This window comes from Echeneis naucrates, chromosome 15 (genome assembly GCF_900963305.1).
Source record: "Echeneis naucrates chromosome 15, fEcheNa1.1, whole genome shotgun sequence".
NCBI classification, from domain to species: Eukaryota; Metazoa; Chordata; class Actinopteri; order Carangiformes; family Echeneidae; genus Echeneis; species Echeneis naucrates.
Window position 1 is genome coordinate 14781222 of NC_042525.1, and position 54703 is coordinate 14835924.

The 54703-nt window shown below is 39.7% G+C and overlaps 4 protein-coding genes across 9 annotated transcripts; 1 reads left to right on the forward strand and 3 right to left on the reverse strand.

Moving 5' to 3' along the window:
* Positions 1-4753: 4753 nt before the first annotated feature.
* Positions 4754-14185, reverse strand: LOC115055806 (monocarboxylate transporter 12-B-like). The gene is made up of 10 exons (XM_029521831.1): positions 14131-14185; positions 13015-13086; positions 11003-11330; positions 8956-9059; positions 8181-8324; positions 7103-7198; positions 6739-6889; positions 5544-6287; positions 5204-5463; positions 4754-4905 (listed from the first exon to the last, which is right to left on the reverse strand). The coding sequence occupies exons 3-10, from the start codon at positions 11137-11139 to the stop codon at positions 4754-4756; spliced, it is 1788 nt and encodes a 595-aa protein (XP_029377691.1). The 5' UTR covers positions 11140-11330; positions 13015-13086; positions 14131-14185.
* A 7177-nt stretch (positions 14186-21362) lies between these two features.
* On the reverse strand, positions 21363-37939 carry pank1a (pantothenate kinase 1a). 4 transcript variants are annotated; one of them, XM_029521317.1, is made up of 8 exons: positions 37914-37939; positions 27944-28090; positions 27538-27743; positions 26873-27126; positions 25043-25219; positions 23993-24116; positions 22305-22430; positions 21363-22175 (listed from the first exon to the last, which is right to left on the reverse strand). In XM_029521317.1, the coding sequence occupies exons 2-8, from the start codon at positions 28071-28073 to the stop codon at positions 22116-22118; spliced, it is 1077 nt and encodes a 358-aa protein (XP_029377177.1). In that variant the 5' UTR covers positions 28074-28090; positions 37914-37939; the 3' UTR covers positions 21363-22115. The 4 variants fall into 4 exon arrangements, with proteins under 4 accessions (XP_029377177.1, XP_029377175.1, XP_029377176.1 ...); XM_029521315.1 differs by having other exon boundaries at positions 37316-37929; XM_029521316.1 differs by lacking the exon at positions 37914-37939 and adding an exon at positions 36619-36646.
* Positions 37940-38799: 860 nt separating this feature from the next.
* On the reverse strand, positions 38800-41642 carry LOC115055560 (C-factor). 2 transcript variants are annotated; one of them, XM_029521464.1, is made up of 4 exons: positions 41307-41642; positions 40696-40873; positions 40445-40539; positions 38800-40291 (listed from the first exon to the last, which is right to left on the reverse strand). In XM_029521464.1, the coding sequence occupies exons 1-4, from the start codon at positions 41631-41633 to the stop codon at positions 40100-40102; spliced, it is 792 nt and encodes a 263-aa protein (XP_029377324.1). In that variant the 5' UTR covers positions 41634-41642; the 3' UTR covers positions 38800-40099. The 2 variants fall into 2 exon arrangements, with proteins under 2 accessions (XP_029377324.1, XP_029377325.1); XM_029521465.1 differs by having other exon boundaries at positions 38800-40287; positions 40441-40539.
* An 814-nt stretch (positions 41643-42456) lies between these two features.
* nphp1 (nephronophthisis 1) lies at positions 42457-49080 on the forward strand. 2 transcript variants are annotated; one of them, XM_029521261.1, is made up of 20 exons: positions 42457-42592; positions 43101-43162; positions 43350-43410; positions 43538-43671; positions 43766-43976; positions 44393-44494; positions 44640-44815; positions 44997-45045; positions 45138-45225; positions 45667-45761; positions 45879-46007; positions 46120-46194; positions 46418-46528; positions 46686-46768; positions 47131-47207; positions 47322-47421; positions 47516-47628; positions 47717-47790; positions 47943-47987; positions 48188-49080. In XM_029521261.1, exons 1-20 carry the CDS (start codon positions 42527-42529, stop codon positions 48464-48466), a joined length of 2130 nt encoding a protein of 709 aa, XP_029377121.1. In that variant the 5' UTR covers positions 42457-42526; the 3' UTR covers positions 48467-49080. The 2 variants fall into 2 exon arrangements, with proteins under 2 accessions (XP_029377121.1, XP_029377122.1); XM_029521262.1 differs by having other exon boundaries at positions 48212-49080.
* Positions 49081-54703: the final 5623 nt, after the last annotated feature.

The following is a 54703-nucleotide window of genomic DNA, read 5'->3' on the forward strand; positions in this document are numbered from 1 at the left end:
GCAAAAGCACATTTCATTCAGCTTTTTTTTCTTTCCAACTCTGGGACAAGGACAAAAGTCTGATTCGAGCTATCACCATAGAACTGAACTGTGCATGTAAACATAGTGACTGTATGTATCTACAAACAGACCAGAACTTTTTCAACTTCTTCATGAAGCTCCCGTATTATTGTCTGGCTGCTACCAATCCTTTCTCAGAGCACATCACAAGGATTTTTTTAATGCACCAACGCAACCTCTGATGAGCCTGATAACAAAAAAAAAAAAAAAAAAAACTAACAAACAAAAAGAACAAACCAAAAAAACCACTTTCATAAGCTGTATCCTCCTTTTTAATCAAGTGCAGTGTGCTGACAGATATCTACTTTCATTTTGATCTAAAGCTGTAGATCTGTTCACACGACAAAGCAAATAAGTACACTGTGTCCATAAAGTCTCAAATTTATTACTATAGAAAATGAACAATATGTGGAAACTATTACAAAATGAGGAGTAGATATTGAAGTTGTTTTGCCTCATTTAATACACCTCTACATGGGCACCATTAGTTGCCCGTAGCACATCAAGTACCCGATTTCTTGCCATGTTCGCTGTAGGATAGCCTCATCAGTGATGTCCCGTATCTTTGTTTGATACACAATATCTTTAACATTACCCCACAGAATGAAGTCCAGGGGAGTGATATCTGGTGAACGAGGTAGCCAGAGAATCGGGCCATCACTGACGTTAAAGCTGTTTTAGTGTAATGATTCACTTTTCAATAAATAAAAACTTCATGCAAATGCAATCATCATGACATAAGCTATTTTAAAAAGCCACACATAAGTAGGAAAGTTAGAACACCAATTAAATAAATCCAAAACAGACTAATAAATACTGTGGAAACAATACACACACGTGTCACATTTGAGGATGCAGAAAAAAAAAAAAAAAATACCCAACCAGTGGTTACAGCAGCGGAACAAAGCAGGGCTCCCTGCGTGGGGGCTGTAACACTCAGAACGGGATGTTCTCTTTGGTGAATGCATAAAAACGGTACACAAATGCTTTTGCAAACACACTCCACTGACTGCACGGGCACAAAGATGCTTAAGAGGCAAAAAACAACACATATAACAATTTGTAGTTCTGCATGCATACATACTGCACATATAAGAGGGTGTGGGTGTGACACTAAGTCAAATGGCAATTTACTTTCGACAGTCTGGGCCTGGTCCAATGGGAATTAGCATTTCAGAATCCAAAAACGGGTATAGCCTTCTCTCTGGCTTTCTCTTTACACTATCTAATCATCAAACCAGTATTTCTGCACTTATAGTACAATGACATTGGATTCTCCTGATGAAAATTAAAGTTTCTGTATCATTAACCTTTGTTCCACAGTGGGAAGTAAAATCGTGATATGCAGCCTGACTAAACAATCTATTATACATATAAAGACAGCACAGACAGAAATCAGACTGAGGAAGGGTTCTTAACAAGTTTAAGTAGCTCTGGCAATTTGATCTTCCTCCAATTTTTTCAAATGCAGTTTTTGACGCACTGTCTTTCAGCGTGCAACATTTTTACTTCCTCTCAGCCCAGTATCTTTCTGCTCCCATTTGTTTTGAATGCAAGTGTTTTTTTTTTTTTTCAGACGCATGAAACGTCACCCAGCTGACAAAGTAATTGATTCACAAACAAATGCAGATGTGAGCCTACTGCCACCCAGTGGGGAATAAAACCACAAACGCACAAGACAATGAACAGTAGACAAGAGTTTGTATTCTAGTCAACAGAACATAATAAAATTCAACCGGTTAAACCAGAATAACTCCAACAGAATATAATACAACAAAATGCAGAGAATAAAGTACAGTAATTGATTTGATAATTTTCAAACATTTTCCAGTGAGACTTCTCTACGGCTATCATTTACCATTTAAGGTCTAGGTAGGCAACATTAGCTCCTTAAAGTTGTTACACTCACCTGAAGAGTTATAAATGATGGTTGTCAGCTGGAGGTGTTTTTCCATCTGGAGCATCTTCAGCACTTTAGCACAGGAAACGTTGATATCTAACTCCTGTGAGAAAGGTTGAAAAGCTCAGAGGTTGGCTGTTGTTTCTTACTAACAATACAAACAGCTTTTCAGTTTATCAGTTATCCATCATAAAATCAAATTAAATAAAGTCCAGGGCATCAAAACTTCGCTCAGAACCAATACATAATTTGCGCTGCTGATAGAGATATTTTTTGGCAGAGCAACATGCCTGTTTTACAAGACAATATTTAAGACCGGAAATATAAATTTCCATCCCATAAAATATCAATATTTTCTGGTAGTCATTTATGACTTTAAAATGTGGACAAAAGAAACGTGAGGATATAACTGATAATGGAAACAATCACTTTGCAGCCCTAAAACTACCATTTATAGGCTATGTACTGGTTTGGCCTTTGTTGTCACCTTATCAGTCAAATCTCACCAACCACGTTACACGTTAGTTTCATTTTGATGAAACAAAGCTTTAAAACTAGAAGATATGCAGTCTTTAGAATTATAATGACTTGGCAGAAAGTATTTTGGCGCAACAACTCTGCAAAGCTACATTATACAGTAGTATTTGGGATGAAGCAAAAGTAATAGTAGCATGTGGGTGGAATAGTCCATGCTAACGTTAACAAAGCACCTTTAAAATTAAATTGTAAAGTGTTTTTTTGTCCGGCAATAATGGTGACGAAAACTGAAGATGACACTGCGGCCGAAATCCAGGATGCAACACCTGCAGCCTGCGGTGGATTAGCATACATTTATCTCTTTAATCACCTTCGGGAATAGGTTATTTATTTGTAAGTTAAGCTACTGCAAAATAATATAAGGGCTTACATTTAACTGATATGCCATTCGTCCGTTTTCTCATTAACGCGCAGCAATATTTGTCGACACTATCAAGAAGAACTGGGTCATGTGCAGCAATTTCATCAGCTGAAGACAAGCCGAGCGGACCCGTAGCGGCCATCTTGTAATGACGACACAAGCTAATCACCCAGAAGCCACGCCCCCAAACAGCGATAGCACGACTTTAACGATAACATTTTGGGTTTATGGGAGCAAGTCTTCCATTGGTAAAATCTGTGAAGCAAATCAGCAATTTCCCCCCCGCCCCTGTGAATTCAATATTTTCATCCGTTTAATTTTCAGCGTGTACAAATTCTGAATGAAAATATACATTCAAAGTTTCTTTTGATATAACCAAAGTTTCCAAAAAATTATTGGCTCTTCAGCATGAACAAATTAATCTGTCTAAAACATCCAGCCATTTACTCCCATTGTAAACTGTGAAGTGAAGGTAGCCAGCAACCACATTTAAATCAAATCTAATCAAATCATATTTATTTATATAGCCCTAAATCATAACGCAGTTACATCAAGGCACTTTACACATAGAGCAGGTCTAGACCAAACTCTTTCCAAAAAGTGATTTAAAGAGAACCAAACGGATGCATTTGGCAACAGTGGCAAGGAAAAACTTCCTTTAGGAGGCAGAAACCTCAGGCAGAACCAGGCTCGTTGGGCGACATCTGTCTCGACCAGTTGGGTTGAAAGAGAGAGACAGACAGGGAAGTTGGGGGGGTGGCAAATTTGGGTAGATTAGGGAGAGAATGGGAGCAGGAAGAGGGGATATTCAATACAGGTGCAGGCAGGAACATATAATGCTGCATGGAGTTCATTTGAATATAGGAGCAGCAGGCGTTGCAGAAACGTGTGTGGTGATGATTCACCACCTGCAGGATGAGAACAGGGAGAGAGAGGAGAGGAGCTGGGAGGAACTGGGAGAGACAAAGACTTTGGGTTTGCGCATGCAAGCGGGAGAGAGAGAGAGAGAGAGAGAGCGTGAGAGAGGTGCTTAGTGCTTTCCCCCAGGCCTATGGCAGCATAGCAAAGTAGTAAGTGAGCTCACTCACCTTCAGCCGCTTTATCTGTATAGCAAACCACATACACCCTGAACAGGTCGCCAGTCCATCGCAACACACAAGAACAAACAACCACAAAGTCAAACACACCTGATGAGAAATATTCTCTCAACTTTGTTAATAATTGATGCTAAATTCTTAATAAATTGGGAGTGATTAAATGTCTCACCAACACACATTTAATTCGGTCAGCAGCCTGTAACTATATAACTACGACACTAACTACTTATTAGAAGCTCCAGTGTCTCTCCAGTGTTTTGGTCCCTTTTCTCTGCCAGTAACAAATTAAATATAGAACTTTATAAACATGTGACATGCTTTCCCTTTTCTGTTATTTTACAAAAGTAGAAGCAAAAAACTGAGAGCCAGCAAGTCAAACACATAAATCCCGTGAGTAACGATAGAAAACATCAACTACGACACTACAAGACAAGGCATGAACTGTTCAATATGGTCATTTAGAAAGATGAAAAAAGCACTTAAATAGACAGTTCAAATCATAATGGCAACTCCTAATAATGGAAGAAAAAGCCCTTTGTTTTGACCAAACAGAATATAATCTACATTCAACAACAAAGACACCAACAAAACCATACTGTCAACATACATTATCCGTATCTCTACATAGTCACATCACAGAAGAGTTTCTTCCACTTGGCATTCCTCCTGTTAAAACTGAGCATTGGCTCTATTGCCTAAAGCACATCAGACAGATAATTGATACACATCCTCTCTGCGGTCCAGGAATGGTGAGCCACACAACAGCACAGACGGAGAAGCAGCATCATGACAGCCGCATCAGATGGTGTCCTGTTTAGCTGAATTAGACTTGGACCTCTGGCAGCGTCTGGACAAAATGGTAGCTGTTAGGATCAGAGAGCTGAGGATGAAGGTGGTCCCACTGAGGAAGAAGGTTGCTGCGTAGTTGCCTGTCCTGTCTACTAACCAACCTGGAGACAGAGAGACGAGAAGGTTGAAAACCAAACTCATGGTCTGGCTCCAATATTCCAGTATTCAAAATATTCCTTCCTTGCACTCTCAGTTTATACAATGAACAATATACACATTTTTGTGTAATAATGGATGTAATACAACTGATGAGTAATGAGTGTTGCTGATTCATGGCACAAAAAAAGCAAAGATTGATATTGCCCATGCTGATGTGACAAAACATCGGCATGGACAATATCAATGTTTGCATTATCTTATCCTACAGGAGAACAACCTGATGAATGAATCAACAGTTACCTCCTATTGGTGGGCTGACCAGGTAGGGGATGGCATGCAGGAAATAGACCACACCCAGAGCAGAGGTGAGATACGTGGGGCCCACGACATCAGAGGTCACCACTGGAATGAGCGCTACATAGGCTCCATCAAAGTACCCGTAGAGCACAGAAAAGGCAACCAGGAGGGAGAAGGAGTGAAGGAGGGGGATGAGCATACAGCAGAGCCCCTCCATGCCGAGTGCCACCATGTAGCTCATCATGCGATACTTCTTCAGACACCTAGAGAGGAGACAAGCTCTTAGTATTGTGCTTCATTATTGACTCACACACTAAAAAACAAAAGACAAATCCAGCCTTGCTTTCTGTCTGTGATCCATCCAAAGGTGATGTTCCCCACGATGCCACAGACTCCAAATATAGACATGAGGAAGGCAGCATGATGATGTTCCACCCCGACACTGAGAGCGTAAGGAACCAGGTAAACTACTGGAGTACTGCAGCCATACGCCAAAAACAGGAAGGACACAGACAGAATCAAGAAGTTGGGTTTCAGAAGAAACCCAAACACTTCTGCGGACATGAGGCTAAAATAGCGATCCGAGGAAAAGGCCTTTGTGGACACTGAAGCCTCGGGAGGAGGGCAAACGGGTTTATCTGAGAGACAGGCATCTGTTGACTTGGTTTCAGGGAATCCCTGGTCATCACTCTCGGCAATCATAACAGCTGCCTTATTGTTCGAGTTCATGCATTCCACCAATTTCATACTCTCAATCATGCTGTCATTTCCTGTGGTAGGTAGATCTGAGTGTTTGATCTGGCCTAGCATTGACCCTGTTAGCTTGTTGCTGAATAAAATACATTCTGCTATCTTCATATCTGCTGGTCTAGAAAGCAGAGCTATGTTCCCCTGACTTAGGCCAATGTCTCTGAGAGCTCCATTGGCTATGAGTAGTCCTTGAATATCCTTTAAGTTGTTCGTGTCCAACTGCTTTGGCTCCACTTGGCTGCAATCAGCAGCTTCTTTTACAGTGTCTTCAGAGTCCAGCACTGTTGCCTGGCAGTGCTGCTCCAGGTGGGTCATGTTGTTCTCCCATAGCCTTTGGATGGAAGAACAAAGCAGAAGAAAATGCATTGAAAAAATTCCACAAATGCAAGCTGAAAGAATATTATCTCATGGGCAATGACTTTCTGTTGTTCTTCCTGTCCTCAATCTGGGAGCAACTCACCCATCCACAACTGTGGACATGTTAGACAAAGAAAATTTCACTGTGATGATATTCCTGTTTTATTCTGGGAAGGAAAGGAAATAAATGTGTTTCCCAAAATCTTAATTTTTTCTGCATGCAACAACCATCTGTTGTTTGAAGGATGTGCTGCTGTCAGTTTTATCTGTGGATGTGTTGACTACACAACAAGACATTTGCACAACATGGGACTTGCTTTTGGAACAGATGCCTCCACTTTATATTCCCTAATGGGCTTCCCTAATTAGTCCTCTTTCCTGTATTTAACATTTTCTTGGACTTTAAAACGAAGGGGCTCTGTACTTACATTTTGACTTGTGGCCCCAGTGGCCTCATCAGCGCACCACACGCACACAAGTTGGAAACAAATCCTCCCAGGATGAGCAGAGCTCCCCTCCAAGAGTAATGCTCAATGAGAAACTGCACTGCAGGAGCCAAGATGAAGGTCCCAATGCCACTACCTGAAGTTGGGATGAGATTGGATTTGATGGGATGAAATGAGATGAGAAGAGTAGAAAAGAAGAGAAAGGAGAGGAACTTACAGGTAGATTCAAGCAAAGCCCAGAAGGAGAAAAAAAAAAGGGGGTAACAAATGAATAGCAGAGAGGTGATGGGAAAGTGAGGTATAAATGACAAAAAAAAGAAAGCAACAATTAGGTAAAAGGTGTCACTACCAGACAGGGCGATGCCATAGGCCAGAGCTTTCCTCTCACTGAAGTACCTCCCAACCATCGCTATGGCTGGTGTGTAGCTGAGAGAAAAGCCAAGACCTGCAGAGGACGAATAAAGGGATTTGGAGTTTGGCAAAACATGCCAATTGTTGCCAGAACTGAGCAGAAGTTCATTTGGTTGTCTAATTTGAAGGACACCATGTTGCATTCTGCAATACATTAATACAGTATATGCTTTCAATAGGAACATGAAACATCATCAAAGCTTTTAATGCATTCCTCTTAAACAAACGCCTATTGCTCGTTATACCTCAGTAACAGTGGAGATTCTTTTTTATAAAGAAAAGCAGCAACATTTTTGAAGTGGTTGCATGGGCTGTTGGAAATGATAAACAGTAACAAACTATTTATTTCATTTGACAATTTCATCTGGAACACCCATTCACAGTCCAAGATGGCTGCCCTGTCAATAAAAGTAGAAGGTAATATTCTAGTATTCTCGTATAATATTGTAGTTCTAGCTAGCATTTCTATCTTATTGAATCAGTTGTACATGTAGTCCTGTCAAACCTGTTTTACACAGTTCTGTATGCAAATGTGATACTTACTGTATCCTGTGACGAGGCTTTTAAGTAATTCAACATAAAACCTCGTTCTCTTATTACGGTGAGATCTGCTGATGGTATTTAAGAATCAATAGAAACTTTAACTGCAGCTTTCAAAGGTTAAGCTTAAGTGGTCTTTGTTGCTTTTTAATTTGTGTGAGAGGTTGGTGGAGAAAGCTCAACTGTGGAGGTTAGTCCTGTTGTACGTCCGTGGCCATAAAAGTGAACAGGGACAACAAAAATGTTAAATCAGTTGTTACAGTTATCGACTTTTCTCATAGGTTATACAACACTGATCAGATGTGATGCATGAACTTCATTGCTCAGGGGACAATTTGATTTTTCTCTGTCCTCTGTCCTTGTGGTGGTTTGGAATTGCATTGCGGAGAATGCAGCATCGAGGAGCACAAATCAAGTGTGCAAACGTAGATAATGATTAGGTGGCCAGGTGCCATCGAGGTGATGTTTTTGTGTACCTGTGAGGATGCCCAGGAAAATGTAGAGATATTCCAAACTCGAGGCGAAGGAGCTGAGAACCAGGCCAGTAGCAGAAAGCAGACCCCCCGCAATCACTGTTGCTCTGCAGGTGAAACGGCTCGCAAGGAAACTGGCCAGAGGAGCTGTAAACACAGTTCATGCTGATTACGCTCACTTCACGGACTTAGTTTAGGAATTACCTTCATATTTAACCATTGTAACTAATGTACACAAAGGGTATAACAGAACTGGTCCAGACTTTATACCAGAGAATGTTAGAGGGGTTTGTCTTCCTGATCATCCTTTTTTCAGTCCAGCTTTGAATCTCTAATACTGTTTTCTTTTTCAAATGTCTTTACATTTGGTTTGATATAAAAGAGAAAACAAAAAACATTTCATCCACATGAAGATCTAGCTCAGCGGTCTGTGTCAGAGGATGTGTGTTGACCCAACTGTGTCGGCCCGTGCTGTGATCCTCATCGTGAGGAGCATCACAGATGCAAAGGGTTAAGGATGAACTACAGCAGCTCTTGGTCATCGGTCTGATGTAACTCATGGACAAGAATGTTTGCTCTGACTGCATTTAAACTCAGGTCAAGCTGGACTTCAGATACCTTTGACTGTCTTTAAGACTTGGCCCAAACACTTTCAATTAATTCCCTGCAATGGCGTGTCTCTCACTTACACATACTCTTTAATTAATAACAAATGACTGAAACCTGGACCAAACAGTCAAATAGGATACCCTGTCAATACTGATACTACAGGTATTACCACATAGCATGGTGGTGCAGTCAATCAGGCTGTGGATCCAGGCAGTGGTGGAATAATCCTTCTCAAAGTGCAGCTGGAACGCCACAAAGAAAATGGAAACACACCTGGAGACAGAGAGCGAGGGTAGATTTAGTCTATTACACAGCCTTATGGAAAAAAATGCCTTTTTTGTTTTTCTCCATGGCCCATCGGTGCTGCAAGTTCCTTCGGTTCTACGCCGAAACAAGAACATTAAGGAAAAGCCTGCTCTAGTTTCCATAGGGTGATAACCTGGTGGCACTGGGTTTTACAAGGCTTTATGGGATAGATTCCCTTATAACTGCAAATCAGATTTATTGTACTCAACGAGTCATTAAAGCAGGGAGGGTTTGTGTTCTACATCTGAATGGAGGATATTCAAATGATCTTAAGCTGCTGTGTCATGACTGACCCTTCGTGTGATGCAACAACTAGATGATTTATATCACAGAGAGCAGGCTGGAGTGAGGTGTTAATCAGTTTATTGCTGTTGTTTCATACAGTCAATCTGAGAGGTCTGTACTCTCTAACCCTCTTTATGGCCCTCACTGGCCATTATAATATAACAGCACAGGGCACTCCTTGCTCTTATGGCATTTTGCCAGGCCAGAGCTGGGAACACATAAAAAAAGATGCCAGCTACTCATTCCATTCATAAGCCCACTTATGTAGCATACAGTAATAACAATTTTACCTCATGATCTGTGACAATGGAGAACAAAATGAATTCGACCATGTTCTTTATTTTAAAGGCCAGGAATGTCAACTCTCTTTTAAGTGAGTTAAATATTAATGACAGCAAAAGCCAACAACAAAAGTAAAACTTAAAGCTGAATGGTTCAAAAGCAGCGGTTTGATCAGTCTGCAGTTTCACAAGTTCTATTTCTATCAGGGATAATGTTAACTATTAGGAAATATAGATTTATATGGGGGTTCATTAGAATACATTAGACATAAATAGGAGAGTCCAACAATACACAGCTACCCCAGAAAGTGGAAGATATTGTCGACACATTATCTAATAAAAGTGGAAAATAGCCACCAGTATTATAAATGTCAGTTTTTTGCAGCGTTAATGGCCTGATTCATAATATTGCAGAAGGAATATTTATTCTGCAGAAGTGAAAAGCAGTGTTAAACAATGTGCTTCATAATATGTTGGGATTTTATGGTTTAACTCGGCATTAAACAAATTTGTTTGACAACACAGGAAATTCACACTACTGCCAAAAACGCCATGGCTCTCGGCACAGTCACCCTGACCAGCTAAAAGACAAAGTTGTTGGTGAAATATAGAAAACATGATACCTTTCTTTTTTTTTCTGTATGTATGTGAACATTTAAGCTGAATCAATGTCAGCTACTGGCTCATTTACAGAAACCATGTACTGGCTGTGCATAGTTAGAAATGGAAACATCTCAGCAGGAAGTCAAAGTCTGTGGAAAAAAGAAAAAGCGGCTGCTTAAAATTTTCAGCTGGGTGGGACTGAAGTCCTGCCAAGTAATAACATGGAGGTGTTAATAACCAAAGCTGAGAACACAAAGCCGTATTATGAACAGCTATTTGTCACAGCTGTATGCTGTAACAGTGCTGCTCATTCAGGCGCTTAAAACCTCCAAAGTTGTGTTCAGCAGATTTTGATGAGAGGAAATCAGAGCAGAAAATGTCATTAATATGCGTCATGTGGGTTCAGGTGAAATGTCACTGTTAACAACTTTCTGTTACGTGGATGTAGTGATATGATTCATCAGAAAGATCTGACCAGTTGGTCTTCATTTGTATTGTTCGGCAGTCCTGGCAGACAAGGTGTGAAAAACTGACACGCTGGTTTTTGAACAAAGCTCATCTCTTTTTATATCTCTCTTATTCACTTAAAACAAATAATGCTGGAAGCTAGAGAGGGGCCATTGGCTTCCGATTCTGGCTGTACTTTCAGTAGAGTTTAACAGGTTCTCATTAAAGGCAATGCGGGTAACCACCAGACACACACACAAACACACACACACACACACACACAGACGCACTCACCTGGTCACTGCCCGGATACAGATGGTGGCGAGGAAACAGCCAGCAACAATCATCCAACCCCAGCCACCTTCTGGTGGGACTCTGATCACAGACATTCTTCTGCCACTTTGGAGCTTCTCCTCTTTGGTGACTGCCATCGCTGTACCCAATCACAGGGCAGATGTGCATCAGTGTTCCTTCTCACTGACAACGAGGACGCCAGTGGTCACAACTTTGTGCATAGAGTGTAGAGCACGTATTTGTTGGGCAGGTTTCCTCTTCCAGAACCACAGCTGCTAGCTTTAATGTCATTAGAAACCTCTTTCGTCTTCCTCCTCTTCCTCTGTCACTAAGAAGACACAAAAAACGCAAAATCTCAATGCTAGTTGTAAAAACAAACGATTGGGATCTTAGTTGTAAATCAAGACAAAGAACTCCAGTCACACTGCAAAGGTCATGCTAATGCCCTGCTATATGCTTCTAATGCCAAAGCTATCATGTCACTGTTCAGCAGATATTATGTTTACTGTGGACACAATCTTATTTCAACATGTTAGCATGATAACATTTGGCACTTCTAAGTGTTCTTTTAGCATAACAAGTCAGTTGAGGCAGAGGTGAGGAGCACCAAATATAGAAACCCAGAAGATATTCTGGGTTCATCTTCTTAAATTTAAACTTTACCAGCACAAAAGCCAAGATCAGCGTAATTCAACCATGCTCTAGTTGTCAGCGGTCAGATCAGCATGAGCTGGAAACACTGATGTAGTCGTCTGTTGGGATACATTCAAATATACCCTGCTTAGTTTGGCTGCACTTCAGCTGCAAGATAAAAGTTGGTAATACACCAATGTGAGTGCTCATATCTCTGTTTCTGCATTTCTTCATTTGTGTCCCAGACAGTGGGGCACTGCGCTCATCACACGTGAGCCTGCCGAATAACATCAGACTGAAAACGCAGACTTAAGACTGGATAGCAGCAAATTAGTGTGGGCGTATTTAAATCCTTGTACTGTGCAAGAGAGACAACCTTCTGGCCTCAAACAAAAGCCACCTGAGCTGCTAAACAATAGACTAAAAGCAGACAGCTTGTTTAACACCCTTCAGCCACACCTACTTATTTCCATCTAAAAACATCCAAAATGTATTTCTGATTTCCACAGTAAACAACTTGTGGAACAGCTGGAGAGCAAAGGCCTGTATAGGGCTTGAATGTGTAAAGTCTCAACCATGTGTGTATCCCAATCACGTATAAGAGAACAATTTTTAAGTTATATACGTGTTGGTTAGCTGTTGCATCAGACTGGGGTTGGGTTTCACTGAATGGGTTAAGGCCAGACATGTCTGCTACAATTCTTTTGATTTGATAACACAGCAGCGCTATAATGCCGTAATATGGTTTCTGGGGCTATTTTTTGGCACCAGAAAGCACAAACACCTTTGTAATATGGTGAAAAACCAGAGTAGATGTCAGAGTTGGGTGTCGGACACGTTTCACCCACAGCATGTGAGAGATTAGTGTTTCTGTGTTTGAATTTTCAGTGGTCGGGATGTTGAAAGTTAGACCCAGGCTGTTTGCATTTGATAATGGCATCCTCCAACTGTTTCCTTCATCACTTTAAGGAGTTGTAAACACTGGGCAAACTGTTGCAGTCAGGCAGTGCGTTTCCATTTGAAGAGCTCCGGCCTCCATTCCAGCTGAGCTGTTTGGCCTATCCAGTAAAGCCTGTCTAGGGCCATTACAACAGCAAACGTTTAAATAATCTGCAAACAAGCCACGTGGACAAACAATCTAACATGGATAAACAACCTACATGTGTGTGTATGTCAATAAGAACATTGTAAAAGATAAAAACGGCTCACTTTCCATGAGAATATGAAGCAATAAAAGAAATAGACAAACTTATTTGAGGGATAAAGAGAGAATAAAGTCATGCTTGTCCTTCTGAAACGTGTGGACGATCCAAAGGTTCTTGTGCAGCCACTTTTTATTTGTCATCTGTTGCATTGAAAGGTTATCTCAACAAACTTACCAGCTGTAAAGCTTGCGTGTGTGTCTTTTTGTGTGTTGATTGACAGACTGTGTACATCCCCGACAGAAAATCCTTGTGCAAAACAGACCGACAGCAAACCATGAAAAAGCTGAACTCTGAAACTCTGTCACTGTCACTGAATTTTGTTACAGTCAGTGGCTTTATGGAGGACAGGAGTAGAAAGTAGCATTACAGGGGTTATTAAACAAGAGTTCACTTCACAGTGACCACAATGTCAGTCCTGGAAAACTTTGCTGATAGAGCTGTAGATTCACTTATTAACAAATATATGATGTTACTGCTTTGTTCATAACGTGTGATTGCAGAGGAAAAAAAAAAAAAACCTTCACTTTTATTATATATACAGTTTTACTACATGTGCTTATTGCGTGTGCACAACAATAAAATCTGCATATATAGATCTAAAATAAACAGATGTTACACGTTACTGATTCACAGAGCAACATTATAGCGAGAATGAATTGATCCGAATGAGATAGATACATGTAGTTTGTTCGTTTTGTTGTGTGTGTGTTTTATTTTAAGAAATTCAGTATCAGCTCTTAGAAATTGTTACTGTATTTATATGCTCCATTTCCCATCGGAAATCTTTGATTTATTGTGTCTCCGAAGTGAAGCATTTACTTCTGACATCGCCTACAAGAATGATCTTTCCATGCGTTTTGCAGGAAGGTTTATTTTTTTAAGAATAAAAAAAAAAAACAAAAACGAACAACCAGAAGTCATCTCTTGAAATGTCAACTTTTTCGGATAAACTACAGCAAAACTTAAACAGACACGAAGAGACAGAGAGAGGCGGGCTGCAAGTGGAGGTAAACACAGGCAGCGCCACAACAAGAAGATAAAAACAACAAAACAAAACAAACAAACAAAACAAAATAAGAATAAAAAGAGAGAGAGAGAGAGCGACAGAAAGACAAACACACAAAATAAAAAGAAAGAGCGGCGGAAAGACAAACACACAAAATGAAAAAGAGAGTTATAGAAAGACAAACAAACACACACACAAAATAATAATAAAAAAAAAATCTAAAAAAGTAGTAAAGAAAAAGGAAATAACGAAGCGGTAGGTAGGCTGAGTGTGTGCTGACTTACATCAGGCTCCATCCGGAGTCGATCTGTCAGCGACCCGCAGAGCTGGACAGAAGCAGCAACACGTGAGAGGAACAAAGAAAGCTGGAGCTCCTTCTTCCCTGACACCACCCTCCCTGACACTACCTTCCCTGACACCACCCTCCCTGACACCACCCTCCCTGACATCCCCACACAGCTCCCCGATGGAGTGCCGGTCCCAAAACATGCCCCTCACTGCCTTATGTCACTACCTTCCATGACACCACCCTCCCTGACACCACCCTCCATGCACCACCTTCCATGACACCACCCTCCAGGCACCACCGTCCCTGACACCACCCTCACTGACACCACCTTCCATGACACCACCCTCCATGCACCACCCTCCCTGACACCACCCTCCAGGCACCACCTTCCCTGACACCACCCTCACTGACACCACCCTCCAGGCACCACCCTCCCTGACACCACCTTCCATGACAACACCCTCCAGGCACCACCCTCCAGGCAGCACCCTCCCTGACACCACCCTCCAGGCACCACCTTCCCTGACACCACCCTCACTGACACCACCCTCCAGGCACCACCCTCCCTGACACCACCTTCCATGACACCACCCTCCAGGCACCACCCTCCAGGCAGCACCCTCCCTGACACCACCCTCCAGGCAGCACCCTCCCTGACACCACCCTCCAGGCACCACCCTCCCTGACACCACCTTTTATGACACCACCCTCCAGGCACCACCCTCCAGGCAGCACCCTCCATGACACCACCTTCCATGACACCACCCTCGAGGCACCACCTTCCCTGACATCCCCACACAGCTCCCCGACGGAGTGCCGGTCCCAAAACATGCCCCTCACTGCCTTATGTCTGTCTCTGGACCGGCGCGTCCCACTGACTTTACTGCAGGGTGTTTCTTTTTATTGCTATAATAATCCCATAATAATCAGACGTAGACTCTGCGACATCCGGTGCATGTTTTAAATTTCAACAGTTTTATCTCCTCGGACAAAGTCTTTGTGTTTCCCTCCATGTATTTCATCATGGTCCGCCAGCATCAGTGAGGAAGCTGCTATTTAAACAGATCTTAGACCCATAAAATGGAACGGTGGAACAGATGTAGTCAGGCACACTTCATACTTTTAGATTTCTTTACAATCAGCTGGATAAAGCTTTTTTATTTTATTAGTTTACTGGTAACTCTGGCTACTTGTTGCTCAAGCTAAACAGGTATCTGCCCAGCTAAAGCTAACAAAAACCCAGCTGAAGCTAACTTAAACCCAGCTAAAGCTAACTTAAACCCAACTGAGCTAACTTAAACCCAACTGAAGCTAACTTAAACCCAACTGAAGCTAACATTATTACATTTGAAGCTAACTTAAACCCAACTGTAGCTAACAAAAACCCATCTGAAGCTAACATAAACCTAGCTGAAGCTAACAAAAACCCATCTGAAGCTAACATAAACCCAGCTGAAGCTAACATAAACCCATCTGAAGCTAACATAAACCTAGCTGAAGCTAACAAAACCCAGCTGAAGCCAACATAAACCCATCTGAAGCTAACAAAAAACCCAGCTGAAGCTAACAAAAACCCAGCTGAAGCTAACATAAATCCAGTTTAAGCTAACAAAAACCCAGCTGAAGCCAACATAACCCCATCTGAAGCTAACATAAACCTAGCTGAAGCTAACAAAAACCCAGCTGAAGCTAACAAAAACCCAGCTGAAGCTACCATAAACCCAGTTTAAGATAACAAAAACCCAGCTGAAGCTAACATAAATCCAGTTTAAGATAACAAAAACCCAGCTGAAGCGAACATAAACGTAGCTGAAGCTAACATAAACCCAGCTGAAGCAGCTAAACCTAAGACTAAATGTGCTGTAACATATAGCCGGTCAGCTTAGTCATTCAGTTTCTTTGTTGAAGCTGAAAAATGCCAGTGGTCTTCCTGTATTCCTTGTAAACAGACAAATTGGCTCATACTCTGATTCATTGACACAGGTTCACTTTAAAGGCAACAGCCGAATACATATGTTAAATCTGATGACGGCCATTATCTCTGCCATGTGTACCTCTTAGTCTTTTTACCTTGCTGACTCTTTTCATTCTTTTTCCGGGTGAGTAAAGAAACATCCACAGCACTTATCTCATCCAGTTTTAGTTTAATTCCTTTTTAGAAAAAAAAAAGAAAATCTCTTCACATCAGTTACATACGCATTGTTGGATACACATTTTCCTTTAACCGAAGTTAAGCAGCATAACTGATGCCAACAAACCAGCACTGGGCTTCCCAAAACTTTCACATCCAGATCCAAAACAGAGAGGAGCTGTGAAATCTGAGCTGTGACCACCGAAAGCATCAAAATGAGTTCAACACTTCCAAGTGGCAAGGAAATAACTAATTCCCCATACCATATTCCTCTTTACAGTGGCTGTTGACTTCAATCACAAAGAACTTAGAAATGTTTCTAGTCCTAATGAGGAAAATCATCAATCAATCATATTCCACAAGCAGGTGAACAGACTCTTCAGATCATCTAAGAATATTTAACACAGCTCTGGTAAAGTTGTTGGTAAAGGTTATAAAGTTGCAGAACAAAGTGGTTTATCTTGGTGCGCCTTCTGTTTGCTTTTGGATCATAAGTCCTGTTTGGGAAACCCGGCCCTGAACAGTTGAAACAATTTTATCAACAGACAGATTGCTGGTGTAGAATATATGATATTAATATTATTTACAAAATCTCTGTACAATCAAATACACAAGGGTGAAAAGGTCTGTCCTGCTAGAGAAGCATTCCAGGAGAGAGGTTAAAGGCTGGACGTGTTCACACAACAGGATGTTTCAACAGATTGTGAACCTCCGACAAAAGGTTTAGCTAAGTGAGGTGAAAATTATTAAACAAGCAAAAGATTAAAAGGTCACAGAGAGGGCTGACAGCAGCAAGGTGTTTAACTATGGTAACCCACTGTTAGAGGATAAGCTTCATCTCATCCGTAGTAGTTCTCATCAAACAAGATGCAGTTGGAATAAGATGATGATCTGCTGTAACTGTACCACTCAAAAATAACACAACAACTTCACACACATTGTAGTGCATAATCTTGTCTACAACATCCTGTTGTGAACATCGGCCTTAATTATGGTGTTAATAACTAAATCAGCAGGACAGAAACATCTGGAGGAGAAACTCTCTCCGTCAAGATTCAAACAGGATTTCTTAGAGGGGAATATACTAACAATATATATATATATATATATATATATATATATATATATATATATATATATTATTATTATTATTTTTAAACATTTCCAAACAAGTCAAGTGATATTTTCAGGAACAGGTGAGTTTGTTGAAAAGATATTGATGGATGCTTTGCTGCATAGTCTTTTGGTTAGAGTTCACTATGGATGGCATTTGCAGTTCAGTGGATGCTTTAGACCAAAGCTCCATACAGTACAGAGAAATACACACTTATCCGAGTACATATGGTCCCATTGGGAAGTGAACCCAAGACAAAGGGTCACTAAGGTTCAAAGCCCAAACCTTAAAACCACACCATTATCAAAGCAGACAAACATCCCAATTGTTGACTCATGATAACAGGGGGACAAAAAAATTACAGCTTAAAAGCTGAATTACTTAAGCAACTGAGTTCTTGCTTCATACCACATCTGGGATGCTATTACAGAAAATTCTTCAAACTGTTTGATTAATTCTCAAATGTGGTCTTCAAAGCTGGATGTGATACTGCTTAAAATAAACATGCAGTTTGCATTAAGAATTCAAGCTCCAAAGTTGTCAGTTTACTTTTTTGGAGTCAAAAAACACATCATCAACCATCTGCAGAAATCTTGAATCATCTGAAAATGTTTTCATTTTTTGTTTCATTGATCTATTTTCAAGGACAACACTGACATCAGGACTGGGTCGAGTGATGACCTTGGTGGTGATGTCCTTAAATATATGCTTTCTCTTCTTTGGAATTTACCTCTTGTGAGAACAGGTTGAGCAGGAGAGTGACAACGTGTTAAGAATACCACCATATAGTGAAAATAATTACTTTTGCAAGTGCTGCAAATCACAACATGTCTGAAAATGTTCTCTTGGACTCATAGTGTTCAGTGAAAAGGGATATTTTTGTACCAATCAAAAACAACCAAAAAGAAACGTAACACAACAGTATTTTCAAATCACACGGGGAAAAACATTAACTTACATTAGTACTTATTACTGCCAGAATCAATACACTAATAAGATTTTTTTAATGTTCCCAAACCACACTATTGCACCCCCCCCCCCCCCCAAAAAAAAAAGGAAAAAGAGAGCTTGTAAAATTTGAGTTCTTACCAGTATTGATCTAGGATAATCTTAAGCCTTAACACAACTAAAGCCTTTGCTGTACTTGGGATATTTTTTTTTAAACCAAGACACATTTTGGACAAGCAGGCATATTCAGACTCTGTGAATATAAGTTAACTGCACTCATCATCTGGTGCAGTACAATTTCAAAACATAAAGCAAAACAAAGAGAAGAAAACTGAAAACCTACAATAAAAACGTATCGTGCATGCAAAACATTACAAAAATGTTGAGGTAAAGTTCTGCAGGTAAGAAGCCACAACAAAAAGCTGAAGGACACAAACACATAACCAAGATAAATTACAGTGAAGGCAACAGATGTGGAGGGGTTTCAGATTAAAATGAAAGGGTGGCACAAATTAACAAACACTCACCTAATGTTAAAGCTGAGTGGCACCTGACAAGTCAAGGCCACAAAAGTAATCCAAACATGAGTTGGAGCAAGGCAAATTAGGGGAGAGAAAAAAAAAATCCAAACAAACCAGAAAGCACCTGATGAAAAGACCATCTGCAGCATCATCACAGCTGAGAACAGACAGGGTGAAAGCATGATGATTACATTGTATGTTCAGAGGAAAGGGTTGCACAACCTCCCTCCAAAGTACTACGACACCAACAGTATTTTGCCATTGTATTATTTAACCATTACGCCTAATATATCCATAGGATATTGATTTTTTTTTTTTACATTTATTGTGTATGACCTACAGAAGGTCCACTTTGTTAAATGTGATTAACCTATTAAAGAAAGACCCAAATCTGGTTTGATACTGTTTGGTGGTTTAGTGGTTAAAAATCATCATCTTGAAATAATAAGTACCTAAGATCAAAGGTAATTATTATTATTATTTTTTTTTTTACAAATTAACTTAAAACAAAGCAGAACTGCAATGGCAAACATTTTATCTGTTGGGGCCAAAAGGTAGATCTTGTGTGCAAGAACGTGGAACAGGGCTAACTAGAATGAACCGATTTTCGCCAGGAACACTTTAGGAATACCTGTGTGACGTTTGGCTGGATGACCAGGATTTTACCTTCATTATTATATTGTGTGTTAAGTTTATAACACTTGCATGAGAAAGAATTGCACAAAAACACAGAAAACTAGCCCACCTAAAAGCGCTGCTGGGTTTCGATTGGAGTTATCCAACAATTAATTGTCTAGAGCTGAAAAACTGAAGGATTCTGGTGAATTTCACAAAAAAAAAAAAAAAAAAAAAAAAAAAAAACATTCAGAAGAGGGAAAGAGCAGAGTTTCTCTGCACAGAGCATAAAGGCCTGTAGACAGTGGTAATAAATAAAGTGGTGGACAGTGGAAATTACACTGTCCAGCTATATAGTTCAGTTGCTTTGAGCAATAAACAGAGATGAAAGGCTTTAAAGGTCCAGGATAGTGAGGACATGCTTGGCATGGGTGGGGGTGCGGGGCTTGTGGTCCATGTTTCTTCAAAAGCAGCTAAGATCTAATCCTTTTTATAAGTACTGTTGTTGACTTGAAAACCCACTGATGATACAGCTGTCTTTGTAATGCATAGAGCAAAACTTGCCTATAGTATATGGTGGTCATCTTCATATTAGTCCACATCAGGCAGTTATGCTTAAAAAAAAAATACTTAGTTTGCTCAGACAGTCGTCACAGACATTTCAAGCAAATAGGAAGGTTTTCCATTCTTGAACATCAGGTCCTGGCTTCACTAAAAACTGATAATGCAACATTGGTAGATGCACACTAACACTGCCAGGTATGTGGTTAATTTGTAATTGAAACACTTGGTGCATTTCTATCTGTGGGTGAGGACAAACAAGTTTCCCCACATTGGCTGTCCTGACTTGTTGTCCTTGGGCAGAGGCATGCAAACAGAACACCTGGGAGATAACTATCTTGTCTTTTTAAAAGTACTGCTTCCAGTTGTGTTTTGCATTGGTGTAGTTGAATGCAGATGGAAACCAGGCAATCTGGTCTCGGGCAAGTGATATACCTCAGTTTCATGGCTGGTTTCAAGGTTGACGCAAATGAATTACGATGCATCACAATCTGCAAGTGAAGGACTACAAAAACCTGTTCAACATGATAAATCTTCATCTCTAGTGGACAATATCTGTAAATACAAAGTCCAACACACAGTAGTTGTAATGTAGCTCTTGCTGCTTGCAAATTTGCATCAGTACAATTTACACAAGGGCCAACGCATATTTGTTCCCACTGTCTCAGAGACTGTGAAACTCTTTAGGCATCTGCATAAATAGCAGGGGTTGCTTAAGATTTCGTATGCCAGGATTTATGTGTACCATTAGCATTGTATTAACCCAGCTTGAATGCCTCATTACATCACAATGCAACACCCAACGAGGCAGCAGAGTGTCAGGGATCTTTAAGGACGAAGGATCAGGGGCCACATCCTGCTGAAGGGCCTGTGGGCTGGACACTTACAGATGGTGGTAGATAAGAGAACAGAAGCAACAAAACCAAAAAAAAAAAAAAAAAAAATTAAATATGAATTGCTGAGTGGGGCTGGGTTGGTGATGCAGAACAAAAAAAAAACACTACTACTTGGAAGACAGTGTCTTGGTCCCATTATCTAACATTAAACTCAGCAAGTTAGAAGCAATATGTGTGTGGGGCAAGACGGCATCGTTAATGTTGTTTGCATGTCAGTAGATGGGGGAGAAAAACAAAAAGCCAAGGCCATGTGCAGTTGAGCAACAGAAACAACTAAGGACTGTTTTTCTGCTTCCCATCTTCTCTGAAGGAGGCAGGTGTCAACAGGTTTTTGCTTCAGTGCACTCCTCAGGGGACTGTAGTGTGCTGGACAAGCTTTTGTTCACACACACACAAACAAAAAAAAAAAAAACAAAAACAAAAACAAAAAACAAACGCCAAAACAAAACAAGCAAACCCAAATGTTTCCCAAACCTTAGCTCCCATCCAGAGCATCAGTTTGGAGGTGGGTGAATACTGGCAGCTCTCCTAATGGTTTAACAGCATCAGTTACAGCCTAGGGTTAACGTTACTGAAGCTCTCAGGAGCAGATTTCTGTCTGCACTCTGAGGAAAGGAGGCAAGAGGCATTGGTGGTCAAAGGATGATGTGGTCATGGAAAAGGAACTTTAGTGAGTCCCCAGTGGTCAAAACATGCCCAAAAACTCTTTGAAGACTAACTTTGTTTCTGTGCAGACATCTATTTAAAAGGAAATGTTGCACAAATAGATGCCCAGGGCACAACAGCCTTCAGGATGTAATGCTACAGTAGCTAGTCACACAAACAAACACTAACACAAAAAAACAAAAATAAAATACTAAAATGCACTCTGTGCTTCCTGACACAAGACTGATGAGAGGAACACAGCTGATATCAGGAAACATAAATTAAAGATTACAATATTAAAACCTCTATGATAAGGGGACTCTGGTTAGGAAATTTGGAGGATATTAGAGGTTATCACTATTTACAAGTTTAAATTATTAAAATGGCTTTTTTCAGGTCCTTAGTGTTCCTTTTGTGGCCTCTGTGAATGGGAGCTTTCAGCAGCGTTAAAACTTGATGACACCACAGCATCAAATGTTGATGCCATCACAGCGTCCACAGAAAGATGACATCAAATTGTCAAGGGTTGATAATGTCACATAATTTCCTTCACGGGTCCTCTGTTGTCTTGAGTAGCTCCATCAAGGCCCCAACAGCTCCAAAATAACCCTGGAACAGAGAAAAACACACAAACAACACATTTGGGATGTCTTTACAGTCTAAGGCCAAAGGTTGTATATACGAAGCAAGAAGTGTATATATTACATTTGATCTGTATATCTGTCAAGTGCTGCTGACCTCATGTTCCAGGAAGAGAGCTCTTAATTGTCCTTTAGACCAGAAGTCCATGGCGTAGGCCAGCAACTTTGTGGACACGGTGTTGATACGGAGAAAGTTCCCCACGAACACGACACGCTCAATTTTCTGATGTGATGCAAAAAAAAAAAAAAAAGAAAAGGGGGGGGGGGTACACATGGAAACACCATGTCAAAAACAAAGAAGTTCCATATATCCATCCACATTTATAAATATACAAGACCTTGCCTTGGTGGGCTCAAGGTTACAATGCTGAACATGTATCATAGCACATCACTGACCCTCTCCATTATCACATATAATAGTAACATAGAAGACTCAAAATGCAAAAAGCCCAAAAAGGCTGCAAATAACACATTTTCGTCATTGACTAATCTGTTTATTGTTTATTTATTTGTAAAGGCTCTAAAACATCATTTTCATTTTTAAAGCCTCAAAGTTATTTTTATTTATTTTTTTCATCCAACCAACAAAAATCACCCAAAACCAGAAGATCCTGCATTGATTCACATATATGACAAACACGGTGATTCATTTTGTGAGAGTCATATCAATCATACCATATATTAACTTATGCCTCTGACCCTTATTTTCACTACTAGAGACATGCTTAAAAAGATTAAAAAAGTAAAAGCAGATTCAGCAGATAAGAATACTATAGGTCCTAATAAATGTAATGAATAAAGTTTTTATGTAAAATGGATCAGGTGTTGTGGCAGGATGCAACACCTCTTTCACACCTCATGGTGGTGACAGAGAGTTGACAAATTGGTTGTAAGTAAGTGTTTCTCCACTGTGGTGGAGACTAAATGGCAAACCCCAAAAATAAAATAAAATAAAACAAAAATCAATCAAATTTCACCCTAGAGTTTGGCAAAAATCACAAGAATCATTTGTGAATGTAATAACATAAAAATCGAGTAAATTTTTATTGCCTAGGAAAGTATTTGCAACGAATAATTTTTGCACAATATTTCACTTATCTAGTATCACTTTCTCTTCACCATAGAGTTTTCTTCACTTTCATGAGGTCATGAGGAATATAATAAAACTAGTCAAACAGGACCTAGCTGATAATGTCCTTGCTGCACCTCTGTGTGCAATGATAGCCCTGTACAATGCTGCTTGATCGCCATGCCACAAGGCAACACTGTAAAGAAGCTCACAGCACACAGAAAAGACTCCAGACGGATCCCTTACTTGGAATTATTATTATTATTATTTTTTTTAAACTTTGCTGCCACTGAAAACACCTATGTCATGCTCAAGCAGTTGCTCAATTTTTTAATGTAGCTACATACCGATTTATATTAAATTCTTGTATTAAACAGCTTTTAGCTGGTTGCTTTGCATTGATGACCCACTTATTGATTTCACTGTGGTCACTGTGGACTATGATAAAATGTGTGTTTATGTTCATGCTGAGCAGCTAGAAAGCCGAGTGTGAAGTGAGCCATTGTGTGTGTATGTTGCTTACAGAAACTATGTGTACCCATAATATTAGTCATGCTGAATAGCTAAGAGTATGAGCCTGTGTATGTTTAACATTTCCCATTACCCCATATGGATTAATAAACTTCCACAATAATTTTGTGTAACTCCTCCATCAACCGCATAGGCCTGTTATAGAATTACAGTAACCACAATCCTGTTTGTGTGTGTGTCTGTACCTCATTAACAGCACACATCCGTGCAATGGATCCTATATTATTAGTGATGGTGACCAGCGTGGCTCTGGCCAGGTCTTCCTTACTGATGCTGTCTCGCTTGTCTTTGCTCATCATGTGACCAAAACTGTAAAACAGAAAACACATGTTAACACATGAACAAAGGCACACTTTCCTCCTGGACACCTTTCACGTTTAATGAACTATTTACCAATTCCAAATTGAAAACTACAAACAGGCAGTAGATGACAGGGGACGACACAACAGGAAACAGTGATTATAATCTGATGACTGTCATAAAATCTGCTACTCACTCTGCTTTATGGACTGACCTTTGGATGCAGAGCTGTAGGTCTACTGCATAAAAACTAAACCAAGATTAGCAAGTAAAGGTCTGGGTAAGCATGGATATCGTCTGCTTTCTGCTTCTGCTTGATAAGCTCTTGTAGCCTTTTCATTTCACTTTAAACATTGCGCAAACTGTGTAACTTAATAAACAAATGAAACACCATAAACTAAATTCATGGCATTACCAGGGCATGTTGTCACATGGATTTATTTATTTATTTATTTATTTTTGCTAGCAAACACACCAGACAGCTGTGCTGTAATTTAACATTAATTTATGATTCCCCTTATTCATAATTCCTCATTGAAATATTATCCCTGTGCATTTTTGTAAGTTTGTATCCATCTATCTATCAGCTGATGGGCATGATTTTACTTGACTTGACTTTCAGGGGGCAGTCCTATTGGGTTAGGTTTGCCTGTTAAATCATCTTCAAGGCTTCACATTGTCACCATTATGTTGTGACAGTAATTTCCTAAGCAATAAAGAACTTAATCCTGATTCAACAAGACTCAGTCTGATTTCATCCAATGCAAGTCATTAGTTTACTAATCTGTATCAAACATATTTAATTAGCTAAATATTTTTTTCGCAAACAAATATCAAATGCATTCACCTATCTTTAACTGAGGCACAATGAACAAAGATCTGTACATCTACATGAATTACAAGCTCACAGTGCAGTTAATCCTCCCCACACCCACCTGGATGCAACAGCAGAGCCTTGCAGGCCAAAGCGCTCATAGTCTCCTCCATAAATATCTTTCACCAGTTTGTCCACGTTGGTAGAGTCCCCCTTACTGGCCATTTCCAGTGCCTCCTCAAACGTCTCGCAGCCTGTCAGCAAACAGCAAAGGCCCAGGAACGTACCACCTCCCAGACTGGAAGCAAGAGAGACAGAGGATGAAGAAAGCAGATGAGACAATAATAAAATGAATGGAGTACGATGTGAGGACATTTTGGGGAGTCAGTTTAGGTGATCTCAGATCTTCATCTTCAGATTGCATGTTTTGTCTAAAATGCAAAAAAAATTATTGGGATCTTAAAGCTAATATTTTGTGATACACAATCACTGGACTCAAGTGCTCTTTCTCCCTCTCAATGTGTCGTACGCTTGTCAGCAATTTGGCCGATTCTTGAGGAACCACAAATTCTCCCAGGTTTGCTGTGGTCTGTCAACCAACAGTGAGTTGTCAGATGCAGCCAAACGCAACATAACTGAGGCTCCCCATCACAGTGGGGATGCTGTTCTTTGGTTTGAAAGCTTCACTTCCTTTTTTTGTGAACATGGAGCCAAAGGAATTGACCAAAAAAATCTTGTTTTGTTTCACCTATCCACCAGTGCTCTTCCTGCAGTAATTAAGAAAGTGACATGTAACTATTGAAACTATTATCTCTATCCAGGTCAAGTTGTGCTTGTTTTGAAGTTTTTCACCTTTTGCACTTTCTCTCTGTACAAGATTTCCTCTTGCACAAACATCAAAGAAGTAATGTTTTCTTTTTATTACTTACGGCACCTCTTTTTTTCGTATTATGACAGCAAAATGTATATCAAATAATTATCATTTAATAGGCTAAATAACTGACTCTAAGACTGGAGATATCTGAAGATAATAGTCTGCTTGAAATGAAACTACTGCCATTCTTACTATTCTTACTATTGATCACCTCTAAGGGCACTAATCATTTTGTCCAAACATTTTATAGGATATTTGCAGGGTAACTGTGGTTGGCCACAATTGACCAGAAGGCCGGTTCTCCTCATCAGGTCAGGGAGGAACCTTTTATTTCCCAGCTGTTTCAAAGACTTTGCTATCCAATCATATAATCTATCTTCAGCATTGCATAAGTATTAAGGTACACAGGGTGATGCAAGATAAAAGATGACTGGAATGCAAATTGCTGAATCTGTTGAACGAGTATGCAGATCTACTTAAGCTATAAAAAGCCTTCAACCTTCACCTTTTGCACATATTCACTTGTGCAAAACAACATACTGCTCAAAGCCCATTGATTTAGGACTCAAGGTGGACTTAACTAATGTAATCTTGCTATTGTTTCTAAGTTTTCTAATTTCTGCTAAATATGTTTGTGAAAAAGCAGCTTCCATTTATCCTCTTTACTTTTGTTTATTTGCAGTCATTTAACTGTCATTTGAGACAAATAAATGGACCTCTGCCCAACGCTGAACCCTAACCCCCCCCCCCCCCAAAAAAAAAAAAAAACTAAAAATAAAAAAATAAAGAAATCACTGAATTCTTATTTTTCCTATGATCTTAAAATTAAATTTTTTTTCCACACAAAAAAAGTTAAGGATTATTTTTTTCCTGTAAATTTCCCTTTTGTCTTAATGATTCCTGTTTTTTTTTATGTTAGCAAAGGTACCATCCAACATCAATTTTAATTTCAGTTTTCTTACATATAATTTCATATTCATGCAGGCAGGCAAAGGAACAAAACTTCCTGTGTCTGTTGCTAGCATGTTGAGGTAGTGTGTGTTTGTGTGTGTGTCCACATAGGTCTGTCCAACTCACCTCGTCCCTGTCACCCGTTTATAGTTGTTCTCAGAGTACACAGCCAGTATGGAGACCCCAGAGCCAATGTTGACCAGCAGCATGGGGAAGGGGTTGTCCAGGGTGCAAGGTTTCTTCACACAGCTCTGTGTGTCTGATGGGTTTTGAAAGTAGTAGCACTCCGGGTGTCCATTGAAGCCCACCCGGTCGACGAACAATAGGCCACGAATAAGACAATCCAGTTCATCCAGTTTCAGGAGCTCCAGGTCAGCCATCTGCAGCACAAATAATGGTGGTTTAAAGTACTGTGATGGCACTCTTTAAGCTTCTAATCACAACAGACTAAATGTTAAGACATTCCTTGGAAATGGCGATGTATTTTGAAGTTTAAATGAGCGAATAAACTGAACTTGGTTTATTTCAGTTCATGTTGCATGCCCAGAGAGGTTTAGAGGTTACCAATTGTTTTCCATCATTTACTAACCTCAATTTACTTTCTATCCTATGTACCCCATTAAACCATATTTATGTGACTTCATTAAATGTCTACTTTTGATAGACCAACAACCTAAAACTCAAGATTTTCAAGGTATCAAATTCTATCATCATTGAGGCTGAGACTGCCAAATTTTGAGACGCCTAGTTTTGTTCCAATGATCAGTTGTTTTCTCCAGCCATACACTCACCGTTCGGAAGTCGTTCTCAAACTTGTATGCCCCACCCCCGGTGGCGCAGAGCGTTGTGTGCAGACTAGAGAAGTTTTTGTCGTGTCCCATCTGGATAAAACGAGGCATAGCCTGCGTTGGGAAGCGAATGAAGTGCAGGTTTCCTGTCCTGCCACACATGGTCAGGTTCCTCAGCTCCAAGTGGACATCACGGACGCCTGTTTTACCTAAGAGTGAGTTAAACCCTTTTTATTATATCGATTTAGGAATTAAACTCCTGTTAAACTAAATGGGTTAATGCTCTGCTTTCTATAAAAACAACTTCACATCAAAAACAAAACTTTTGAGGACACCAGATTTTTCTGTGTAAGATCCACATACAAATTAGCACAGCCAACTCCACATGCGAGTTTTTAAGTTGCAATACCATAGGCCACATTTGATGTGAGGTAGCGGCGGATGGACTTGAGGTTCTCCACTTCTTCCTGTTCTTCCTCTGCAGTTATATCAACTGGCTCAAAGTAGACCAGCTTCACCAAGGTGCCACCAATGTCCATACCAAACCAGGGGAAGGCTGAGGAAGAGGAAGAAAGACAGACAATGGACTTTTTAGTTGAAAAGGAAGCAAATACAAGGGGCAGAAATAGTTCGATTCCCGGTAGTAGCAACTGAACACGTCTAAGTTAACTGGTTAATTGGTGACAAGTAATGGACTGGGCTACAGCAAGGAATGGCAACCAGGCAGCCCCTAGACCGGACCAGTCCAGTGACCTGACCCCTACAGAGAGTAGAGACTAGACCAGCTCAGACTGGACTAGACGAGACACCAGACCCCCCTCCAGAGACTAGAGACTAGATGAGATGAGAGACTGGACCCCTCCACAGAAAAACTGGGGAAAAAAAAAAAAACAACACAACAACAAAACTTATTTGGGAAAAATTTAAGGGGAATTTGGGGAAAAAAATAAAACAGATTTTAAAAGACTTTATGTAAAAACCAAAATGAGTTCAAATCTTTGCCTTCAATGAAGACGGGGCCGGTTAATTCTCTCTTTCCTCCATTACTGTAGTTTCCTCCTTGTTTCGGTGCTTACTGCACATGCATATGTTCCAGAACCGGCTCTGCTGTGACATCAGAATGTCCCGCATACAAAATGGAGGCAGACAGCCTGCGGATATGTTTTATTTATTTATTTATTTTTTTATCAATTTCGGGTCATTTTAAATCGATTCTGAATCGTAGTAAATGAGAATCGCGATTCTTATATGAATCGCTTTTTTGGCACAACCCTAGTCTAGATAGTTGGATAGAACATTGAGTTCAGCTAATTTTTTTTTTGCAGCACAAGAGGCTGGAAAAAAGAAAAACATCACCACAGCTCCACAAGAGCCACAGTTACCATGGGAACAGATCCCCCCACGAAATTGTCTACTTTTCTCTCTGTCTCTTGCACACGCTTCAGTCTCCTATTTTCTCTTTCACTTAGCTTCTCCTCTCCATCTCTCAGCCTCCTTCATGTTCTCATACACACCACCTCTGTCTACAGCAGCTGCATTATTCTGTCTCGTCTGGCTTCTCCCTCTTCTCACCAGATATTTTCCTTCAATTTCCTATTTTCTTTTCACCTCTCCAGTCTCGTTCTGTCTCGCTCCTCTAATTCCATCTTTAACTTGCCTCTTGTCTTTCAATCAATTTCATCCAATTCAGTAAAGATTTACTGCCATGGATAGAAGCCGACTGACGCTGCAAGATGTTTTTTATGCACCACAGAGCAACTGCTATGTTTAACGTAGAGGTACATCAGCATTTCTAAAGCAGTTCAGTACAACTAAGCAGGCTTTATCTGCATTTTAATTAGAGCTGGAACTATTAGCAGCTGAACAAATAAGTCTTTTAAAACTGTTTTGTTAAATAGTCAAGCAAAATTAAACATTGCCCAGCTTCCTACTCTTTCATTGTCTTTCTTTTCCAAAACCAAAATACATTTCTTTGCATTTTGGACAAAACATACAATCTTAAGATAAAGATCTGAGGTCCCGAGTAATCAGAGACTTTATCAAGAACAAAATCTGCAGAGAGAAAATAATCATACCGTTTCTGCCAAATAAATATAACCAATGAATTGTGATTGGTAATTTTGGGTCCCCATAAAAGAACTAAATAACATAACTAAATTAATGCAGTCATGGTGACTGCAATGTGGGCTTTTTATGACAAGTTGAAATTTTGTTTTGCCTGAAAACAAAACACACAGAAACAAAGTGCATTTCAGAATGAGTTAAATCAAAAAGGGAAGTCTTTTCAAAATGATTGCAAATTTTAAATCCGAAATGTTTTGAACAGCTTACAGGGAAAACATTTTTATTTAGGTTTCAGATGTTTTAGAGACAAAATGCTTTGCCTAAAAAATAAAAATGAACACGATTTAAAAAGTTTGGATAAAGAAAAACTAACCATCATCCTGAATATTGTTCCTATTGATCTAACTGTACATGTGCGCCTAATTTTAGAAGTCACCCTCTTCTCTTTGCTTTATCAGCTCAACAGTGGAGACCACAGAAATGCAAACATTTGTGGACAGCGTGCTCGCCACCTCTGGCAGTGGTAGAGATACAGTGAGTTTATTGGATGTGGGGTCAGAGATGGCCTCTTTGAAACATTTATGCATTATGTTTGTTGCACAGAAAACTTTATCAGTGTCATTCGAACCAGTCAGTGAGTCCAAAATTCAGAGCAATAAAAAGCTGTGCAGCTCTTTATGACAACAAACACGTGGTCATGAAAACATTATGGTGGAAAAAAGCAGCATTTGACAAAAGAATGTGTACAATGCAAATATTTGGTGTGTGATGAGGGGCCAGCACACTTGGCCACCAAGACACAGCAAACCAAGGCAATTCACAAATACTGTCAGTATTCATACAGACAGTTGCTTATTGTTAATTGTAGAAAACCCTTAACTTTTTCCAACATGTTAATAAAAACATGGGCTGAGCAATAGGATTTAAAATTAAAAGTATTTACTTTCCTTTAGACAACAAAGAGATGCTTTTTCTATTATAAACTGTGAATAATTTAATGAAAATTGCCTTGTGAGAAAACAGAAGTCAGTCAAAGATTCAAATATTATTTTTACAATAAATGAATCTTCTGCTTATTTCCCTGGTGAATTGTTAAGAAAAAAAATATTCTTATTATGTGTGATCTCATTAGCACACAGCCCGAAAATACACACACAGTTAACCATCACATGAGACAAGAAAAACAGCAAGAGAAATTTTGGAATTATTTCATGATGGCTGTTTGCTTTAAGTCTAACTTATCAAAGGAGAGAAATACATTTTCTCCTTATTTATGCACAATTTCCAGATCAAAAATCATAGCAGATACGACTTCCTCTGTATAAGTCTCCCTGATTATGAAACACTTTGTGACTCAGCATGCCAGAGCTGTCTTGACTGTGTGCCTGGTCACATTTTAACCAATCATGGTCATCTCTCTTTCTCATTGCCCTGTCATCAGGAGACGTGACTCTTTCACAACAGACTTGAAAAAAAAAAATAAAATGGTTATCTGGTTGATGAGGAAAAGTCCACTTTCAGATTAAAGCCACCAAATTTGATATTGGGATTTTAGGTCATGAGTGTACCTCCTGCAAACATGTATTTTAAGCCTTTGCTAACTTGTGATGGTGTTAGTAATGAAATAATATGCATGCACTTGTGTAGCTGCACTTCAAATGGAGTAAAACAGCATTAGATATATATAGAGAGATTTTTCTTATTGGGCAGCATTGATAATCCTAAATCTAATTATGTCTAAACCTGTGATAGTGTTGTAATTAAATGGATTATACACTCAGGTGCACAGGACCTGAGTACATTGTACTGTTGCCCCACTGTTACCTACTCATGCCTGTTGTCAATACAGTGGGTAGTGTTTGGTTCCAGTAGGAGTCACTGATCACTTCCATCAGCGTTTGGGTGATTTTTTGTTATTCTCCCCTTTCACCTACTGAGCTGCTCTGACACTGGTAAACATCAAAGGCACAGATTTTACTTTTGAGATAAATCATAAAGTTGCTTTGTTCATTTAAGTGGCTTAAGTGACAATCACATTCTGCTCCACAGCCTCAGCCAAAAACACACTCACAACAGAAGATGAAATGATCAAATTTAATAAAATTAAACACACTAAGGATTTCTTGATTAAATGTTTTTATGCATATTTATTCATTGTTTTTTGCCTTGAATAAAGAAACAAAGATTACGCTACTGTTTTGAGCAGAGTATTTTGTGTTACTAGATACTGAACTGTACTAATACGGAACACTTTTGCTTTAGAATCCAAACAAAGTGTCTAAGATCATTTTCAGCTAAGGACAGATTTAAGGTCTGCTTAGTATTTCTCTTCGTGTTTGCGCTTTTAAAAACATTAAAGAACAAAGAGTAACAGCAGGCTACTGGTTTATCTAAGGAAGGGATACTGGATGTAGAGCAAATTGATCGGGTCTGTCATTAGTCTACTTGATATTTATTGACTGGACTTCTCTCGTGGTCTTTCCCCTTTGTTGTGAGAAAACAACAAACTGCCAACAAAATTTATAAATGATGCCTGAGGAAACACAATCTCTGCATCTCTGTCAGTGATGTTGGTAAATATGGACACACTGAAAGAGGAAGCAAGCCAACACTCCTCTCTTTTCCATCCACTAAAGTTCTGTGGTTATATCTACACACATGGTTTACACAAAAACACCCAGTAACTACAATGGAGCAGCCCGTTTGCAATCCCTGCCAACATTTTTTATAAGAGATTTTATTCTCCCCAAAAACAATCAGGTGTGGCTGCCTGCTGGCAAAGCGGCTGAAATTGTGTGTCCCATGGAGTTCATCATAAATGGCCACTTATACAGGGTTTCTATTTAAAAAGCCCATATATCCCCCACACACACATACATGCGTGCACACACATAGAGGGTGTCGAGTCAAAGGTCAGTGTAACAAAGGTCAGGGTTGTGGAGTGATTTGTGTCCATGTAGGTGAAAGGTCTTTGGCCTGACACTCTGCCTCAGGACTTGCCCATGTAGGAGATACAGTATATAAGTGTGAGAAGTCTGACTTGTGTAAAGTCTCTTGAAAATATATATTTCTTCCACCATTCTTCAGCTTTTCAACATGACCTGAGGGATTATCAACAGCCACCGTTTCTATTAAATTTCCTATTGCTTAACCTTTAATCTCAGATTTCACAGAGAGCTTGGTGTGCGTGTATTTCTGTGTCACTAGACTGTGCAGAGAACACAGAACAAGAACAACACTGGGACAAGGTGTTGTATGATAAGAAGAAAATTCACACGGGCTCAGCTGAACAGTATGTATGTAATGGGTACAATAAAAACACTGATACATGACGCTTATTACCAATCATGACATGAGAGGAGGCTTTGCTTGTTACGCTCCCAATGATTTACTCTTCACTAAAAACATCCTTACAGTACTTTGTATCACTGCCTGCACTGCTCTGCTTTCAGAAGTACTACTATAGTATGTTCTCCCCGTGCCTGCGTGGGTTTTCTCCTACCGTCCAAAACATCATGTTTGGGTTAAATGGTGACTCAGTCTGTGTTTATTTATTAATCTTTAGTATTGCTTATAATTAAGTTATTCTTGCATGGCAGTTTTCGCCATTTCTCAGTATCTGTTGCTTTTGTACTATTTGATAGTAACAGAGTTAAGGCTTTTAATTGAGTGATATTGGACTAATGCCACTTATTTTTCTAATCAAACCATAAACCAACTTTTTTGTCCAATCAACAATAGAAAATACAAAAATATTCAAAATACAATGATGAAGTAAAAAAAAAAAAAAAAAGAAAGAAGTTGTTGATTCATATTCGCTTTCAGTCAACTATTGATTTATTGACTAAGTTTTCTAACCGATCTTTTAAGGATCAACATTTTTATATCTGACAAACCAAAGAAAACTCAGATACAGTTAGGTCAACTCCAGACACAACAGGATTAGGACGGAAATCTGTTTTAAGATATGCTAAATACTGGGGTTTGTACACAGTTTCAGACAGAAGGGAGAGTTTCTGTTGTTCTTCAGGCGTGCCTGATTCCCATCATATTGATATACAAGATTGCTTATTCAGTCCCCATTTCCCTCCCTCTCTAAATCATTTACATCCTAGGTGAAACTTGTTAGCATGTGATCCATCTGAAATGAGCAGTGGTAGAACATTGACCTTAACATTCAACCTTGTTCTGTTACTAACACATAAGTTTGGGCTGTTGCTGTTCACCAAAACCAGCTGAAAAGTGACCAAGCCATAGCTCTAAACATAAGGCTTGTCTTTATAAGATAACAAAGTCACCACCACCTAATTTAACCAAGAAACACCTAAGTGGTGTCTCAATAAACTGGTGCTTACACAACCACTCTGTACTGGCAGCCAAAACATAGTCTCAGCACTATAACATTACAATATTTATTCCTATATTCCTTGAAAAGTGTTTCTTTTCCAATGACTTCCTACATCATATATTCCTGCTATCTGTGACAAAAAGCTAATTTCTCAATGACTCAGTAAAAACACAAGGTCTCACAATCCAAATTCCTTAAAGGCCAAGACCAAACATTGAAGGCTTCACCTCAATATGTCTATTCTGCACATCTGGATTACTTGAAAACCTTTGGCAGACTAAACTGTTGGCCTTACAAATGAGACGCTACTGATACTCTATGTGACACTTTCAAAATTTATCAACAGTGCAAATTACAATTTCACGCAACACTGCTCTTGTAGTACGATAAAGACTTAATTGTATTCCCTTCAGGAGGGGTTGCCATATGTCTTTATCAAATCTCTAAAAATACTATACTCTGATAATAATACAGCCTATAGTGCTGAGCTTTGTGTTGTTATTTTTCGGTGACTCCAGAACCCAAAGCAGATGTGACAGTGCAACACCACTTCAAGACACAAAAGCCAACAGACATGCTGTAGATGAAACTGGTTGGGTACAGCTGAGACCTCTTTTTTCTCCTCTCAGCACTGGTATTAATTTTCCCTCTGGGATCAATAAATTATCTATCTGTCTTTCTATGCCCACCTTGATTTCTCACATTCAGTACATTTTATCTGCCAAAATATCAACAAAACTTCTTTGAGCGAATTCAAGTATATTACACAGCTATAGAAGTACATTAATTTAAAATATGTTCTATGCATTAGACATAAATCCAAGTGATCTTGAGCAACAGTGATGGACCAGTGATGAATTAATTTAGTAAATGACATCTACGTACACAAACAGCATTTGCTATGAGCATTGCTGGGGTGTTTACACCTTTCACTGGGTGTGCTTATTTCCCAAAATTAGCTCTAACACAAATATAGAACAATATTAAGAAGAAAAAGAAACTTCAGCTCTCTCATATAAGTTATGGAACTGGAGACTAAGCGTGCTTGGTAAAATAAAGGAATTTCTAATCCAGGAGACAGTCAATGAAATTGCTGCCAAGTATAAACAATAGAAAGGCAACGTTAACTTTAAGTCACCCTGATCCTAAACCAGCTCAATCTCTGGGGAAAGAACAGTCTCTGCACAAAAGTCAAAAATCATATCCCAGAGATGAATAGATTCAAGGGTTGGCCTGTGGTGAGGAAAAGCTCAGAGGGTTATCTGGGTTTATCAAGATAGCTGGCCTCCATCCAATGATAACTAGGCCATTAAGCAGAGGAGATCTGGCTGGACGTTTCAAAGTTTATTGATGAAATGTTCCTTCATTACGTCATCTGGCTCAATTCTAGTATAGGGCCTCTCTCTCTTTCACATTACTATGCAAACCACAGCAAAGATTCATTGCATTATCTGCCAGTCATTGCCACATCACACATACTTCTACAAACTACTTTACCCATACTCATACAATTTATCATCCAAATGAGAAAATCTTCTTTTTCATGGTGACTCCTGTCTCAGTTTGACTTTTCATAAATTTAATGCAACTAACAAGAAAAACACCTAAACTCGCTCAAACACAGAACCCACACTACATAAATCATATCTGAAGTGGTGGTCATTGGACAACTGTCAGCATTGCTTACAAGTTGTGATTTGTTTTTATTTAGACGCATTTCCTATTCCTGTGATGGGTGACAGAGCTTGTGCAAGTTAGCACTGAATGGATGTGTACTGCAGATTTCACTTTTGTGTTATAATATACAATAGATTGAAATTTTCTATCAACCCATCAATGAAGGAAGCAGGTGCAGGGATGGTACTGTCTGGTGCCTGAACAAGAATTTGTGAAATCGTATACAGTGCTACACTATGGGTAAAGGAAACTAATTAATAGTAAGAATAAGCAGTCACTTTTCTTTTTTTTTTAAATGAAAAACTGTTAGAACATTAGAGGAACCAAAAGCTATAGTTAACTTGCACTGGTATAACCTGTCAGACTGAAAGTACAAGCTGGAGGCATACTCACAGTTAAATAAGCTGATTTGTGGCCTTAAGGGAGACCCTTAAACATGCAAAAAAAAAAAAATTGCATTGTGAAGGATCTAATTGATGTAAATACACCTGTGTCAAATGGCTTCTTAAAATTTGACTGAATAAACCTTATTACTTTGAAGGTTTACTTGCAGAAAAACGCTTATGCCCCACCCTTTCATTATAACACAATTAGATTGATACTTTTTTTTTTTTTAGAGATACATACAGAATGCCACCTGGCTGAGTTATTAGGATCCTGATCTAACTGCATTAAACATAAAACTTAAAGGACTTAGAGGGAGCACATAGAACTCTTGATTAGTTAGTGGCAATCCACTGCAATTGGCTCTATACAGAACAATTACTTTTAGTTTAATGTGTTTAAGAATACACGCTTTGCCTTTTTTACCATCTTTTAAATGTCAGCATCTAGCTGAGGATTTAATTAATACAGAAAATCCTTCTAGGAAAAGAACATAAAAAAAAAAAAAAAAAGAATCACTTGTTTTCATCGTCAAAAAAAATGTGAGATTTAACTGATGTGTTACATGTTTTAGGCCTTCTCATTGCAATGAAATCCGCACTTGGACTTACCAGGCTTCTTTTCACTTATAAGCTTCATAGTTGAGGCGAAATGTCAGCTCTCTGGTTCATGCAAAACAAAAATATTTAAGAAAACGGCCGATGTTCAAACAAGTTTTGCCGGAGAGGAGTTTAGTAGATTGCAGTCAGTCTCAGTCATAAAACGATACATTCGCTACATTCTGCTATAAAACGGGAAAGTTTCCTGGATGATCTTTCCTCACATCATCCGAAATACTCGGTAAATAAGGGGGCGGGGTCCCGAGCCATTCACCCTGCCTTCTGAAGACAAGAGGCGGGTGTTGGTTGGCTGAGGAAAGCCAAGCCCACTTATCAGGAGCTTTTTCACCACCTGGCCCGGACCAATCGGAGCGCACCAAATGCAACCTTGGGGTTTCATGAAAACAAAAGGGGGTCTCCCTGACTACTGCAGGCTTGAAGATTGGACAGAGCGTAGGGACTCTTGACACCTAATCTGATTGAAAAAGACAGTGATTAAAAACAATCAATTGATAACAGCCACAAAATATGAGCAGCCGGCATAAAGGCGGTGACAGGAGGGTGCACGTTGGATGTCAGGGGCTGTCCTCCCCGCGGTTGTGCCAACCCCAGCTGATCATGGGGATGCAATCACCAGGTTTTGTGCGACACATCATGCTGTCACACCATGTGCACAGATAAGTGACAGCAGAGTGTAGTTGACACTTACGGGGTCTGTTCCGCCTCATCGACTCCGTCCTCCTCCGCAGCCTGCACCTCTTGGCCGGGGAACCGTTGCAGTCGGCATCGTCGCTTCGGTGCAGATGGTGCATGGTCTCCAGCGTGTTGCTGCAGTTTGGTCCGGGGCTCGAGCCGAAGCCGCTGCCGCTGCAGCAGCTGCCGTTAGCGGCCACAACGACTTGGCCGTGAAACCCCCTCTGACTCTGCCCGTTGTTGACATGAAAGGGTCCTGACGCTCCTTTCTTGTCCATCATTGACTTTGCTTTATCCATGGCAACAGCTAGCCTAGCCTACCTTACCTTAGCATCTGCGGGGGGGACCAAACGCAGAAGCCCGGCCACAGTCACTGACAAACCGGGCTGCCGTAGCTTAGCTAGCTAATGTTAGCCGCTCACGGGCTAGGGAGACGAGGGAGGCGAGCTATCAGCTAACGTGTCTCGTTCCCGTGATATACCGTGGTTTCACCGTAGAAATTACCCGGCTAAAATATAACATTCATTTCAGTTTACAGTGTCGTAAAATAAAAAAATGCAAGCCGCGCTAAAATACAGTGTTTCCTTTGAGGTCACTCGCGGTCATTTGCTTACATTTAGATCCTGGCAGGCGCAGCGGCAGCCTGTGTATCTGTATCTGTATGTGTGTGTGTGTGTGCATGTGGGGACTGCTACGTCACCCAACCTCCTCCAACCAAGGCCCGAACCCGTTCACCTTCTCCGACCGGTTTTTCTCTCCCCTCTGCGGTAAATTTGCACGGTGTAATTCAATGCTGGAATACGGAAAAACGCAAATAAAGAGTCGTTCAGTGGCGCGGCTGCTCTCAGCTCGGATATTAGAAAGCGTCCGAGGGACGGACGAGCACACCCGGCCGCAGTCCGTCCGAGCTTTATTTCCGAGCGTCGCTGCTCGCTGTCATCCTCATTCCCCGCAGTCCTCTGAACGCGTGATGTGCGCACAAAGCTGCCAGTGCTGGCAATGAAACCACCTCCACCTTCGGTAACCCCGTTGCATGAACAACATTGTATTTATTTCAGCTGTAGGCTCTGATAAGGGGACTTGTTTAAGCATTTCAAGTGGTTGGATGTCGTTTGTAATTGATTATTTTGTCATTCAAGTGTTTGCACATGACCCAAGATTTGTACCGAGGTCAGGAAACGTGCGATATAATAAATCAAAAGTAATCTATAATTTTTAGTCCTATTAAATGTCAAACGGAGTGGTGGTGTTTTTTTTTTTTGTTTTTTTTTTGCATGTGTGCACATGAAACGAAATTTCTCCTCAGGTCGGGAAGCGTGCGATGTATCTTTAGTATATTAACTATGATAATTATCCATTTATTGTGTGTGAAATTAGCTTCACCACTCTGATAGCCTCTGGGTAGAAGCTCGATAAAAGTTTGGTGTGTGGCACCATAAACTGAGTAGCACATACATAAACATATAGAAGTTTTATTTTCAAGGAAAGCTAATATTAAGCAGGGCTTTTAATAGAAAGATGCAAAGGTCAAACTTCAAGTCTCAGCTTGATAAATGACACAATCACTAGGCAGGACTGGTTTTAATTTTTATGACAGTCATTTTCTAACCATTGTTTTCACAGGCCATAATATTCTGTAGTTTAAGATTTATAAATCTATAACTGATGTTACTAAAGTGATCAGGAAAAGTAACTTTTAAACACAGTAATTAAAAAATTATAATGCTGTGGTGTAAAATGATTGTTTCAAAAACACACTAAATTATAAAATTATTGTATTGGCATACAGTATCTGGGTCCAGGGTGCAGGACTTTAGAAAGTTACACAAAACTACAAGAAATACATATAATGCATTATTAGTTATTTTGGGACACATCCTTTAATCTCAGACTTTGATCCAATCATACCAGTCAGTAATATTAATGATGCCTGCAAATGCTGCCATCATCTGGTGTAAAGCTTTTATGCCAGTTGAAGTTCTCAATGACAGAAATAATTTAGAGTAAGATGGCCTCCAAAAGAGTAATTTTTTTAAATGAATGAATGAATGAATTATAGTTTTTTTTTGGGGGGGGGTTTAATTAAGATGAAACCCACATATATGCTGTTTAAACAGAAATGAACATTTATCATATTAACCTGTTTATTCTCAATGATGGTTTCATATATCGATTTGCATCTCTCAGTGTGTCACATTTTGATTTTTAGACACTGTGACACATCCAAATCTGTTCTCTACTCTGAGTTTATTATTATTTATTCCACTATATTGTGAAAGACAGCAGACAATATCAGATATTAGTTATAGCTGTCACACTTAAAGAAACAGTTCCACATTTTGGGAAATGTGTTTTTTCATACATTGTTGGGTTGTTAATTTGATTTGGAGGTGCTGGTACATGGGTTGTGTTCTTTGCACAGAGGATAGCTCTCTCTAGCCTTGGTTGGAGAAGATGACCTGAAGAGCAATTATTGAGTTTCATCAGTGTCATGTGATTGTTTTGAAGGAAGTTAATGAACATATCCGAAAATGTCTAACTATTATTTTAAAATAATTTCCAACCAGAGGAGGTCTTCATTATACATAGCATAAGGTTGATGGGTGATTGGAGCACTTTGGTTGGTTGTGAGATAGCGGAAGACGTTTATGTCATCGTTGAGCCATTGGACTTTGCCTCCATCAGGAATCCTCATCACAGACATCTTCAGTTCTGGTGACTTTCAGTCGAAGTTTCAACCCAGTCCAGAGGGTCCTAGGGGATTAGTATAATTTCTCTCTGAAGAACTTGGAGCCATTTACTACCAAGGAAGTTCAGCCCCATCCCAGCTGTATGCCTTGCCAGTCTTTTCAATATTTAGTGCGTCTATTATGCTCATCAGACAGCTGACAGAGTGTTCAGTGGTGAACAACTTGTCTTTAGGCACATTTTTGTGATATGGCCGAGAGAGGTCTGTGTTCACTGTTCCTGGATGTAAGGACACACACACTACCTACAACAACAACAAAATAAAAACAAATAATAATATAAATGGTATGATTACAGGAACTCTGTGAAAAATGTTTTCTTTGGCTAAGTATTGTTACCACTATTGTACCACATTGTTTATGAAGGTCAAAGCATGTTTAAGAGTACTTAGACCTGCCTTAGGTCGACCGCGACTCAGCTCTATGGACAGATTCCTGGTGGCCATGTTAAGAGCTGCTTTAGACATCCTGTAGCTGTACCAACCCCCAAGACCTGAGAAAGAGGGGTGGGGCATGGAGACAGAGTTAGATTGTAATTTTCCATGTGAATGCACACTCTTTGCTTCTACTTAAGCTACAAGCATGAAGCACAACGTAGTTCCTGGCAGTTGATGTCCCCCCCCCCCACACACACACACACAATTCTTACCATTGTCACCAATGGATCCCACTTTGGCTGTGATATTGACAATGATGCCATTGTGCTGCTTCGCCTTCTCTGTGGGCTGCTGCCCAAAACCACCTCCACCTTTTTGAAGGAGAGGAGCAAAATACTTTGCCATAACCAGTGGACCCACTGTGTTGGTTGTCAAGGTGGAAATGACGCCCTGAAAGAGATCAATCGATCAAACAGAGTCATAATTTAATCACTCTTAATCGGTGGAGATGCAAGTTTTGGTTCCTAACTATTTCCGTGGTGAGCGGATGGAAAAACACAAATATGAACAAAACAGATAAGAAGAATTGTTACTTAACTATTGCCCAGTAGCTTTAAGATAACAGCAAGTCAGTCTTTCACAAATAACTTTTTGGATAGATGTGATCATCTTGATTTAGACTTTGATGTAGACCCCAGAACACAGGCTCCAGCGGGTTATTGAATGTCCCATAAATTGCTGATGAGACAAGTTTAATGTGTAATGCACTTCGGCTTCTGGGGGAAATGAAGGGAACCTCTAAATAAGTGGATGATGTGCTCATGGTTAAGTAGTGCTGAGCGCTGAAAGCAAGCCTTAACACAGTAAAAAAAAAATGCGTTACCTGAGCAGAAACATCCCTTAGGCTGGTCTCTCCTTTCCCAGAGGGATGAAGCATCGCCGACGAGTTTACAACCAAATCCAGCCGTCCGAAGTTTTCCTTAACCCGCTCCGCAGCTCCGCGGATGTCCTCCTCTCTCTGCACGTCCAGCCGGAGGACCGTCAGTCTGCCCGGGTGTTGACCGGCCAGGCTCCGCAGCTCGGCGGCTCCGTCCGGGTTCCGGCATGTCGCTACAACGGCAGCGGTGCTTTTGTTTTTCAAGATGTGTTTGCAGAATTGAAGTCCCAGACCTCTGCTGGCTCCTTGAATGAGAGCGACGGGGGCCGCCATGGCAGAAGAGAGAGAGAGTGAAAGTGAATGGACGCTGGTTGTGTTTGCTGCGTTCAAGATCTATCGGAAATGTCGTCGAATGAAGATTTTAAAATGACAAGATAAATAATGGCTTTTGTTGACAAAAACTTATTTTAAAACACGATTTTTTCAAATTATATTTTTCTTAATGGAGTAACAGTAAACAATCTTTTGGAATAAATTGTTCCACATTGCTCTGATAGATTAGGTGCTAACGAGGAGAACGTAAAGGCAGCATGTTTCACAACGTGTAGCACGCTTTTTGTAGGTCTTCAGGAGGGCGGTTATACAACTCCATTACATACGACTTTTATGATGGTCCCCCAGCCGAGTCATCACAATGTTCATAAAGAAAACGTACTCTTCCGTGTCTGGTAACATTGTGTAGGATCTACTAGCCAGAGCAAGACAGAAATCCTACGTTTCATTGTTTTCCAGTTGACAATCAGCCCTTATTTTCCATTAAATATCAATAGCAGCAACATTACAGAACCTAATGCACAAGTAGACTGAAAAAAAATAGAGCTAGGCGTTTAATTAACCACATAAAAGAGGCAATTTTAGCATCTTTTAGCAGCTCCGCCCTCCACACTGTAGATGGCGGTAGCGCAATACCGAAGGATGATTATGTATAATAAACTCGATCGTACATATATAACACACAAACACACAACGAATAACGAGAAAGGTATTTAAATTACATAAATATGAGGCATTTAAAAACGACGTTAATGAATGCAATTGTTTTAATCGAGATGGTGAAGTCCAAGCCCGAAGAAGAAATCGGTTGCCTAGCGACCAGTGGACGTGTAGCGTCAGCTAGCTAGCTCGGATCGGCTAACATGGATTATGGGGCATATATCATCGTATAAATGCCTCCAAAAAGAAAGGGACCTTTACAACTTGTCCAGAGGGACGTGGGCGAAATAGAAAAACAGGTTTGTTGGAGAATGGCATTTGCTTTTGCATTTTTTTCGGCGATGTGTAATCTCTATCTGTATGGAACTAAATGCCCCGAACACTAAGTGCACATTGACGTGGCATCGACATTAATCTCCATATACAACAAATATAAGATTTGAGGTGCAGCGACTTTGCTAATGGTACTGTAACTATAACTTGGACAATTTCATTGTAACAGTTTTTATGCCCTGCCCATACGTTCATATTACCCAGCAAACAAACAAAGGGTAAACAAAGGGTATAATGGCGAATTTCTTTAAATTAAATGCTTTTCGGTAGGATTAGAAAGTTTGCGCCAAAGTTTGTACCCTATAATTTGTACAATGCAAAACTTTGCCAAGAAGCAAACTAATATTAAAGACTAGAATTGAAACTGACACTGGTCTCTGACGTGATATGGTTCATTTAATAAACAAAATCTGGCGAAAAAGAGCTTTAAAAAGGTATCGATCGTTGTCCCCCTCCATATTTTTTCTAACCAAGGTTGCCAACCTGGTGAAGGCTGTACCAAGTCATGGTGGATCTACTGAAGAGGCATTTGAGAGGTAAGCATGTCTGACAGGAGCCCAACACTGCTTTCTAAACTACAGATCCATTTAAGAGTAGGACACTCCCACTGACTTGCATCGAAACAGTTTAAGTGAGATGGCTTTGCTCTTCAAACATTGCCGTTCCATTTGCATCCTGTTAGGATATAATTGGTTTTAATGTTAAATGTCAAATTCCTAACAGATGCCAAGAGCTGCAGATATTAGCAGAGCAGACACTGAACACACTGAAGAAACTGACAAAGGTGAGTGATGTATACTGTTACAGTTACCTGCATCAGTTACTTCTTTGTTGTATTAAAGAGACATCTCTTCAATACAACAAAAGTTGACATTATTAGTAATTATTTAATAATGTATGACTTTTTCAAGGCTGATGAGCCAGCTCCAGTGGGAAACTATGATCAGAGGAAACAGGAAGAGGAGAGACACCTACAGAACATCTTGGAACGTCTGAAAATGCTCTCTCTGGAACTTTCACCACCAGGACCAAGCAGAGCTGCAGGGTCAGTGACCTGTGTGAAATGGAAAATAAATGAGGGGGAGTCCTGGTTGTTTATTGTACTAAACAATTCCTTTCTATTGTGGTCTTTTCCACAGCAATGTTTCAACAGAAGATAAAGACGAAAACAGTGAGGACGAGGACGATGATGATGATGACGATGATGATGATGATGATGATGATGTTGATGAGGAGGAGGATCGAGTGAATGACAAGCGAGCTGTGAAGCCACCATCTAAATCAGATCCTCACATCTACACAGTCCTCAGTAATTTTAAAGGGGAGCAGGAAGGAGATCTGTCTGTTCAGGTAAAGTACTTCCTGTTTCATTGGGCAAAAAAAAAAAACAAAAACAGCACATGAAGGAGACAGAATCATGCAGGGGTCTAGAAAAGTTTTAAAAATTAGAAGTCGAAGTTAATTGGAGATGTAACCGAAGCTGTGATGACCAACAGTTTACTGTTCTTAACAAACTGGCTCAACTTCAACCCCACTTCTTTACTACTTACTCTCTAACTAGTCAAGCATTTTTTTAAATTCTTAAAAGTTGCACAGAAATGAAGCTTATTTTTGATGAGAAATATTCTGTGTGGACAAGCCTATGCATGAACCTGAATACTCTGTAAGTTAAGTTAAATAACCAATATACCTCTTGGAAATCAGAAATTAGTGATGCATCATGAATGTGAAGTTACATGATGTGTTAATGTCCCTTTTATTATTAGAAAGGGGAGGTATTAAGGATCATCAAGAAGACAGTGGATGGATGGTGGCTGGCTCAGGACCCTAAAGGCAACAGGGGAGTGGTGCCGAAAACCTATTTGAAGGTACACAACCTACTAAACAACTGCATCACAAAACATCCAACAGTATCTCAATCTTGCTCTCTTCTTGTGTTTTTCATTTTAAGCAATGTTCATGTGCTTCTGTATACTGTTGAAGTATCTGCAAGTTAAAAATGATTTTTTTCAGATTGGCTCAGGTATACCTGAGGATGATGATGATGATGAAGATGATGATGAAGATGAAGATGAAGATGAAGATGATGACGATGATGATGTTGATGATGATGGTGATGGTGATGATGCAGAGGACTCATCAGAAGACCAAGATGATGACAAACTGCCCAACGACAGAGACAAACAGAGGTTCCGCTTTTGAATATGTGCTTTAAATTGAGTGACATTAGCCTTTGGATGTCCTTGAATCAGTCTTTGTTCAACAGGCCTAAGTTGCCTGAGTTGAATTGTGTCAACATCATTTCTCCACATGATCAAAAACAACCAAATATGAACCGTAAATTTACCACTGTCACCTGTTGTTTGACAGTGGTGCTTCACACTCCAACTGGTCCACTGTGAGAAAAGCTCTGACTGAGGTAAAATACATACTCAAATACAGTTAAACTGAATAGATCTGATACCAATGTAAATGTACCTGTTGTATCATGTGTATGTTTGTGTGCGTCAGATTGATGCAACAGATGTGCTGTCTGCCATGGGGGCTATACCTTCAGGATTCAGACCATCAACTCTCAACAAACTGCTGCTGGATGAAGGTCATCATACACTCCAATAATTACACAAGTCACAGGCAATCCTGTCACCTGAGACGCACATGCACACTGCCTGCTGTTTATAAAATTATGTGATTTTCTGTCAATCCCTTTTTTGAATAATTACCTATTTTCAGCTCTTTGTGTCCAAAGCTTAGCTCCATGTTGAATCTTTTTCTGTGGATTTTTGTTTTGTCATTTAATTCTATTATTAGGTAGTTTGTGGTATTTTCTTTCCATGTGAGTTGCTTTTCATTATCTTTACTAGTTATATTACCACAAGTTACTTCTTATTACTAAATTAAGAGCCACAGTCATGTGGATAAAGCATTGAGGCAAGTCACTTGAAGTATCTTCAGCACAACAACAGCAAGTGGTGTTGGTCACCACCAGTTAATAAATACTGCAAAATTCTGAGTTAAAGTCAACTTGTCTTTTATTCAGGTGTAACGTACAGAGGAAGTCACCATATTCAGCCTGAGCTCAGCCAGTCACAGCTTTCATTTAAAGACCTCTTCATTGATCCAGACACAGGCAGGGTGAGACAATCTTTTGTTCTTTCCGTTGTCTTTCAGTTTCTCAAAGTGCAGATCATCCAGCCATGAACATGCTCTCTCGACTAAAACAGTACAGATTTTTATAAATTTGTTGCATAGGTTCGAACTCGGCAGGTCCAGACTTGTGTTTGTTTCACTTTGTGGAGCTGCAGGATGATTCCTACTCCTGGGGTTGGAGTTCAGGTCCTGAGCAGACACATTCGCCTCTGTGCCTTTGATGGATCTCAGGTATCATGACAATCCTTGTTATAAATAATAGTAAGTAGCTGTACTTCCTTACCCTGACACTTCTACTATCAACTCAAATCTTAAAAAGAAAAAATATATACTTGTGTTGCAGGTTTTGAGTAACATCCACACAGTGAGGGCAACCTATAACCCCAGGAGCTCCAAGACCTGGAGTTTCTCTCCCAGGGTATGTTCATAGTATTGCCAACATTGGAATAAAACACTGCAATTAATTCCCTTCATTGTTGGGTGAAAGGATGCCAACTTTGGCCAAATTAGTACTAAGAATCTGATGGTTGGGACGCGGGAAGTGAAACATCAAAGTTTAATTTAAGCTTGTTCTTAAATTTTGAAATTTCCTGTGAAATATGATCTGGCATCGACAATAAGTATTTGTGTGTTGGTCCCAGATGACAGGTATCTTACCCACCCTCCTAGATGGAGACTGTTTTCTACGCTGCAACGCTACATCTCCTGAACTCGGTATCCTCTTTGAACTCGGGGTCACCTTTATACGGAATGTAAGAAACAACACGCACAGAAACACGGATGAGAGACAAGGAACCAAACAGGAAATGAAAAACCACTGTTGCTTGGATGGAAGTTGATAAAGAAAGAAACCCCTTCACTGAGTGTTGAGGGACTGTGTCTAATTTTTACTTTACGTGTGTAACTTAGTCTACAGGTGAAAGAGGAGACCTGAGCTGTGGGTGGGCTTTCCTCAAACTGACAGATGACACTGGAAATCCACTCCCCAGCAGGTACACACTCACACACACACACACATGCAGATACAGTATCAGTATCAGTGCCAGACAGACATTACAGTTTTTTCTTAACATGTTAGACTATATAGGTTCAAAAATTAAATGGCTGCTCCTGACAAGTGTATCGATGGTGATTTAAATCTCCATTTTATAGCCTTTGATCCTTTGATGCTTAACGTCTGCATGACATCACCCTACCAACTCTTTTGACCATCCTTGGACTCCTCCATTGGAGTCTAGCTGTGTTTACTTGATTAGAAAAGGAACACACCTGTCAGAGCAAACTGTTTTTATTTAAACACACAATGAACTTTGTTGACTTTGCTCTCAATATATCTCATCCAACCTGTGTGTAGGACTTATGAGCTGCCAGTCAAAGGTGGAACCCCATTTGAGAAGGATGTAGCAGTAGAGGCTTCTGTCACCAGGGCATGTAAGAAAACACAGCACAACTCAACACGTGCCCAGTATAAAGAATTGTGTAAATCTTGACTTACAGTAAGAAAAAACTACAGAGAATTGACTGTTTCCTCTCCTCTCCTCTCAGCTCAAACTGGTGTTTTCCAGCAGATGCTCCAGGCCAGACGGCAGCCCAAATTGGTAGTCAAGTTGAAGTCTGCAAACGGCCGGACCAGAGCGCAACTCAGGTGGGGGGATCAGCAATACAAATCACACATGTATGTATGTAATAATTACCAAAATTAGACGTGTGTTAGTTACAAATATTTCTTTCCCTTTCAGTCTCCTGCCAGACACTCTGCTGCACTGTTTGAGCAGTGTCCACCTGCTGGTCCTACACAGACAGCTGCTAGCTGACACACTACTGATGGACAGGCCTACCATGCAGAATGCAGGTAGAATACACCTCCCACACTGTATATTATCCAAACTCCAGATTTACACAGTACTTACTTAGAAACAATGAATAACCGTCTTTTTCAGACCTGATATGCAGTCCTATACTTTCTACTTTCCCGTTACTGTTGGACCAGCCAGATCTACTAGATGCCCTCAGGGTCAGTTTCGAAGGGGATTTCAGTAGAATTCGTTGATTTGTTAGGTTTATTGTAGAATTGAAATTACAGATGCAAATTTTGAAAAATCAAACAATTGTGATAATTTGCATAACTAAAATGAACAGTATTCATTGTTACTTTCTGTCCTTCAGGGTGCCTGGTTGGACGCTGAGACCAAAATGAGCAGGGCACAGAAGGTGAGTACGGTTTATGTGAGTCATACCAATTCAGACCCATAGAGGGTGATGTCAGCATGTGTAACTTGGAATTTTTTGTCAACCAAGAAGATCTGTGTTCATCCTGTACTGTGCAGAGTGCGTTTTCAAATCATACATTCACTGCAGGTTGCTGATGAGCTCTGAATATAACCTGTCTCTTCCTCTCTGTATGTTTGCAGAGAGACTTGTTTTTTCTGAAACAGGAGTTTGTTAAGGTCTACATGTCAACTGTCTATTTCCTCCTTCACTCGCCCTCACTGCACTGTTATCATTGGGCAGACCCAACCTCAGAGGAGCAACGGGCCAAGATCATTTATGCAACCCTGAATTCTCTCAAACACACCCAGCACACCACTGGCCAAACAGGAAGTCTAGAATTTTTTGTTGATCCCATGCACTCTCATCTCGCCTTCGATGTTTCCGAGTTGACCTTTAGCCTGCTGCATGTAACACGATAGCCTCACATCACTATGTTTATGTTGGTCCCCCACAAAATGCCATAAATACATTTTTAATATGTAGAACCTTAATGATGAAGCAGCTGATGTTCTATATTCTTGCTATCACAAACATTGCTGGATATTTAATGATACAACAACCATGGGAAAAAAATTACTGGTAAACAAACAAACAGTCAATACAAATATTGACTCAATACACACTTTTTTGTTTGCCTAAATTATTTGAGTTTCTCAGAAGTTCTTTTTTCTCTTGGTTCTACTTTTCTTTTGTTAGTGCATTTGGGGGAAATTATATCAGACTTCCAATCAATCCATTGTTGGTTCTAGCCATTTCTTGGGATTCATTGTCAATTATAAAAATAAAGACTCTCACCACTAGTCTGCATTGTGACAAAAAAGGAGGTGGTCTCACTTTTGAGAAATGCTCGCACATTACCATCACATATTGTACAAAACATGCAGTCCAAAGTCATCTTTGTTTATTTGGTGATCAGCTGATACACCAATCACAGCTAATGTGCCTATTGATTGTCTGAATAGGTGTGATATAGTAATAAAATAGTAACATTATTAGCATCTTCTTTCTGCTATTTTCTGTCACGTTGTTCTATTTTGTGGTAACTATTAAAATAATGTTGATTTATGACAAAATTACTTGCTATCAAGTTTTGTCAGTCAACCCTGGTGACTGGGCTGCTTCACTCATCTCTAAAACCAGTCGTGTGTGGAGTGTAGAGTTACAGAGCATAACAGCAGTGTTCATAGTTAATAATTAGTCTGCTGTGCTCTTTTTATAGCCTGGTATAAAAGAACAGGGACAGTGAGAGGTTGGATTAGTCTGATCATAGAAAGGCTCATGTTGTATGTCAGCTGAGGATTCACATATCAACTAACATTTATTATTAGGATGAATCCTAACATTATGTCATGCAGGTTCACTGCCTTCCCCATAAATCCTACTATTCAGACTTTTACAAAGGTCAGTGTCTGATTTATCTTTTGTTGTGACTTTAGTATTGTAATATTCTGTTATATTCTATTCTGTAAGATTCCTATGGTGGTTTTTGGATGACTCAATCTGGCACATAATATGTTAATTAATGAGTGTGACATCGATGAAGTCTCAGTTAAATTCATAGTGACCACAGCACTTGCTATTAGAAAATGAAACCTATGCAATTTTAGTCCAGTAATCTCACCAATGTGCTCTTCTGGTATCATGAATATGCATCAATACAAAATTTTATGACAGAAACATATTAGACACCCCCCCCCCCCAACTCAACTCAATGACTCAGTTCTTCTGTCAGACTTGGACGTTTAATCTGTGAAAGTCGCTGAACGCAGACATATATAGATGAGCATGTTTGATCCATTAATATTCAGACAATATTCACACATTCAGACATGAGTCACACACCATACTGCTGAGAAGGGCTCTGCTCCAAGGCTGGATTTTAACAGTATGTCATTGGGATTTTAAATGAGGTTATTTAATTTCTGAAAGAGGAGGTCTCTATGTTTGATGGAGCTGGGCGAGCAGTTTCGTCCTGTTTTCTGTCTTTGAGATAAAATAATCCAACCAGCTGCTCGTGAAAATTTACTATACAGAAATGACAGTGGCATTGCTCTTCCCATCTAACTTTTGGCAACAAAGTATTGGTACTGACAAAGCATTCCCTGGAAACTGCATTTATGTGTTTACTTATAAGGACACAGTCTGTGAGCACACAATCCCTCACATCCCCTCAATTACAAACTTAATCCTAAATGTAACACCCATTTAGCAGTCAACTTAACCTCTGACCTTAAGATGGCTTCTTGTTAAATTGAGGACTGACTAAAACATTACCAAGCCCTCAAAAAGACCTCTATAATTCAGTTACAGAGCTGAAGTCATCTTCTAAGTGTGTACACACGGACACACCAAGCCTTTCATTGGCGCAGTGTTTGCTGCTGAATAATACTGGATATCCGGTTTTTCCACATTCCTATGTTGTTGCCGTGGTGATAGCCTATGGTAACCAGAGTAGTGTTCAGGGTTGAATTGAAAAGATAAAATAAATATTCAAAGGTTGCAATCAACAAAAAAAGTGTGAGGGGGGGCTCTTTATTGTATATCATTGATTAATAGAAACAATGTCAATAAGGAACCATGGAAAAGATTTATGTATTGACTAGTGAGTGCACCAGTGCATTCAGTGCATTGACCAAAGAAATGTATAATTCCCTGAGCTTCTTTTTTTTTTTTTTTTTCCACCAGTGCTACAAATCTGGTTTTCAAAGGAAGACACATATGAAATCTGATTTTATTTTATATTTACTGCTTTGATGTTACATCTCAATTCACTAAAATGATCAATAGGAATGAGGAAACAAAAGATTTCTCGGATCTGACGATCGTATGCAGACAAAGAAAAAAATGAGACAGCGATGAAATTCTGACTTGAAAAAGAGCAATAAAAATGAGCATAAAAAAAGTTAAAATGACACGAAAAACACGAGAGAGAAACTCAACCACAGACAGAAAACCTTCTTGTACATGTGATGGCTTTTGTCACCTGGAAACGCTGAGGCATTCTCATCCAGTTCTCTTTGTGCTCAGAAGAACTATTGTGTCTGAGGAGGAGTAATAGGAGGAAAAAGAGGCCTAAAAGCAGATCAAGACCAGTTAAGCAGGAAAGTGCGAATTTCCTGTATATAGTTGGGCTAGAGTCGGAAAGATGATCCAAGGATGAGTTTTTTTTCCTCCCTTGTTTAAAAGTAATCAAAATACTGTGTATAAAACATTGGGCCAGAGTATAAAACCTGCACTGTCCTTTGATGCTAAAATCATTTAGTATCATTCAGTAAAGATTATGTTTTAGACATTTGGCTTGGTCAATATTGGTCATGCATTTGTGCAGTGTTTGTCCTCCTGGGAGGGGGGTCAAAGGTTGGGGTCAGCTACTTAGCAGATTAGGGAGAGCACATGCTTACGACTAAAAAATGGCTTGAATCTATGGTCGAAGTTCAGTCTGTCTGACCATCAGGCTGCTCTGCTCTCTTGCGTCCCAAGACATGAGATTTTTTGGCGAATGAAAACTGTGTAGCTTTGTCAATTAGGATATAAAACACAAACACAATAAATTCATTATCATTGTTTTTTTTTTTTATGTGTCTAACATTGTGTACCTACTCCTGACACAAATAGCCTTTGTATTTTGACAGAGCTGGCAGGGGTTCCCATGGAGGTATTTGTGTAAATAGGTGTGTGTGTATATGTGTGTGTGTGTGTGTGTGTGTGTGTGTGTGTGTGTGTGTGTGTGTAGGCCTGTAACCAGATCCATGGTGAAAGATCTCGTCCAAGGTGTGTCTCTCCTGGCCAAATGCAGCTTGTTGGCTTCCTTCTGAGTGTAGCCCAGTTTCTCTCTCTGTGCGGTGATGAGGACGTGCCTACGAAACTCCTACAATAGTTTTACACCAAGAGCTTATTACAATAGCTGACTTCAGCAGGAGTAAATGTGTCAGTGACTTTAAGGAATTTAAATAAGGTGGAAAAAAAAAATGTGATTGCAGGATTTAGCGAACTAGCAAGGTATATAAGTAAGCTTTGTGGTCCTTCGGGTTTGGAACACGTTTCTTTTATATGTTTATAGAAGTTTGATAAAATCAGTACATGTTAGTTCATTCATTCATCCATCTTCTACCACTTATCCGTTGCGGGAGTGCTGGAGCCAATCCCAGCTCACACTGGGTGAGACAGGTCACCAGTCCATCACAGGGCCAACAACCACTCACACTCACACTCAGACCTACGGACAATTTAGAGTCACCAAGTGGTGTTGTAGGACTACATATCATCTTCTGTAGGTCATTACAAAAGATAATGTTTTTTATTCATGCTTTAGAACTTGTATGACCAGTGCTGATTCGATATTAGCCGAACTAAGACATCTGAATGCTGTCATTGGGCCACAGCAGGAAGACCTTGAGTTCAGTTAGAGGGGTTGTGGTCATTAAATCTTTGGGAGAGTTGAGTATCTGCTTATCTTTCCAAATAAAGAAGAATAAAATAACTATAAGTTAGTTCACCTCCTGAAATAACCCCAAACAAACATCTGTCTCTGCTGCCATAAACAATGAAGGCATCACCTCCTGCCTCTTGCTCCTGTTCCTCCAACAGTAAACGTGGTAACTGGAATAAACTGGAGGGCTGAAGAATAATCTCTGCCGATTCTCTGCCTCGGTTGAGTTATCGCAACAGTCCCTGCTCCTTTTGAGGTGTCACTTTGCTTTGTGAATGCTTCGGTGACCCTAACAAATACTAACAGTTACAACGGTTGACTTAAGGTGTGTCACCTTGTGCAGAACAAAGGCCGTTTCTCTGTCTGAGAGACTCCTGCCTCATTCAGACAACATGAAAGCTTCACTTGCAGATTGACTCATTGCATAATATTTTAGTATTTCCATTTCAAAAGGCTGGTCAGCACATTAACACAAACTACAAGATGTTGCACATTTAACAAGAAGGCGGATGTCATTAAAAGTTTATGTTTTACATGATATCCTATCGTGCACTTTCAGCAAAGTAGTGAGCTGAAACATCCAAAATCATATTCAATATTATATTGACATAAAAACAACATGGTTTAACTTTAACATTATCTGTAATTGTACTAAAAATGTAGCTACACTGATTTTTTGCATTTCGAACCGGACTCATTTTTGGAAACAAAAATTGATGAACCTTGACTAATCCAACCTCTCACTGTCGCTGTTGTAGCTGACTCGCCTAAAATCTGAACGCAGAAAAGCTTCAGTGGTTCAGTTTGGTCATGAAAACCTTTTTCTCCAGTTCAAAGTGAGAGACATTGACCAACTTTACACTACACAAAATGTTTAGTAGGCGATCAGAAGTTGAGATAATGATGTATACGGTTCAACCACATGCACCGGAAGAATCTAAACATTAAAATCGATGTTCAGGTCACACAGATGAAAATCAGCTACTTTGTGTTCACTTCTATTTCCTTCACCCTTGCCCATCCACCCCCAACCACATAACTAGTAGTTTATAAACGATTACTTTGTTTTATCATTTTGATAAAACAGGCCAGGTAAAAGTAAAACTATAGATGCAATGGAAATTTTAACCAGCCTGCATGGACCGAATCATGCGGCAGTACAAAAACATAAAGCAGAGAGAAGGTTGGCTTCATGGGTGCTACCATCCATGCACAAAACACCGAATCTGAACTTGTTTGCGCATGTTGTCATTTATTTTGTGACAGCACACCAGAGTCACCGATATTTAGACAGATGAAAAGGCAGAGAGTCGTCCTACACAATAGGTTTTGTATGTTCTCCCGAGGTTTAATCCCTCAGCCTGGAAACCATCACTGTGTTTGTCAGTTGGACTTTATCATTGTATCTTGATTTAGATCAGAGGACTGATACAAGCAGGAGCTGTAGAGTTTAGAATTTAGCATAGGGCCTATCAGCTACCACCAGATATCTATTTGCCGTAATTCACTTAGAAAAATGTACTCTTTTCATGGAGTAAGCAACTATCCCCATCACCAATGCCTGGCAGTTTATTTAAAAAAATGAAAAATAACCATCCATGCCCCCGCATGGAATGAATATCCAGAAAAACACATAGTCAATGGGAACTAAACAATAATCCCAATTTTTAATATAATACAATAATCCAATTTTGTGATTCTCTATTTTCTAAACAGTTTGACTATAAAAATACTCAATGGCAATTAAAAATCAAGTATTACCGACAAATTCAAATAAATAATTAAAAGTAAAACCACTCATTACAGTGAGCAGCCATTTTCTTTAATGTATGACTTTGAATATTTAATTATATACATGAACATTTAAGAAGCATGCTATTGTTAGTTAATCAATAACCATCTTATCCGGGGTCAGGTCACGGGGCCGATTTTAACAGTTCTAAATAATAATGGTGTTGTGCCGCCTGTTTCTGACAGAAATTAAAATGTTTCCAGTAAATTTTGACACACCCAATAAAAATGTCAATGGCTTGAATGCAGAGTGACAGCGTGTTATTACTGGATATTTCCCAAACACATACTGAGTGGCCATTCATCCATCCACCCATCTAGAGGTGAAACCTGATGAATTTGGAAGCGAATTTAAAGGCTACAAGTTCATTAACCCCGAGGTTAAAGCAAGAGCTTTAACTTTTTCACTGATAAATTTGATTTCCCAACATAATGT

Excerpts from the sequence above, each read along its gene's own strand:
- LOC115055806 (XM_029521831.1), bottom strand. The coding sequence starts at position 11,139 with ATGGCAGTCACCAAAGAGGAGAAGCTCCAAAGTGGCAGAAGAATGTCT. Across the intron at positions 9,060-11,002 it reads TGTATCCGGGCAGTGACCAG|GTGTGTTTCCATTTTCTTTG; the intron begins GTGAGTGCGTCT and ends CTCTGTCTCCAG. Across the intron at positions 6,890-7,102 it reads CTATGGCATCGCCCTGTCTG|GTAGTGGCATTGGGACCTTC; the intron begins GTAGTGACACCT and ends TCCCAACTTCAG.
- pank1a (XM_029521315.1), bottom strand. The coding sequence starts at position 37,598 with ATGGATAAAGCAAAGTCAATGATGGACAAGAAAGGAGCGTCAGGACCC. Across the intron at positions 27,127-27,537 it reads TTGAGAACGACTTCCGAACG|ATGGCTGACCTGGAGCTCCT; the intron begins GTGAGTGTATGG and ends TTTGTGCTGCAG. Across the intron at positions 24,117-25,042 it reads GGCTCTGCTGTTGCATCCAG|TTTTGGTCACATGATGAGCA; the intron begins GTGGGTGTGGGG and ends TCTGTTTTACAG.
- LOC115055560 (XM_029521464.1), bottom strand. The coding sequence starts at position 41,633 with ATGGCGGCCCCCGTCGCTCTCATTCAAGGAGCCAGCAGAGGTCTGGGA. Across the intron at positions 40,540-40,695 it reads GGGATCCATTGGTGACAATG|GTCTTGGGGGTTGGTACAGC; the intron begins GTAAGAATTGTG and ends CCTCTTTCTCAG. Across the intron at positions 40,292-40,444 it reads TGAGTCGCGGTCGACCTAAG|GTAGTGTGTGTGTCCTTACA; the intron begins GCAGGTCTAAGT and ends TTGTTGTTGTAG.
- nphp1 (XM_029521261.1), top strand. The coding sequence starts at position 42,527 with ATGCCTCCAAAAAGAAAGGGACCTTTACAACTTGTCCAGAGGGACGTG. Across the intron at positions 45,226-45,666 it reads CAAACTGCTGCTGGATGAAG|GTGTAACGTACAGAGGAAGT; the intron begins GTCATCATACAC and ends TCTTTTATTCAG. Across the intron at positions 46,769-47,130 it reads GGAAATCCACTCCCCAGCAG|GACTTATGAGCTGCCAGTCA; the intron begins GTACACACTCAC and ends ACCTGTGTGTAG.